Raw genomic sequence first — 71,301 nt, 5'->3', positions numbered from 1 at the left:
GTGCTTTTTACTGAACAATTTCCTGCTCACGTCCATGTGAACATGTGAACACAGAGTTAAATGAGTGAGTCAGTTGCTTGTTTCTCTTAGAGATTTTATTTTGAAATCTAAAAATGGTCATTAGGACAAGCAATGCAAAATTCCTGCAGAGGTCTCAAGACTCGATCAAGTGGGAGGGTCTGCGTTCTTCAGGAGGAGAACTGGTTCACAGAGAGAAAGGGGCGTTTTCTCCGTCAGAGTGCCTTTTGTTGTCTCAAAGGAGACCCAGCCTGGCATGGGGCCTGTCTTGGAATGAGTTTGGTGATGGTGGGCTAAGTGAGCTGCCTATTAGTTAGGATAAGTAACACTTGTTACTATGCTCCATAAACCTGAGTCTCAGAGGCTCAGCACAACAGGCCTTCTCTACTCACTCACACTGTACCGCAGCGAGACTGTCCCTCACCAAGTGGCTTTCTGTGTGGTCATGGGGGGACTCAGGCTTCTTCATCTCCTTCATCTCGTGGCCTCGCCCTCTGTAGATCTTCAGACTCCCCTTCACTCAACTGGAAGAAGGGCGGGGAAATTGAGATTAGAGGGGAGATTAGAGGGGGAGAAGACCTCTGGGCCAGATATGTAAGTGGGGGACATCTCTTCTGCCCACATTAAGTGTTTGGAATCCAGTCACATGGTGATACCTCCCTCGGGGGCTGGGAGGCTCTGCCCAGGACGAAGGAAATGGGATTCGGGGGGCGCAGAGCAGCCTCTGCCACAGGCGGACAGCCCTTTGGCTTTGGCGGCTTCTCCCCGGTGGCCCGTGTGGTGGCCTTTCCCTCAGTCCCTCTGGGAAGGACAGGGCAGCAGTGAGCATGTCCTTTCTGCCATTTAAATCCCACCGCTCTCCTCCTGAAAGGAATGGCGTCTGGGTGTTGAGTATGTGTTATGTACCAGGCACTGTGCCAGGGCATGTGGACGTGGCAGACAGTGTCCCTGAAGAGGAGGGCTTAGGAACAAGCTGGTGAAAATGCAAAAACACCTCTTCCTAAAGCATTACCAGGATGTTTTCTAAGAGCCGCAGGGAGAAAGATTATTTCAGAACACACTCTCCTTCTTAAGACCCATCAATCTTCACTGTCTACTTCCCCGCATTGCCACCCACCGATACAGCATGATGAACTTAGCTTTCTGAACTAATATAGAAGGTCCATCATGAGCTGGCCCCTGCTTACCCCGCCTCTCACCACGCGCTCCCGCACACGCCAAGCAGGCTGATGCCGGCAGTGCCCTCTGCACCAAGCTTTCTTCTCATGGAGGGCATCATTGTGCAGTTCCTTCCTCTTGGAATTCTCTTTCCTCTCTGCGTGGTGAGTCCTTTTCTGATTTACATCTCAGCCTGGGTAGCATTTCTCTGGGAAGGCTGCCTGGACCTCACTCCAGCCTCAAGGCTGATACAGGTGCTCCTTCCCTGTGCTCCACGGCACTCTCTGCGCCCATGTTGTGCTTCTCAGCACTCTCCTTTTTACTGTCTGTGTCTCCAAGCACCGGGCCACCTTCTCATCCTTCTGTGTTCAGCACCCGGAACAGTGCCTGGACCACAGCCGGCACTCATGAAGGAGCAAGCGCGGTGAATAGCAGCCATTACCTATTGTTCCCCTCGCCCATTAGAGATTTATACCCACCGGGGAAATCAATGCATTCCCATCACTAGCCCTGATTTTGTTTTGTCGTTATTTCACTTAAGGTGGTAAACATCTCCCTACTCCGTTAGCCCAGTTACTGGGTTTGATGAATTGGTCCTGGATCCCTCACTCGGGGCTCTGCAAGCTAGCACAGGCCGCGTCAGTTGACCATGGGGACCCATGGCAAGCTAGCCACTCCCCATTGGTCAGAGCTTCTCTCCCCAGCTGCTCCTGATCCTCACACACACCTGAATGGACAGCCCAGGCTGAAGCACAGTGGCCCCGGAGCCTGATCCGGATTTGGGCTCTGCCGCCCTCGCGTAGAGTGAGTAGGAAGGCGATCCCCTGTAGGACCAGCACCCCGAAACCAGTTCGGCTGGCTGGGGTCTGGCCACGCCAGGAAACACAGAACAGTTTTCTTTCCTGGCTCGGGGGAGCCCTGTGGCTGAGGAGCCCTGGGTCACTTCCCTGGTTCCCCATGCAGTCATTTGTTCACTCTACAGCACTTACTGGGCCGAACTGCCACGGACACTGAGGCGACAGAGGAGGACAAGACAGGAAGAACACTCGCCGTCTTCTAGTGAGGAAGAAGCAGCTAAACGATACTCAGAACAAAGCAGGAAACCTAAGTACAGCCCTTTCCCATGGGAGAGGTGCTTTCTCCGGCTGTGCGGAGAAGCCAGCCTCCTGCTGCAGGCGCAGGACTCAGCCCTGCGAGTCTGGGCCACCGTCTCCTGGCGGTTGGTTGGCGCCTCACCCCTCGGGCATCTAGACGCCCTGACACAGTCGCACACGTCCCTCTCCTGCTCCAGGCGAGCCCGCTCCACGCTTCCTGAACTCTGAGCCAGAAGCCAGGCGGTGGAAGCAGCTGGAGCGGACCGGCAGCACTCCGTCCGTCCGCCTGTCTCCGCCTGTCGGGCCTCACTCCCAGCCCTCTCCCCCAAAACTGAGTCCCCTGGGCCAGACCTGCAGCTCCGCTGTGCCCGGAAGAATTCAGGCGGCTGCTGGCCAACAGTGTGGATTTGCCCCTGTCACCTCGGCTGCTTGCTTCCTGTCCCTGGCCCTGTGACTCATTCTGACCAGTGGCTGGTCTGACACACCTCTGTCCCTAAGTCGCTGTGGTTATTCTCCTGGTACCAGCCTCCTTGTACAGAGGCTGAGGACGTGCCTTGCTTAAGTGTCCTGCCCTGACCTCCAGTCCTTTGGGGGACTATATCTTGCTCTTTGACCTTGTTACCTGCAAAAGGACATTCTGGGCTGGCTTTCTGCCTCTTGGTACTTTTTAGTGCTGCCTCTATTTGACCTACATTTTACGTGTATCTCTGTGCCCGTCCACCAGCAAGTGAAGTGACCCCCAATGTTTTCCACTGGAGCCCCAACGCTGACTTCTTACCACCCGCTCCCGTGGCCTCTCGCTGTATTTATCAGATTCCGTGTTCCTCCTGCTGGCCTGGTGCTGCTTCTCTCCCTCCGAGCTTGCCCTACCTGCACAGATGGGTCTAATTCTACATCTCAGAGCCCCTGCTGTCTGCTCTGTCCTAAAGTGGTTAATCAGCCCGTGTCCAGCTGAGCTCTGAGACCTGCCCCTGCCTGCCCTTTGGGATGTTCCCTCCTTCTTCCGTCTCTTAAGTTCCCCCAGATATCTCAGCTGGGTAATCAAGAGGTACTCTGGGCATCAGATATCACAGTGCAGAGAGAGGGGCTGATCCAGTCCCTTCAGTGATTGTTGGGGAAAAAATTCAACAGAAGGCCAGGGCAGCTGTAAGCGAGACATGGCAGCCTTGCTAAGTAGGGATCTCAAATCCCTGTGGTCTGAGGACAGATGTCCCATAAACCCATGTGCAGCCTAATTTATACCGGATGGTTAGTTCTGCCAGGGGAAGGTTAGCTCCTTTGTGCTGGAAGCAAGGGTGTCCAGGGGGAGCCCTCCTCCCTCCAGCTTGCGTCACATCTGGGAAGGGGCGCCGACCCTTCCCTCCAAAGGATGCTATTGAAATCAGCATTTGCCAGCCTGGTCCCAAGAGTCCAAACCCAACAGCCCCTGCTCCTTCTTTACTTGCCCTGTGCCTGACCCCATGCTTTGCCCACTGGCTTCCTCTCTGCTCCAGCCAAGCGTCTGGCTTTGGTGCCCCCAGTGGCCTGCTTCTCCTGCTCCCAGCTAGCTGCTGCTGTAGCTCCCCACTAACTTACAGCATTCATTCATTTATTCATTTGCAATCCCTACTCCAAAGAAGCTTAGAGTCTAGAGCAGTGAGTTTCAACCTTTTTCATCTCATGCCACACATAAACTAATTACTAAAATTCTGTGGCACACCCAACACTATATTGTCTTTTGCTGATCTGACCAAAAAAATAGGTATAATTTTGATTCTTTCACACTGGACAGCTATTATTGTGTTGACTGTTGTCATTTTAAAATGTGACAATCTGAGGGAAAAGAGGTCAGTGCCCCTGACTAAATAAATGATCAGGTATTGCATGTTTTCACAATTTCTGTGGCACACCAGTTAAAAATCGGTGGTCTAGAGAGAAGATGATTACACAAATGTTACTGCTTACAACTGGGATGGACGTTTCCCTGGGAAGCTTGAAGGTGTTTTGGGGGATGACCGGCTTCATCTGGTGCATGTGGAGCGCTTTCCCGAGGAAGGGACTTAGGGAGCCAAGAGCCCGACTCCGGACGGAGGCTGCTTTAGGGAGACGGGGTGCGAAGGTGTGAAAGGCATTTCGGGCTCTGAGGAACAGCACAGGCAAAGGCCCTGAGGCTGGCAGGAGCTCGTCGGAGTCCTTCCTCCTGCGAGGACATTGCCCCACCGTCTACCCAGGAACAGATGCCTGCCTGGCCTCCTTGCCCAGAGAACCTTCTCTTCTGCGAAAGCCCTGAATGTACATTCTGGGATCCCAAGGATCCGTGCCTGTCCTGATCCTGGCTCTGGGGGGCAGAGTGAGAGTTGCAGGTAGCACGTCTGGGGGATTTGCTCCCTGATTCCGCACACTGGGCAGAGGGGGATGGGCATGAGTGTTTGTGGCCTCAGCAGGTTCATCCAAGGCCCTGGCTTTCTCTGTTCCCTCAGCCCTGGCTCCGTGGCTCAGCTTCTGCCTCCCAGGCCTCCGAGGTGAGGACTGTGTCTGGCGGAGAGACCGCTCACAGTCAACGCTCCACGAATGCGAGCTGATTTGATTAGGTTTGATCTGGGTCAATGTGACTCGGTGCAGGAGGAGATACAGAGAGGGAAATCAAAGATGATGACTACAGGGGGAGCAGTGATGTAATTTCAACCTGAAAATTATCTGTGCATAGACTGCACAGTTTATTCAAACCTCAGTCTTTTGTAATCTAATTATATGCAAATGCCCCTGTGGCCTTCCTAACCACCGTGTATGTCTGACAGAGGAGCATTTGGGGGAATCCCGGGGAGCTCCTTGAGGGAAGAAAAATATAAAGACAAGGGACTTGGGGTTTTCCAGGTGAAAGGCAACAGCAGGCACTTTACACGGAGGGGCCGCCCGGGGAGACACCCTCGCCCACATCCCTCGTCCTCCCCGAGGTCCGCGCTTCCCTCCAGCCTGAGCTCCGCTGGGTGGCAATGCTGAATATCGGGGCCAAGTCATAATTTCTCCTGTTGGTCTGAGTCCTAGTTTTCAAAACCCCTTGGAGTAAATCTGCTTCCTTTTCCATATGATTTCCGTTCGAATGTTTGTGTTTCCCACTGTGTCGTGGAGCCCTGTCCTGCCAGCCCAGCTCCACTCAGACACGGGGCTGTAGGAGCGAGCCCAGAGGACCCCTGAATCACAGCCCCATCGCCAGGTCACATCGGCTCAAGACGACCCAGCGAGCCCTGTGGTCCAGCCCTGTGACCGGGGCCCTATTTCTTCTCTGATGCCTACATTTCTGCTCTGGTTCCTTGCTTAGGACCCTGTACCTCGAATGGGGGCCTGTCTTCTCTCACAGGCCTTCGTAGGAGTGAAGCCCAGCCCCCACCCCCAGGGATGAGCCTGGGGTTTGACGAGCCTGCCCTCCCCTTGGTGTGCCTGCTGCCAGCTCCGCTGGTCCCTTGTGGCCCTGCCTTTGACACTAACTCCCTGCAGGACCTCCGGTTCCATTTTCTAGCCTATAAATTGAGTGAGTTTGAGTGTATCAGTGATTATAAAAACGGGCCACATCTTAGAATTTTTCCTGGAGAAACTTTACAGAATGCCAATGCCTGGGACAGGGGCTGGGGTAGAGCAGGCCACGCTCCTGTGTGCCAAACAGAAGGAGGCACCACTCTCAGAAGATGCCCAGCACTTGTAGGACCCCGAGAGCAATATCCTCTTGGCATTTTGTGCTCTAGGAGTCCGGCTTGCCTCACCCTCATCCCAGCCCTGCCACTCCCAAGGCCATTCCCAGAGATTCTGGTCTACTAAGTCAGGAAGAGGCCCAGATATTGGTATTTTTTTAAAAAAAAAACTACGCAGGGCATTCCCATGTGTAGCCAGGGTTGAGGTTGAGGATGACTGGACCATGTCATCTCTGGGGTCTCTTGCCTGGACATGTACCTGAGGCCCTTAACTTCCCTGTGCACGCTCTGCCCTGGGAGTCTGCGGGCCGCTGTGACGCCTTCCTCCCCCCGGGAGATCTGGTTCGTTTCCAGACCCCGGGCAGGCTCCCTCAGTCCCTCCCTCCTGGCGGGCTTCGTTCTGACCAACCCTTCCCTCTTCCCGCAAAGGCTCCATTCGATGACTAAGGCACCAAGTGGACTCACTGTTCGTTCTCCTTCGGACACGTCAGGTGCCTGTGCACCTCTCCATGCTGTGGTTTGAAGAGCTCGTGGTACTGGAGTATTCTCCCCATTCATTCACCAGGCATGTCCGAGCCCCTGCTGTGTGCCCTGCCCTGTGTGTGCTGAGCAGACACGGATGCAGGGGTGGGCAAAAGTGGGTTTACAGCTGTTTGTAGTGAAAATAATACAATAATTAATAACTAATAACCTAATGATAAAGCCTGTGTTTCATGTACTCACACTGTCAACCTACTTTGTCCACCGGTGCATGTATGATATCAGCTATGCCTAACGCAGCGTTCCCTGAAGAGTGCTCTGATTGTTGGCAGGTGTCACACAAAAGCAGAACCAAAATCATTTCCTGATAAATCCAGGATCTCTTCACAAAATGTCTCACAGAGTTTAATGCGCTCATGTGCACTGTACGTCTGGAAAGGCACCCAGGCCCTGGCCGGTGTGGCTCAGTTGGTTGGGCATCGGCCTGAGCACTGGGAGTTGCCAGTTGGATTCCCAAGGCACGTGCCTGGGTTGTGGTCTCGGTCCCAGTGGAGGGTATTCGGGAGTCAGTGGATCGAGATTTCAATTTCACATTGATGTTTATCTCTCTCTTTCTCTCACTTTCCCTTCTCCCTCTAAAAACCAATTAAAAAATCTTAAAAAATACAATAAAAGGGGCACCCAACAGCTCCAAAAGGGATTCCTAACTATCAAACTCCCATTTCCCCCTGGAATATTCCAGAAGACACTTTGAGAAATGCTGTCCTGCATCCTAGAATGCCAAACGCAGGACGCACCTTGAGTGTGGATACGTGAGCTCTTGGCTGTGGCCCAAGGCTCCAGCAGCCGCTGCACTCACTCTACTGATGCCGCCAGAGTGTGAGGCCAGCCTCATGGCAAAGGGCTTTTCCACAAACCATCGGTCGGTAGTTCTTCTCCTTTCAGAATCTGGCCTGTTGACATTTTTTGATTCCGAGTGCAGGGCCTATCAAGTTTATCTGCTGGTGTTGGCCATGGTTAAAGGCCGTTGAGATCTTTTTTATCTGAATCCTCCAACGCATCAGCCATGTTTCTCAGCCAGCTGCCGTCTATAAGGTAAGTAGGCCTAGGAAGTCATACCCAGGCCTCCAAGGAACGTGCCGAATGCGACCAATCCCTGTATCACCACTGCAGCTCCCTGGGAAGTGGCATTGAGCCTTTAATCACCACCATTGGGTTTAGTCTTTCAACAAGTCCACCCAAGTCAGCCATCACTGAGCCCACAGCTCTTCCTCTGGGTCAAAGGATAATGGAGGGAAGCACTTCACAGAAACCCATGTTTTCCCGTTACCAGGTGGGGAATGCTTTCAAAGGAAAAATAAGGCTAATTTGTCATGAGTAAGTTTTTCAAAGAGGATAGTATTTTATTTTTGTGATTACAAAAGTAACTCATTATAGAGAATATGGAAAATAGAGAGAAAAAAAACTGATATAAAGAAGAAAAGTAAAAACACCTGACATCTAATCACCCAGAGATAATCCCCATTAACTTCTGTTACGTCTTCTTCTAGTCCTTTATTATGCACCCATGTTGATTCATTCAACAATATTATTGAGTGTCTTCTAGGGGCCAGGCATTGTTTTAGGTGCATCACTGAGCAAAAGAACAGTTCCCCTCCCCACACAGATCTCTGCCTGTGTGAAGCTGACACACTAGCAGAAGTTTATAAACAGATGAATGAATGAATAAGCGACTAATATGTTAAATACAGTCTTTATTAAAAGATACTTTAAAAATATCCTGCTCACCTCTCACAACCTGACAGTATATCAGCCCAGCTATTCCTGGGCTGACGGTGGGGGCCCGGCCAGCTTCTGCTGACCCTGCTTTCCTGACTATGCTTTCCCACCTCCAATAGGACCATCTCGATGTCACCACCTGCGGACAGAAGCAGATGATTTCGAAGGGCTGCCCGCGAATGGTTTCCACACACAGCTTTTACCTCTCTTTGAAAATTGGGACAAAGGTGCTTCTCTCCTGTCACTGGGCACTGCTCTTTTTCACCATCCCCCACGATTCCAGATGGGCGTTTCCCAGCCCCACCTGTCCTCCAGGTGACTTTTCTAGGCTGGAGGGCTTGACCGCTTCTGCAGGTGCTCTTCTCTCTCCCCCTCATCACGCTTCAGTCTGTTCCTACTTGAGTGTAATGTCTCTTCCCAGACTGGAGATCTGTCTGCACGGCAGAGAAGGCAGAAGTATAAGGGGTTGAGATGTTGTGCTCCTTCTCTCCTGTCAGTACAATGCCATCTGCCGCGAGTAGTCCCACCTCTTCCCTTCTTGCACTGAACTTGCAGGGGAAGGTCATGGAGGAGTCTGGAGAAAAACCCTTTTAGTTTACATTGTCTCAATAACTCTCTTTTTAAAATGCTGGTAGAATTACTATGGGGCTAAGTCATTGTGTTACTATATATTGTATTTGCACTCGCTTTCATTTTACAAATAAGGAAACAGAGGATGATGTTCAGAAAACGGCATGGCATGACTCTGATCTCAGACTAGAATTACAGCACTCATTTGAATCAACCTTGCCGTATTTGAGTAAAACGTCTTGCAAGAAACAGATCGCTAGGGGAGAAAAAGGACTTCGGGGGAAATTTAATGAGAACCCATTACATGGGGAGAGGACAATGGGCTTCACTGGATGAGCCCCAGATTGTAGCAAGTTTTCCCTGGTTGCAGACACCTCACTGGGACCATTCTGGTCTGTTCTGCTTGGGGGAATGGCAAACCCCATCCTCTTCGCCCTCAGTTCTGGGTTCCCACATAGGAAGCCAGACAGCTGGTTCTTCTCCATATGTAGCCTCCCAGCCTCACTCTGCTTTAACGGAACCCCTCCTCAGGGGAGCCGCTGACAGCTCTCTTTGATTGGCTGTTGACAGTCAGGCTGGGGCTTCTAAGCAGCTCCTTGTTAACCCTGAAAGATGACTATTTTAGTTTTTTTATTTTTAGAGTCTTTGTCACCACCTGCAGACAGAAGCAGATGATTTAAGAGGTGAGCAAGTAGGAATTCTGTGACCTTCACATGGAGATATGCCTGGCATCGGTGGACACAGTCGAGTTGCTCCCTGACTTGTCTGCCTTTGTGTCCTGGCTCTACCCTCAGCGTTAGATGAGCAGCTTCCTGTTAGCCTCTGAAGGGCAGGATGGCTGGGCAGGCTCAGAGGCATCTACCGCATCTGGAAACGTCCTTTGCAAATGCTGCGCTAGTAACAGAATTGGGTAGACACCATTTGGCATAGAAAGTGCCATCTTTTAGGGCAAAGGGCGGGGGAGGCAGGTACATAAAAATACACGTCAGGGTAATTTAGTCTATTTGAATGTATCAATAAAGAGAGCTACTTCACTAGTGCATTTTCTAAACCAAGACCAGGAAACACACACTTCTCTGTGACATATAATAAGATATAAACTTAAGTTTCATTTTCTAGCCAGAAGAGTGAGAAGAAGGCCAAGGAAAGGAGAGAATGTGGCAGTAGGAGAATAAGAAAGAGGACAGGAGACCTGCACCGGAGAGAAGAAAAGGGACCATGCCCAAGGGGTGCTGCCTCCCCGATCTCCTCGCTCTGATCATGTCCAGCTGCCGTCAATAATGACGGGGTTCTGGAAACAGCGATAAGGAGGACCAGGCCCGGGCTCGCTTTGTGGAACGAGTGACATGGTTTACTTATAGTCAACTGCTGGAGGCCCCTAGACACTGTGTGCTGATGCTCTCCGAGCCCTCTTCCCTTAGCCTGCTGGACAGGCCACAGTCCCCATCAGCATCTCCTGCTGGTGGACCTTGGGCCCACCCCTTCCATGCTGCAGAGCTGATAGGCCAACTGCAGAATTGAAGTTGGCCCCCAACTATTCACTCCAGACTCTACAGATTTCCGTATTTCTTCCACTTTAGCTATTTCTGCTCCTATTTGCTACCATACATATTCATGCAAATGCAGAAATTTCAGAAGGTGCAATTCTCTTCCAATGTAAACCTGTTCCATGAATACCTTCTGCAACAAACTGCCTCTAGAAAATGCCTGTGGATGTCTTCCCCAGCTGTTGAAGAAGGGGTTTTATTGTCCTCCATGGGTTTAGACAGGAAAAGAGTAACTTTGGGCTGACAAGCTCCCTAGAAGACCTCCCCTTCCATTAACTGCTATTTCCTCTATGCTTTCATCCCATGTCCAACCATCAAATCGCCCTCAGCCATGGCAGCAGTGGCTGAAGGTTGTTTTATTTGAATTAACTATTTTCTTCATATTATATGTAGCCTATGCTTTTATACTTTTCCCAATTTTTTATCATGTTTGCCAGCCTCCATTGTTGGTTCTATCCAGCGTATCAGCCCTTCTGTCGAATGGCATCCACCTTTCAGGCTAACCCAGGCCTCAGGACCTGGCTTCTTTTTCACTGAGAGTCTTGGCCAAAGGCCTATGGCCTCAAGTCCCCATCCAGGCGCCAGTATTACTCTCAGGCCAAGATCATCCAACACTTCCATGTTCCTGGACTTGAACCAACACCCACTTGGACCACTCCCTTCCTAGCATGTCTGACCGACTCGTAGCAGGCCCAATAGCCCCATTAACTAAGAGTGCTTGGGACTGGACAAAACCACCCTCTTCAAGACCATCTGTGGAGCCTTCACCAACATTCCTCTCAGCTATGTGTCCTTTGGGTTGCTGAGGGCGAAGCCTTCTCTCTACTGTAGAAATATATGTACACGCAGTCAGGTTCATCTTAATCTCCACGGATTCATATGCATGAGGTTGTCAGGAGCAGGGTGCAGGCCAGAGGAGAGATGTAGTTACCGAAACTTAGAGGGGGTCCAGAGAGAATGAAAGCATGAGGACTCAGTTTGGCTATGTAATCTGGTTCCCTTGGCCAGTGTAGAAACAGCCCTAGACGAATGCTTCTCAACTACAACGGACAGGTGAGTCGCCCGGAGATCTTGCTAACTTGCAGTTCTCACTGAGCAGGTCTGTGGGAACAAGCCTCCATTGATGCCAGTGCCACCGGTCCCACCAGTCTGTGGACCACACCGAGTTCTAGGGGCTAAGGTCCTCTCCCACTGGGTCTCAAATTATTCCCATTGCAGGTTCCTCTGACCTACCTGAGATCCACCATTTGCACAATGAGAGTATAGAACCGCCTCATCTCTTAGCCCCTTACAATGCAAATATGTAATACCCTACGTAATGTGCTATATCCTGGTCAGCAAATGTCAGCTCTACTCTAAAATCTCCCCCAATTTTCCAGTGGAAGTTCACACTCTGATATCTTTTCATGCTTCAATTCAATTCAGCTTAGAACAGAACAGTTCATTTCAATAAAATTCAGAAGCTTTCACTGAAAATTTTTGATATGTCAGGCAGTGACTTTCTTTGAGACTGAAGAGTGGAAGGTTTAACAAAAGTGCAAGATTTGGGTAGACAAATGAAAGAGTAGACTTGGGGAAAAGAACTTATTTCATTCTACAAGATTTCTCAGTAGTCTATGCAAAGGTGGAGAGGCAGCCTGGTATGGCACCCTCTAGAGCTAGACCACATGTGTTTGGGACTCATCCTCAATGCTCCCTAGTTGTGTGATCTTGGACAAGTTTCTTAACCTCTCTGTACCTTGGTTTCCGCATCTTTAAGATAGGGATAATAGCACCCACCCTAGAGGGCTGTTATGAGAATTAAATAAATCAATGTTTATAAAGCACCTAGAATAGCACTGATACATGGCATTTTAAAGAAATGTTTGTTTGACAAATATAAGTTATAAAGATACCACTCAAGAAAAGTCAGGGTTGGAGATAGGATTTGGAAGCTGTCAGTGTGTAGGTGTTGTCAGGGCCTAGGAGCAGAAGATATTTTCCATGGAGAATGTAAGTTGCAGAATGAGTGGCAAAGAAATTAATTCTTTGGGGAGTACCAATATGTAGGGGGTGAGCAAAGGAAGAGGATACGATAAAGAAGACTGAGAAGTAAAGATGACTCATGAGAAAGTGAAGTCAGAAGCCAAATAAGTAGAGAATTTCAAGAAGGTGATAGTGGCCAACAATGATAGATGCCAGAGCAACATCAAATGAGACAAGGAACAAAACAAAGCCATTTGTTCACTTGGCTAATAAAGCATGTTTCAGGCTACATAGAATTCCTACTTATGTTGGTCTTCACCCACTAAGCCATGAGTCCTAATGTAAGGGACTGAGTTTATTATTCAGCCTTGCATTCCCAGGGGCCAGCACAGGCTGCAGCCCAGCAGGGCTTGCTCAGTGGTGTTGAAATGTTGTATTTGTTGCTAGACTCTCTGATGACTCCTGCTGCCTACTGGTGTACATCACGCTGCTTGTCTATCAAATAATGGGGCAAAACAAAGTTGAGGAAATCTCAATTCCTGTCCTTTATTTTCAGGGGGCCCACGGAGAAACCAAGGCCAATACTTGTAGGTACTGGGCATCGTTTTCATGTGATCTGGGGTCATTGTGGAAGTGGAGATGAGGTTATATGCAGTCTGGGGTCGGGGGAGAGCTGACTGCTGAAAATCTCAGGCAAGGCCATCTTCTTGGTGTTCACAGTGTCTTGTGACTGTGCGGCAGCCCTTCCCTTTAGCTCGACGCGCACTAGCAAGGTCCCACAGCTTCTGGCTGGTCTGTCCACCTCCAAAGGCTCTCTGGTGACAGTCATCTCCACTCTCAGGAGACCACCTGACCACATGTCCGTGGTGCTGAGGGAGAAACAGGTTGGGTCAGCTTCAAGTTGCTATCAGCCTGGTAACCACTGAAGGTGATCAGGAGAGCAGAGCCCAGCGCTTGTCCAGGTGGTCAGCTGATGGTAGACTGGGAAGTCCTGGGTGTACAGGTTTATGCTGGTGTCTAGGCTTCTGCAGGGTTGTAGGGTTAATTGAGACTGGCAGGTATGGGGGATGGTGAGTCAGAGGAAGGAGGGGGAAGCCTGTGGGTTGTGCGTCTACAGAGCCACCTGCTGAGAAACAGTAATCCCCCCACCTACGTCCCCAGGTAAGAGGGAGGGAGAAGCGGCTGGGGCAGTGGGCTGGGACGGTGTGGGGAGCTCTGATTCATTCTGGTGTTGACAAACAGGCTGGATTCCTTTAGCTCCGCTGGACTCTGCCCTTTCAGGATGTACAGGCAGCGTCAGCACAACTGCTAATGGGGCTTTGAGAGTCTCCCTTTGATGAGCTTGTCCCAGAAAGCAGGTATTAGCCATTTCTGCTGGGGAGGCAATGAAGGCATTTGCAGCTGAAATCGGCTTTCCTGGATGCTCTAATCAAGCGGAGACTTTCAGAGCCCCATTAGCAGTGTGCTGACGGCAGCTGTACGTCCGGACTGGCCCCGTTCAGGAGGGCAGCGCTGGGTACTCCTGCCCAAACCTCCAGGAGCTCCCTTCAGACCAAAGCCAGCTTCTCTTCCACCAACAATCTGTGAACCGCTTAGGAGAGAGACCTTGCCTCCTATTCTGGGGCCTGGTATGGAAGCCGGCACAAAGCAGGCTCTCAGTGCCTGCTTATGGAACTGGTGAGCATCTTTGTGGGGGTGGAGGGAGCCTGTGGCTAAAGGGAGGAGGAGGTCACATATGGACGGCTCCCGGCCCGCTGCTGGCCCCCGGGAGCACTTGGTGTGAGTTTATAGACAGGAAGGGCGGGCAGGGCAGGGACAGCACAAGGTTGGTTGTCCCATCAGCTTGTTCCTCCTTCATGATCCAAAGTAAATTCTGGGAGTGGGGGGTGGAGGGTGGATGGACCAACACAGCAGCCCGGTTAGGGGTCAGTTTCTGCCTGACCAGGTACGGTTCTCCAGGTGGATATGCCTCCAACTTCTCCTGTCATCTCCCTGAACCAAGGAGGTTTCTGAGAAGACCTGCCCAGGAGCTCAGGAAATGAATGGCAACAATAAGTAAACAAGTGGAAAGAAATAGATAAAGGCACAGACACCTCGCTCACCGGAGCCCTGCCCTGGCTTTTATCCCAGCCATTTGACCCCAAATGGGCCCGGACTCAGAAAGGTCTTGGGGAGCTGCTGGGGTGTGATGGGCCTCCTCGCCCCGGCCTCTGTCATTTGAATATTTCCACTCAGGACTTAGTCACTGCACATCTCTGAGAGCCCTCTAATCAGAGAAATTAACTCTCAGAGATGCAGGAATTAATCTCCGTTAGTGTTGTTGTCAGTCTAACTGCCTTCTTGGTGCCAGACGTGGGGGCGGGGGGCGGCCTGGGAGGGAGCTGCCGCAGGCTCGGCGGGGACAGGTGGGCTTCACCTTGGCGGTGGAGCCTGAGCGGGAGGCATGTGGAGCCCGGGGAGCCCTGCTCCTGCGTTCAGCCCCCCGCAGTGCCACGCACGGGGCTTTGCAAACGCTGAGTGATGAGAATGTGTGACTACGTGACGGAGGACAGGACACGGGTGCACTGGGAAGGACTCCAAAGCCCAAGGACCACCAGCGAGGGACGGTAGGTGCAGGCAGTCGTCACTGCTCCCCAGTTTGTTGAAAACACACACCTGTCTTTTGAGCCATCCTTCAATGGGTGCCTGTGTGGCGGGGCGGGGGGTGGGCAGTGGGGACAGGGACGGACCCTCAGTTGTATCTGTGAAAAGTTTGGAGCCCACTTGGAGGTTCACAGATTCCCGCCATCTTTAGGCACAGAGAAAGGACGATGGAAAGACTCCTAGGTTGCTGACCAGTAAACACCATCCTCCTACAGGCATTTCACTCCTCTCGTTGCTCTCGGAGGGTGTACTGTGGAGATCTGCCAGCTGACGTCACACTTGTCCACACTGCGCTTGCTCTCTTGGTGCCAAGCTCCCTGCGCGCCCGTCGGGAACCACTGGTCCTGGAGCAGGTTTCCAGGTGAACTGCGGCGCTCTCTGGCACAGGTTTCTTTTCCAGGATCAGGAAATCGGAGGGTCTTAGCTTCTGAGTGAGGTGCTTAGGAAAGCACGGGCCTGGGGACCCAGAGAGAAGCTTTGCCACGCTGTCCTCCGTGACCTTGGAAAAGTCCTGTCCTCTGGTCCTCAGTGTCCCCATCTCTAAAATGTGGTGAGTAGACAAAATCTTTCCTGAGTTTCTGAGCAGCTACGGAGGGAGTAGAGCAGGGTGATGGCCTTAGATGCCTACGGTGGCGAAGAGAGGGACAAAGTGGCCAGAACGCATGCCGCTTTCCCAGCCGCGCGCCACGCCGTAGGGGCAGCCCTCCTGGGCAGGGCTTCCTGTCCCACACCCTCCATTTCTTGGATGATTGCTTTCTCTGTTATATATATAAAACCCTCCGAGACAAGTCACTTTTCCATTGGCCTGTGACATGCGACATGAACCATCTATATTACAGATGCAGCCATGGAGGCCGCCAGCATTGGCTCGTACCTTGGTGACCTCATGGATCACTGGCCGCCGTGCCACCCGGCAGGCTGCTGGAACTCCCCGGGGCCTGTCAGAGCCCAGTTGCCCCTCCCACGGGCAGGCGACCATGGGCCCTGTCCCACCCTTGGGTTTCAAGCCTGTTGTTAGTCTAAGCAACAATCACGTCCTCAAATCAAAAGTGAGGAATTCAAGAGGAGCAGCGCTGCTCACAGGAGTACAGGGAGATAACAAAGCCTCTCAGACCTCTTTTCATCCCCAAGCCCTAGGCGGCTGGTCAACAAGCGCCGTGCCTCCCAGGCCCTGCTGGCTGCTGGCTGGAGCGCATGGCGAGGCTTCTTGGGCGGCCCGTTGAGGGAGAGGGCGCCGGCCACTCAGGCAGAGCGCAGATTAGCCTGTGGCTGCGGACACCTTTACTTCGTGGTGGTCTTTGTCTCATTGGGCCTCACGAGGGGGCTGAGCGTCTCTCTCCGGTTTTGGACACTTGCTTTTTAATCTTTGTTGCTGCCTTTGATTTTTACTTTTGGCTCCAGAGAAGGCGGTTGTCATGGATAGAGCCTTGTGCCTGGCTTATAGCGCAGTGTGCTGGAGGAGTGTAGTAACTCGGAATGCTCCCCCGTGGGTTCAGGGCCAAGGTCACCAGATCGCCTTTCTTGGCCTTCATGCCTAACACAGCTACAAAACACGCCCCTCCCCAAAAACCATATCCACCTCCGCCACCCCCACAATCCTAACCCTCCCCCACAATCCTAAACCTCGGCCTGCAGACCCAGTGGCAGGAGATTGAAGAAGGGAAAAGGAAGAGAGTGGGTAGTACAGGTCAGTATTGTTTACTGAGCGGGGGCGCATGGGAGTACAAGGCGATAACAACGCCTCTCAGACTCCTTTTCATCCCCAAGCCCTAGGCTACTTAGAGACTATTTGGCATTAGGAAAAGTATTTCCAAAATTTGCAAAGTGACCCTCAATTTATGGCCTGCGTCTTAAAAGAAATAATGTTATACACTTAAAATATAATAACAATGAAACAAAGCTAAATTCAAACGAAGCCTTCCCTTTTTGTTCTTTTCCCATGGTTCCGAGCGTCAGCAAGCAGTGCTATAGAGAAAGAAGCCGTGATTTTGGAATCAAATGGAAATTCGTACGTGTCCCCACTAGCTCTACATCCCCATTTACACATCTATAATACCTTCTTTGTTCTTGTTGTGAAGTTTAGGGCATTTATAACAAGCTTGGCACATAGTAGGTGTTCAGTAAACAGAAGTGCTATTCATATGGGAGCATAAAATCTTCAGAAAGATACTGCTCTCGGTTACCTTTGTTGCCCTTTGTGTTTAGATTCGCCAAGAATCAACGATCCAAGTTTAGTAACAGATTTGGTCTTGAGTGGCAGAATGGGCCACTTTTCCTGCCTGGGATTTTCTTCCCTGAAGATTGTCCTGGGGAAGGGTGACTGCCTTGCAGTCACCACTTTTTGTATTTTTCTAGGTGGGGAGGACCAGTGGTGGCTTGGGCCTGGCACTGTGAGACTGGCCTGGCTCAAAAAAGAAGACTGGCCACAATCCTTTATCAAAACCCCTTGGGCCAGATGTGTTTCAGAATTCAGGATTTTTTAGGTTTTAGAGAAGTAGGGTGGTACGGCTACGGTGTGTGATGTAAGATCCCTAGCAGTCCAGAGCAGCAGCTCATACAGGAAAACCGGTCAGGTTTCGGCAGCAAATATTCATCCCAGGTGGGACCAAGGAGGACCACAGGCAATGCAGGCCAGCTCCGGGCAGGTCTTGCTGCCAAGTGAGTTAGGAAAAGTCTTTCAGTATTCAGAGCCTTTTTGATTTCAAAATCACAGATTGTTGATTTATAATAATACTGAAGGTGATGATAAATAATAACAACAGTTGCATTTAGTAAGTGTTTTCCTTGTGCCAGGGACAGTGAGCGCCTGACATGTATTTATTTGTTCTCTCACAACAGTCCTGTGCGGTTGGTATTCCTTTCTGTGACGGGGAGACTAAGGCTCAGAGAGAGGAAGCAACTTGCCCCAGGTTACACAGCCTAGAATGATCTGATGGCAAAGTACATGCTGATAAAATAGATCAATGTTTTTCCTTGCAAAGTAGGGGTTGCCATACTCTGGGAGTCCAGAGAATTTGTCCTGGGCGATGGAATACTGCAAGGCTATTCCAGCTGTGTGATTTGAGCTGGGCTAAACGTATCTTAAACTGGTGGTAGCCGAGCGGCATGAGGCCAGTGGGGTGTAGATGATACAAACCTGGCCATTTCCATGTGGGCAAGCAGGCTGTGTGGACACAAGTCTCGCCCAGGCAGCCTTTGACCTTGGCCTGTTCTCCTACCCTTAAAAGAAAGCCTCCTGCAAGGTCAGGTGGCCTTATTTGGAACTCAGCTTTCCAGAAAGAGTAAGTGAGCTGCCTCCGGCCCAGACCAGGCCTCTGTGTGTGTGACCTCTATTGTGTGGGTAGAGTACTACAGAGAAAAAAAGTCCTAATGAGCCTTAATGTGGGAGGAAATGGCCATCCTAAAAATAATGCCAGCCCTGTGGAGTAATGACATCATTAGCCAACTCCGGCCTCGAGGGATTCTAAGCACTTTTGACTAGACTTTTTTTTTTTTTTTTTTTTTAAGCACAAGATGCATCAAGTAGCTCTATTATGCTTGTCTGCCCAAGCAAGGGTTGCAAGGCAAGAATTAAGTGAAAAGCACGTGTAAAGGGCCGTGACATTTCTTTTAATCACATTTTACATAAGTGGAGCAGTTGCTATTTCCAAATCCTTGGCTGGGCGTTCTTCATGACCACAACCAAACATCTGGGGAGAGAGGAAATGCTACCATCTGGAGAGGACCTGACGCTGCCCCTTGATTCTGAGTCCTGGGGTGAGAAGAGGGCCTGGGGCCTGGGTCAACCAAAAGCTGTGAGACAGACAGACAGACAGACAGACAGATGCTGCGGTCTGGAGAAGTCCTCCTCACCAGCGTGTCTCTCTCTTCGCTGATGACTGAGCAGGTTTCCTTCCCGTGGTCCTTAACGTCACAGTGTCCTTAAGACGGTGTAAATTACAGGCATGTCACTCGTCCCTTGGCCTCCTCTGGACCAGGGCTCCTCTGGCGGCACCCCCTGAGCTTCGCCCACGCTTACCCTGCAAGCGCCTGGCAATAGTGGGGCCCTTGAGAGCAGAGCCCTCAATCAACATGTGCTCCCCAAGATCAGATGACTGCGGATTCCCTTTATCATTGCTGAGGGATTCTTTTGCACGCCTCTGTTTGTTCACTTGTAAGACATTATTATGAAGAGACTCCAACCCCAAGAATGGAAGGGAAGGCCAGTCCTTCTCCAAGTAGAGCAGTGAAGCGTGCATGGGGCTAGGTGCCGGAAGCCAATTCCAGCACGGCAGCAGGGCTGAGTCATCTGGGAATGGCTGAGGGAGGGCGTTTCCCCAAACCTGAAAAGGATGCATAAAATGATTGCTTGCTGCCAGACAGCTAAGGGCATCTTAATCTACATGTTATTGCCTCTTACCGGCCAAACACCTGAGCAGCCGCAGGCAATTCCCCAATCTGACAATGGACTGTGGATAGGAAACACTGCCCTTTGATGTGTGTATCTACCCGCCTTAGGACAAATTGTGTTAATAAAAAGCAAGGGGTCCTGAGACAAGGAGAACTTATTTCCTTTAGCTAAGTCTTCTCTGACTCCCCATAATGCCTTTCAAAATTATGTTTTGTCTCTGGACTCTTATTTAATTCACACACAGTGCCTTCTCCATGTTCCTGAACCCTTCTTGATGCCGGATCAAGACCACCGGCGTTAGCTAGGAGCAAGGCGGCCTGTACCCTGTACCTTCAGTCGATTTTTTTTTTTTTTAACTCAGGCTCCCTTCATGTAAGTGATGACAAAAGCCCTTTGCAGCTCCTAGCTTCACAGAGGGGCCAGCAGGATAAATGACATTGAACTTTATTATGGTTCCAAGACAAGCCAGCCTACTCTTGAAGTTCAGACCGAAAGGGATTTCCCCTTTCCCACGGCACAGGCCCCACAGCGAGCCAGGAAGCCCGCAGGGTCACCTCCCTGCGGATGCAGGCTCTCTGTGTCCGCCATGCACGCGTTTCTCCCCAGAGCAGAATTCTGCTTCAGGTGCCACCCGCCCTCCCTCCGGTGCCCTCCTTTCCCGCTGCAGTCCTCAGGCAGCCTTCCCGCTCTGCTCCGGCCCCCTGGGGTCCGTCATAATTAGAAAAGGAGAGAGGGGGGAGCCGCCCTAGCCCACCAGGGCTTTAGAGGGAGCGGGGACTGTGTGCTGGGGGCCTAAGGATGCAAAGGTTTTAGTGTTTTTCTTCTTTTCCAACCATAGCACCTCCCCACAGGCAGGGCCCAGGGCCAGGAAGACATGGCTTTGTGTGTAGATATGTGTATAGCAAACTATGACTGTGTGTGTGTGTGTGTGTGTGTGTGTGTGTGTGTGTGAGAGAGAGAGAGAGAGAGAGAGAGAGAGAGAGGGAGAGAGGATGTGTGAAGATGTGGATGACTGTAGTTATGAATTTACGATGTGTTGAGCTTCAGATAGGGAGCAATGCAGAGAAGGTGATCTTATCTGGAAACTTTAATCCATGCGCAGTTTGGAGCACAGAGTCTAGGGCAGTGGTTCTCAACCTTCTGGCCCTTTAAATACAGTTCCTCATGTTGTGACCCAACCATAAAATTATTTTCATTGCTACTTCATAACTGTAATGTTGCTACTGTTATGAATCATAATGTAAATACCTGATATGCAGGATAATCTTAGGCGGCCCTTGTGAAAGGGTCGTTCGACCGCCAAAGGGGTTGCGACCCACAGGTTGAGAACTGCTGCCCTCTGTACTATCCCCTCTCCACCCTCAAGTGGCTGTACCAGGTCCTCCACTTTACCTTGATGCTAAAAGGAGAGCAGGAGTTGGAGTAGATGGTCGGAGCCGCTCCGCATCTTTCCTCCCTGCCCTGGGTGCGAGGTGCTGGCCTGGGCTGAGCGGGCTCATGTTCCCTCCACACAGCCACACCAGGGGACGGAGGTAGGTTTCCCAGCGTCCACCGTGCCAGTCTCACTCCTGCGCTGGCATTTCCTGGGCAATGTTGAGGAATCGTTCATCTGTCTCCTTGCTATTTTTTGGCCCAGCTCAGGGGATGACTCTGGCCTGCAAATCGACTCAGTCTGGAGTGGGAAAATTCAGAGAGGGATGCAGTAAGGAGGAGAGCAGCCACTCAGGATGGATGCAGACCTGAGGTGTGAGGCCCCGAGAGTCAGGGAGGAAGGAAGGGAAGATGATCTGTTGAGGATATAGCATGAAGAGAAAAGATTGTGCCACCTGGCAGGACCAGATCTGGAACAAAGGAGGTCTGGAACCTGGTCTTCAGGGTGTTATCTAAGCTTCTTGCTTCAGCTAATCTCTCGGGCTAGGGCAAACTACGGCCCGCGGGCCGGATCCGGCCCTTTTGAAATGAATAAAACTATTGAAAAAAAAGACCGTACTCTTTTATGTAATGATGTTTACTTTGAATTTATATTAGTTCACACAAACACTCCATCCATGCTTTTGTTCCGGCCTCCGGTCCAGTTTAAGAACCCATTGTGGCCCTCGAGTCAAAAAGTTTGCCCACCCCTGCCCTAGGCCATCTCTTAAGGTGGGATCTCTCCATGACCCTACTGCATCCTGCATTCCCAAGAGCACAAGCAGAGAAACAAAAGCAATTCACACCTGCAGACTATGCAGACCCAACACAGTTGCTCGTGCAGCTTAGTGAAAGGCCCCTAAGCAGCGTGGAAAGTGCTGGCCGGGGGCTGCATGGCCAGGAGGGAGGACATGGGCTGCTACTGATTCTCCGAGCCTCTGGATGCCAGTCCACTGACCCCGGGCTAACACCTCCGTTTCCTCGTCCTTTCCGTTCAGTTGGGGAGAATGAGCATTCTCTCCTCTGTCTTTCTCTGCCTTTAACTAGGGAAGAGAAGCAGGTGGAGGGGTTAACTGTATGAGCTCTAGGCACACCTATCATGGGTTTGAATTTCAGCTCTTCAACATGTAGCTAAGTGATCTCAGATGAGTTACCTCACGTTGACGTTCCTTATCTGTAACATGGATGTACTCATGGTGTCTCCTAGGGTTTACATATTACAGTACATGTAGAGCATTTCACACAATACCCGCTATGTAATAAGTGCTCATCCATCCCAGGTATCATCATTCCTTCTCCTACTGTATTTGCCACATAGGATTATGATATTAGGATGTTTCATTTACATGATCATTTCCCCCAACCTGGGAACTCTCAGTGCAGGCTTGTGGCCTCTAGCATCTACCCAGCAGCCTGTGGCAGTCTCATAATTGGAAAGGAAAGTATCACTTATCTCTCTGCCCCGTTTCTCATTTTTCCCATCCTTGGCCTGTCCAGACTCCTCTCCAAGTTCCCAGAGGCAGACCTGGGGCTGGGGTGCAGCCTCGTCCCCACACAAAAGATGTTCCCAATCAACACAGAAGACCCACGCGGCCTCTATACTTAGTAGGCATTCGGCCCTTGCATGCATGACATCACCCAGGCTATTTTTTCCTGCAGTCGTCTTCAATGGGCTCAATTGAAACACTAGGAAACCCCTTCTGGCTCTTCAATGCGTCCCAGGCCAAAGCTTCTGGTAGGACAACACGCTACTGTTGCTGCCTATAGAAAGTGCCCTCAGCCACCCGGTCTGCTCATTCCCCAGATATGCAACCCCAAACCACACTGCACCCCGGGAGAGAAAGGGCCAGCTCACCAGGCAGAACTGACCTCCAGACGCCGCTCTGCAAAACGCATACAGATGAACCATTGTGCAGACCTCGCTGTCCGTCTCCCTGTGTTGTTATCCTGCCTTAGTTTTCCCCATCTTTCCATCTCCCAAAGGGATCTACAGGGGAGCCTGCGCCCCCTAGTCCCCAGTAGTCTTCAGTGGGGCACCGGCTTCTGTCTAACCAGCTGGTGAGACTGGAACCATTGCGTTATCTTGGACCCAGGCTTTGGTGTGTTCAGATGAGCCCTTGCGGCCCAGAAGCCTGCTGGGAGAGCATTTCCTGTGCTTCAACCACTGTTCAGCCCCTACACCAGGACCTGTGCCTGAGGCCCTACTCTGGAGTTTTCTCCCACTCTAGAATCTTCTGGGCTCCGAGTCTAGGATGACCAAGCCCCTTGCAGCTGAGACCACTGCCTTGGAACTTATCAGTGATGGGATCTCTAAGAATGCTAGTTCATCTTCCTTTCTGGGGCTGGTCCAGCTCTCTACACACCTCTGCCCATTGCAAGCGCCTTGCTGTGTATAGACAGACCGTCAGTGCCATAGCCTTCTCTGTGGCCTTACATGACCTCTAATCCTTAGACTCCCTTAGACCTGTGTTTGCCTTTGTCCAAACATGTATGCACTAGACTTTTGGGGTCCATCTCCAGGTTCCAGCCAACAATGGCTACCCAGTTTTTCTCAGAGCACTTAGGACTACATGAAGCAGTGTAAAGCGGGGTGGCTGCTACCTCCCTGTCTCTACTGTTCCCTTAGAAGAGTGGGGTGTGGAGTCATTGCCCAGCAGGAGTTTGGGCTGAGTGTGGATGTGTGTGTGCTTGTAAAACACTCTGAGAGGTTTCCAGTAGGTGAGTGAATATATGAGAGTAGAACGCAAGGGACAGGTCTGGACTACAGCCACAGATCTGGAAATCATCAAGACCTGTGAGATGGCTGAAGCCATGCGTCTGCCTAGGAGTATCATGCAGAATAAGAAGAGTGGGAGCTGAGTCTTGAACATTTCCAACACATGGATGGGCAGAGGGAAGGAGCTGAAGAACTAGAAGTAGAATTTGAGAGTGACCCCCCAAAGCCAAGGGGGAAAGGAATGTCAAGGTAAGGAATTGTCAATGGTAAGGAAGATGAGGGCTGAAAGTGACAACTGCGTTCAGTCTAGAACTTCGCTGGTGACTTTGGGAAGGTGATTCAGTGGCCCTGGGGCCGGAGCCAGGAAGTCGGCTGTGGAGTCAATGGGAAGACCTGAGGCTGCTTGGGAAAAGCTGGCTCTGAAGGTAGGAGGTGGAGGGTGGTGGAGTGAAGGCTTCAGGGAGGCCCGACTTGGCTGCTTTGATTTTAGTGGAAGAGACTGTGTATTTTTCATCCCCGAGGGGAATGGACGGAGAGAGCCTAATATCATGGCTAGAGAGGAGAGAGCTGACGGAGAAAAACTCCAGGTGAAGGGGCAGGGCCCGGAATCCAAGCACAGGGGCCTCCGAGATAAACCCTGGACAGGAGATGACCTGGCAGCCGGCTGTCCGAGGAGGAGGATGGCCGGGAGGCTGTCGGGCGGCAGGCGGTGGCCTGCAGCCTCGCGTTTGGCAGAGGCGATCCACACGAGTCAGAGTTGCCTGAACTTGAAATATCTACCCGGTAAAACGATGCAGCTCTCAGAGCGGCAATTCCGGGGTGCTGACCCGCAGTCTCAGTCATCGCTGAGGGCATAGGCGGGATTGCTGGTGGCCCTGAAATGCCGCCACCTGGCCCCTGCCTGGTGCTAAGGGGAGATGTGAACCTTGCCAGAGAAGAGGGCACGCGGCAGGGGCTGCCCCGTGGGGACTGACTGCGAGGCTCCGAGATAGGCCTGCCTTTGGCCGCGGCCATTTTTCTTCATTATTTCTGCTGCGTCACCTGTCACTTTGTCAGTTTCCTCTCAGGATGGGATAAATGGTGCCTCTCACGTGGTGTCCTTAGGGGACACCTGCTATTTGTTTCGATGATGGGCAAGAGGCCATGGCTAATTAAGAAAAATTGTGTGCTGCCCACAGCCAACCCATAGTTTCTTGTCAGCCCAGCCCCACAGCCCTTCACCCCACATTGGAGCCATGTCCTCTACTGAGAGCTTGGGGGACAGGGGTCAAGAGATAATGAGCATCGCTCCCTCCCTCTGTCCCTAAAGAAAGTTCCACCGTCTTCCTGCTGGAATACATGGATGTCATAGCCTACGCTGGTCACCTCTCCCAAGTGTCAGGCCTCTGGGTGGAGGGGTGTCAATCAAGTCTGTCCCTTTGTCCACCCCAACACCGGGAGGCACAGCCCGCGGAGTGGTTTCCCCCGGCGATGCGGTCGGGCAGAGAGCCCAGCTCTGTGACAGCGCCGCTCGGACACAGGGACCCAGAGGACCGGGGTGGCACCTCTCTTGCGCCTGAGTCAGCCTAGTCTGAGTTTCTCAAAGCAATGACGTTGCGGCGCACCCATCTCAGCTCCCCAAGTCTGGCCTCTGAGCACTGAGGAAGGGTTGGCGTGGGGCAGCGAAGGCCTGACCGGGGAGGCTGCTCCCTCCGCGGGGGCCAGGGGGAGGAAGGGCACTCACGCTGAAGACGGGAGGAGGCTGTGGGGGTGCAGACTCGAGAACGGGGTGCAGAGAGATGTGACCCGTCTTCCTGGGAGACTTTCTAACCAAGGGGTCAGTGTACCCACAGGAGGGCTGGAGTGCAAGCTTCGGGCCAGAGGCATTTTTGAATTCTTGGCAGAAATTTTATTTTAACGTCAGGTGCCCATGTCACCTCTGTGCCTTATGGACCCTCTGCTGTCTTGACAGGAGAGAGAAAGGGTCGCTGGGATTGAAGAGCAGGGGATGGGGAGGGGGGCATGACTGGGCTTGGGAGAGGGTTGGCTGGAGGTCGGGGTTGGCCGGCAGAGACCCAGCACAGCCCAGAACCAGACATCAGGCTCACGAGCCTCCTCCCTCCGTCAAGTTTGCAGGCTCCCAGGCTCCCAGGCTCCCAGGCTCCCAGGCTCCCTGCCTCAGACTATCAGCACTAAGGAGAAGAAATTACATTGTATTGGGAGCCTGGCTAACAGAGCGCTGTTTTCTTCACACTGGGCCACAGCAGCGAGCCTCCCCTTCTATCTCTTCTTTGGTTTCACATTGTACTTGCTTTAGGGCAGCCCCGGGACAAAGCCCTCTGTGTGCGACTCCCTCCTCGCTCACCCCCTGGCCACTCCCTGCGCCCATCTACGGGTGACACACGCGGCAGCCCATAGCGATGCTATCTGGGCTGGCATTCCAAGGGCCCGGCTGCTGCAGGAATTGCAAATGCCTCCGAGTAAACCCAGCAGGGCTAATCTGAGCACAAGTTGCTACATGACTGAAGGAAATAACCATTTGCTGGGTTTCTCTCATCCCCCGGGTCCAGGAAAGAACACATTCACAGGGAAAAGGAAAACAAGACGAGGAAGACACACCCAGATGCAGGGGTTGGGACCCCATTCTGCTGGGACCAGGCCAGCTGCCACTGCACGCTGCTTTCTGCACCAGGTCTGCACCAGCCTCACCTCCACTCAGCGTCCTGGTCAGATGGAGCTCTTAGAAGTCACTGGGAGCCCCTGGGAAATCTTGGCCTTCTAGATCCCAGAGATTGGGGTGACCCCTTTCCAGGCCCCGATCAACCTCGGCTCAAGAGTCGCTGGGGCAGGAGGGAGGGCTCACGTGGTGGGGGGATGAGAGGAGCCGCTTATCATCCCTGTAGGTCCAGAGCTTTCGAAACCTTCAGCCACTCTGTTTTGCTGTCTTTAGGGAACTCTGCCTCTGAGCACCGGCCGGTTCTTGTGAGGCCCAGTGTCAGGCTGACCTGGGCTGGGAGAGAGCGCAGGAAAGGGAATGTTGGGAAGGACACGGGCACAGAAACCCATCCGTCCTCGGAAGCTCTAGGAAACTGAGCTCGTCTGGTGAACTTGAGTTTGTTGCCATCAGGATGAGTGGATTGTGGGACTAACGTGGACTGGGGGGCAAGCTCCCCCAGGTCAGCCCTGAGGTGTAACTGCGCTTTGCCTGTGCGGCCCTTGTCTGAGGTCTGGGGACACCAGCTGTTCACAGCCCTGCTCAGCTCCTAGGAAGTTCTGACCACGATTCCCCAAGGCCTGGCCACCTTTAGGTGCTATTTCACGGGGGCCTGGGGGTGTAGAACCGCATACATCCATGTGGAGGCCAGCTTGGCAGAGCTTTCTGTTGCCTCATGATTCTGGCAAAATTTCCCCAGGACTGGGGGCTCCGTCCCGGTCTCTCATTACTTCTCTCTGAAAGAAACCTGTGTTTGTCTTTTCTCAGTTCAGTTCATACAGAGAGAACTGGGCCTTAATGCACGTCTAAGAGTTCATAGGACAGATGGTATTCTTCTCGCGTTCATTCCACATACGTGATTCTGAATGGCCAAGTACTGTGCAGGTGTTGGGTTTTCAAAGACGAAGTCACTGATCTCAAGGGAAAATGTACTTCAAGAGATGCACCCAAAAGCAGTTAACCACCACAGAAGGCTGACTGGAGCAAGGGCTCAATCGCAGTGTTTGGAACGATTTCTGCCTGGAACCACTCTGCTGCTGTCCGAGTTTAGGCTGAGCTTCTGGCTGCCTGAGAGGCCGGCTATTGTCCTCCAGCTCTTCTAGGGCAACTCTCACCCTTCGGTCCCTTCCTCTGCACGGCTGCCCTCTTCCTCCTGCCCAGAGGGCCTTGCTGTGGTCCTCTTTCAACCACGTGATAATAATAATCATTTCTCAATGCTCAGTGCTTCATACCTTTGGGCCTTGGAGAAGCCCCTGTGTTAATGAGTGGGGGAACCCGGATTTACACCCCAGCAGTATTCTCACTCCTGCATCACTGTCCTTCACTCTAAGTTTTAGGGTTGAATTTAACTACTCAAAGTCATTTTGGAGCGAGATGATCTATAAGAAACTTGAAAAAAATCTTCTTTCGTCCTTATAATGATTTTATGGGTTAGATCTTGATATATACTTAAAAGTATAGAGTCTTACCTTGTTTAAAATGGAGTGAGGGCAATGCCAGACAGTTCGTAACGCTTTACATTTTATAAAGCGCTCGCATCTGCATTATGCCATTCCATCAGATGAACCATCACACGTACAGTCAGATGACACCACCATTAGCTACCCCCGATGTATCGTCTATTCAAGTCACATGGCATAATGGCTACCTCTTCTCGGGGCTTTACATACATGAATTTGTGAGGACCTAAAGGAGTGTAATTGTAGTTACCATTTCAAGATGAAGAAACTAAAGCAGCGTTGCTTTCCCCGGACCACAGAGCCAGTAACGTCAGAGCGGCGATGTGAACCCAGGCAGTTTATCTTTTATGTCCTATGCTGTACCGAGAACTCCTTCAGCGATTTTTTGAGTCAGGCTTCCAGCTATAAGGGGTCAGCTTTTTATCCCAGCTCCTGGCTAGCCAACGATCCAAAGCTTATATGTTTGACTTATTTCTTAGGGATTTCCAGGGGCGAGATGTGCTATAAGTCTTGAGTGGTAACCAGGTGGCTCCAGGCAAAAAAGATTAAACAGAAAGTTGCATAAGAGCGCGACATTTTGAGGGAACAGTATTCAGTAAGGCTGGCTGCAGGTGCCAAGACTAGAATAATGTAGATGAATGTGAACAGTAACTTGGAACCACATTGGGCGTCATCTAGGTTACACTGAAAGTGTTGGGGAACCACAGCAGGGTTTTAAGGAAGGGACTGGCACTTGCAGCTTTGTGCTTTGCTATTCTGTACCCGAATAAGAAAATCATTCCTGTGTCAGTATGGAAATTGCAATAGAGGAGGAGGCATCTGGCTATCACTGGGAGGCTTTTGCAATGGTTCCAACAGGAGAGGATTACAATGTAGAATTAAAATGTAGAATTATATTTATTCATTTGAAAGCAAGACATGGAGTATGACTACCACCAAGCTAAGACAGTGACTTGGAGAACAGAGAAGATAGGATAGATTTGAGGGCTGTTTGAGAGTAAATGGACACAACTTTGCAACTGGATTAGAAGAGGGGGTGGTGATGTGCTCATTTTCGAAGTTTATGTCGTAGCTAATTTGGGAGACGGTGGCACTCTTAACTGAGAGAGGGGAGACAGGGGTAAGTGTTGTTTATGCAGAAGATAATCATCTGGCTTTGGAAGTTTTGATCTTGAAGTCCTTAAAGGAAATCTAGTTGTAGCCATCTCACAGGGCCTTAGTAATAGTACTTAGCAGTATTTGCAAACCATTAATTAAAAGAACATTTCCTACAGACTAAAATTAACAAAAAAAACACCCAAAAATGCAATTTTCAAAGAAAGACATACAAATGAACAATAAGCCAACAGAAAAAAATAAACACTATTGAAATGATAGGAAAATAGGCAAAATAAAAGGCAATGCTATGTATTCTTGACAAGGGGATATGGCGCTCTCACTCCCTGCTGGTGGAATACAGAGCAGTGCAGTCTTGTCTGAGGATAATTTGACAATATCCATGGATAGCCTTAAGAGTGGTTGTGTGCTTGCTCCAGAAATTTGGCCACAAGGGTGCTCGTTGCCACGTTATTGATTGTAGTGGAAAACGTTGAAAAAAAGAATTTTAATACAGTTTACCATGGAATGCTTTACAGCCATCAAAATGTAGAATTACATTTACTCATTTGAATGTAAAAGATACAAAGAATACAAAGTCGTATGTGAAGGACAATAGAAACTTTTGAAAACAAGAAATTTTACATCAAAAATTCAATATTCAACACTGAAAAGCCCATAAAGTATGAAACTGGCAGAAGGGTCCTAAAGGTATACATCAGAATAGCAACAGTGATTATCTGTGGAAACTTGAATTTTAGGTTTTTGCATTTCGTGTTCATTTTGGAGGCAAGGTCTGGGGTTCAAATCCTGGCACCACCTCTTAAGAATGAAGGGCAGGGCTGGCTTCCTGGGTGTGTGACAAGCGCCCTGGACAAAGTCCTGCAGCGGAGGTCCTGTGCTTGGTTATAAGCTCTGCTGATACTATCTTTTTTTTTTTTTAAATCCTCACCCGAGGATATTTTTCCATTGATTTTTAGAGAGTGTGGAAGAGAGAGGGAAAAGACCGAGAGAAACATTGATGTGAGAGAGACACATAGATTGGTGGCCTCCTGCACGAGCCCTAACCTGGGCCCAGGCCCAGGAGGAGCCTGCAACCGAGGTACATGCCTTTGATGGGAATCGAACCCGGGACCCTTTTGGTCCGCAGGCCGATGCTCTATCCACTGAGCCAAACTGGCTAGGGCTGCTGACACTGTCTTGAAGTTCTTAATAATTTTACCTTCGCACGTGTGTTTTGTTCCCTCTGATGGGACGATGGAGCATGCATGCGAGCAGAGGACACGTGCGCATGTGCGGGACCCTCACTCCTGGTTCCTCGCCTGTGTGGAGCATCCGGGAAGCTATGCGGCCCCATAAAGTGCTTAGTTTGTCCTCCGAGTCCTGCTGATCTCAGGCACTGTGGGCCCACCAGATGCCGTGCTCCTGTTTCATATCAACATACCTGTAACCTAGTAAGTGGCACCTACAGCCCTCAACAGGGGCTTTCCTTTCAGCCAGAACTTGCTTGGAGCACAGCAAAAGGCAGCGGCATTCTAAGCAACACGAACAACCAGGGAACCCATCACATCCTTTCTTACTGGCATTGCTTTCCTGTATTAGCCAACCGCTGATGCTGAAAGTCACGCGTCCAAGGAAAGGAAACACATGGCACGTGTAGCTCCCTGTCCGTCCAGTCTCCCCCCGCTCACCGTCTGTGGAAGATAAGGCGTGTTGGTGTGCATATCACCAAGTGGAAGGCTGGTTTTGTGCAGTGTCCCCACTGCGCTGGTTAAGAATGGCATCCAAACGCATGTGCAAGCTCATGTTCTTATATTTGCATTTAAGGCTGGCACTGCACAATATAAACAGTAAAGCATACGCTAATAGTTAACATTTTTAACTTTACTTAGAATGATGATTTCTCCTGTTACGTTTTATAAGTAATACATTTTTTTAAAGGACAAGCTTTCTCTATTAGTACTTTAAGGGCATTCCCCCCTGATTTTTGAACGAGACCTGCATTTTCATTTTGCCCTGGGCTCTGCCTGTCACGTAGCTGGCTCTGCCTGGAAAGCACTGGGCAAGTTACTCCTCTTCATCTTCTTCTTGTGTGAACTGATGACAAAGAAGAAGAAAGTTAACGGACAGAAAGGCCTCTTACCAGGGCCTCGCACAAATAATGCCAGGTGTTTGCCACTCTTATTAGACAAATGATCACATGGCTGGATCTGGAGGTAAAGGAAGGCAAGGCAGACAGACTGTCCAAGAGAAGCAGGGACGGGGAAGGTTTGAGACCGGAGGTCTGGGTTGGGGGCGGGGGGCGAAGAGCAGCTCTACAGGAGCTGGGGACGGGAGGTTGCGTCTGGGGAGCAGGCTGTCCGAACTTCAGAGCTTGGCGATGGGCCTGCTGGAGGTGACGACAAGGTCTAGGGTGTTGCCATGGAAGTGGGTCACTTAATTGGAATGGAGTTTAAATTTGTTGAAGTAAAAGAAGTCAAGAACCTTTGGGGTTAAGTTATTAGATGAGTCATCCACTTGAAGACCGAAGCCACCGGGGATGATGACAGAGCTTCAGGCGGGGAGAAGGCGTAGGTGCCAGGGGTCGAGCTCTGTAGGCATCTGCGGAAGGGGCAGGCGCTGTGAATGGTGCAGTGGGACTGGGACTGGGGAGAGGGTAGCCCAGCTGGACGTATTCGAAGGCCTCAAGAGAGGAGGAGAGGGGAGCACACAAACAGTGCCAGCCCGAGGGGAGGCCCCAAACGGCTGAGCACGCGAGTAGCTGAGATGAATACAGGAAGGACCAAAAGCATATGCTCAATCCCAAAGGCAAGAAGGCCGAAGCCAGGGGCAGAGCGAAAGCGCCCAGATCTCACTGGAGGCCATTGGCTCATAGACACACGTGAGAGCCAAGGGCCAGAGAACAGCAACGCAGGGAAAGCAACATACAGTCAGGAAATAAGCAGGGAACGGCCCAGTAATTGGATGCGGCCGTCAGACTCATAAGGATCCGTTAAATGCCAGATGGCCCTGCGGCAGGTGTCCTGAAGCAGCTCCCGGGAGCCCGGATGAGCCCCTGAAAGCCCACCCTGACCCCCAGAGGTCACTGCTGCACCCAGTTCTCTGAGTCCAACAGCCTGCCACCCACCAGTGGGCTGGGGGACACCTGACAAAAACCTGCCCAAACAGACCCCAAGGTTGCCCACGTCGGCATGTTTTCAGGGCCTCCTTCACATTTAGTCAAAGAATGGCTGGGCTTGTTAGCGCTCAAAAGGTGGAGGGAGGCGTCAGCCTGCTCCTCGGTCTGTGGGGTCACTTGGTCGCGCTCCCGGCTCAGGCCCCCAAGGCCAGCTGATGCTGTCTGCGCTGCTCACTCGCCGGAGGCCTTCCTGGCGTGCCCCAGGCCGTGGCCAGGGTGCCCACTTCTCACAGGCACCCACCCAGCTCTCCCCACCCGAGTCCTCCCACCTCAGAGGTGCTATGTTTCCTGCGGCTCAGTCTCCATTTCTCTGGGCCTCCTCCTTCTCCCCCTCCTGCTTCCTGGGATCCAGGCATTCTTCCCAGGTCCAGAGGCAGGCCCTCCTCCTGGGCCAGGCCTTCTCTCTCCAGACCCTGCCCTGCAAGCCACCAAGTTCCTCCCCTACATGCCAAACCTATTTAATCGCTTGATTGTCCCTGAGTTGTCACAGAAAAAATGGCAGCCGGCAATGTCTCCGCTGTGCTGTGAAACAGAGGTAAACGTTGTGAAACAAGTGAAGAAACAGACCTCAAGGACACAGAAGCCAGGGGAGGGGTGGCCAGAGGGTGGGGAGGAGGAAAGGAAATACTTTCTTGCCTTTGTGTTGTCCCCGCTGCAGAGCCAAACAAGACACAGGGAATTTCTGCGTCAGTTACTCTGCTCCGTTAAAGTTTCAATCAACTGCCCGGCTACATGCAGGCACTGTGCAATGTGAGCTGGTCTCAGGGGGATTCGGAGATCGCCCTGGTGGGGAAGCAGGACGAAGGAGTGGAACTAAGTAGGTTCTCAAAGGCCTGTCGCTGGGGCTGGGAGACGGCTGCTCAGCCCGAGGCCGAAACTGACCAGGCCTTGGGCATGGAGGTCCCGCCAAGGAGCCAAGTTCTTGCTGTGCCCAGTGACCTTCTGCTTCCTACAGTTACCCAGCAAATGACATTAAACCCACTTGCTGGATGTGCTCAGGCATACAAATGGAGATCAGAAAGCATTTGCCTGAGGTTGGGAGTGATAAAGAGAATGTATTTCTGAGCCAAACACAATAAGCAAAGTGCACAGACCTTCTCGGGGATTACTTATTAGCCAAGGGAAAAGGGAGTTGGGGGAGGGTGATGAGGCGGGGAGTCTCTCAGCCACAGAATCCAGCCCATTCCAGCCTTTCATGCTCATTTCTGGTAACGAGATAGAAAAGTTAGAACCCTCTCTCTCTCCTTTTTTTGTTTCTTTTTGTAAATTTAAAGACAGCCCCCTGTTAACACCAACTGCCCTGAGTGCTTGCCTCGGCACAGGGTCAGGGAGGGACGGAGCTGACAGTCTTGTTCTCCATGTGATTTCCCTTTCCTCCCTCATTCAGTTCCAGAAGTGGGAGCAGGTCCACGCCTTTTGTTTTCTATGTGTGTGTGTGTGTGTGGTGTGCCTTACAATCTGGCAAGGGGCATTAGTAAAGAAAATCAATATTTGTTTCAAATGTGAAGTTTACAGGAAGGGGAGGAGAGAGAAGTTGAGGGCCAGTGCATGAAGGCTCAGGAAGCGGCCTTCTTGGAAAAGGGCCAGCCAGCTCCTGAGAGAGATGCCAGAGGGAGGGTCTCTCCCCTGGTGCTCGGGCCGACAGGGAGTGACTCCATGGAGCTGAGACAGTGTAGGTGCCAGCCCACAGGCCGGCGGGGGCCCTGAGGAGGAGGCCCGCAGGTGGGCTGGCTGGGCCTACAGGGTTTCCTTATGAGAAATGGGGGGACAGGAACCCTGGGCTTCCCTCCCGGGGGCTGAAGTCGGAGTGGCCCAGGCCGCCCTTTCATCCGGAGCAGGGCTTTGCAGAGAGCAGAGGTTCCTGAAATCGATCAGGAGCCAGAGCCTTGCTTTGGAAGGTTTCTATCCTTTGCCCTAGACCAGCGGTTCTCAACCTGTGGGTCGCGACCCCTTTGGCGGTCGAAGGACCCTTTCACAGGGGTCGCCTAAGACCATCCTGCGTATCAGACATTTACATGACGATTCATAGCAGTAGCAACATGACAGTGATGAAGTAGCAACGAAAATAATTGTATGGTTGGGTCACAACATGAGGAACCGTATTGAAAGGGCCAGAAGGTTGGGGACCACTGGTGCTCCTGTGTGCCCCCTGTGGCACTCGGCTTCTCAGTGCCGAGGGGGCCTGAGCCTGTACAGCGAAGGCCTAGACAAAGGGAACTGACACCGGGCGGGTGGGACGGACAGCACCCAGGGAAGACGAGGACTGGGAAATCGGCATCCAGTGGCTCTCGGAGTGAGGGGGTGAAGGGGCCAGCCTGCCCTGCGGGGGAAAGGGTGTGGAGTCAAGTGCATGACCAAGGCGTGGTGCCACTTTCCTCCTCAGGGAAATCAGAGTTCATGGACGCGAATCTCATGTGCAACTTAGGAGCAGGAGAAACACATTTTTAAGAAGCCAGTGAGAATCCAGTTCTGAATTCCCCCTTTTTTATTTTTTAAAAGCAAGCATTAAAAAGAAAAACCTGAAACGCTCTCTTGTATCCATTTTAAGAGTAGGATTGGCGCTTTCTGCTATTACCTGAGTCCTGATCTATCACCCCAGGGAGAGCTTGCCAATCCTGCACTTTCCCGGGGTGGAAAGGCTGCAGTGGGGTTAAGGATAAGGCTCCTTGGGCCTACCTTCTCCCATGCCTCTACATTTACCTTTCTGGCACCTTTCCTTCCTCAGAAAAGCATGGACATATTTCTTGTATAAAATGTTCTGTCTGACTGGGAGTAACCTTAATTCCTCTGCTAACAAGCATATATGTTAAAAGATCAATACGGAGTCTTTTTTCTTTAGACTCAGTATGGCACATCTTCTTAATCTAAAGATCAATACAGAGTCTTCTTTCTTTGGACTCAGTATGGCACATCTTCTCAATCTAAGTTCTGTACTATCCACCTTCTTACCCTATTTATCCTCTATAGGGGGGTCTGTAGCACCCTGGTGGAGTCCTATCCGTCCCGAGTGTGGGGGTTTTCAAGGGGGGGGGGGGCTTACCTAAGGGAATCCTGTTCCAGGGATTCCCAAAGGTGTGGACGGAGTAGGCGAAGACTATCCACCCTCTTCCTACGGTGGAGTCCTATCCGTCCCGAGTGCGGGGCGCTTACCTAGGAGTCCCTGTTCGGGCGCCAGATGCCGGGGTCCAACCCCAGCAGGTCCAGGGGTCCCCAAAGGTGTGGACGGAGTCGGCGAAGAAGGAAGGGCACGGAGACAGCGTTCAGTTGATCAGCAGCCTAGCCAGGATCTCTAGCCCGGATCTCCAGAGAGGTTCTGCTTCGGATCTCCAGCGAGGTTCTGTAGCCATGTTCCCTCGCTAGGTTCTCCAGCCAGGTTCTGTCCAGGCTCTCCAGTCAGGTTCAGTGTCCAGGTTCCAGTCAGGTTCTCCTGCCAATCTCTGTAGTCAGGTTCAGTCCAGGATCCCTTGCCATGCTCTCCCGCTAGGCTCCGTCTCCAGGCTCTGAGGCCAGTCCCTCTCCAGGATCCTCCGGCATGCTCTCTCCAGCGAAGTTCTTCTGTCTCTAGGCTCCGTGTAGGTTCTGTCTTCTTGATTCTGTTCTAAGTTCTGAGTGTTTCTGTCTTGTTACAACTGTATTTATACCAGTTGATTCAATCCTATCAATCTCTATTACAAAGGTTAGGGCGTTTCTTATCTCCATTCCAGGGAGAAAAGATTATGTAGTTTAAGCATGATTGTTCGTAGTTAAAGGGATTAATTACCCGCCTGGCACTTAGTTGAGGGGTTTTATTCCCTCCCTAACTTCAGGGGAAAATCCCTACCTGGGGATTCAACCTTTCTCGGAGAGGTGACCTTGGTTAAAACACAGCGCCAAGAAGGTGAGCAAACATATTAAGAACCGTATGCCATATATGCCAGGTCCCTTGAAACAGCAAGGATGGACCGGCTCCCGGCACCGATTCTTCTGAGCAAGTTGAACATGTAGTCTTAGTCATTAATGGGACACCCACCCTAAGGCTGTGCACAGGCCCGGGAGTCCAAGGCATCTAGGAGGCTCTTCTATTCATTCAACTGATACTTTTTGACTCCTACTTGAACCAAAAACTGTTCCAGGCACAGAATATATTCAGAATTCTTGTTTTCAGAGAGTTACCTTCTGTAGGGGATGGTAGCAAGAGAGAGGCGCGCGCGCGCCCGCGCGCGCGCGCGTGTGTGTGTGTGTGTGTGTGTGTGTGTGTGTGTGTGGCGGGGGCAGGGGGAGGGACAGACAATAGCCATGTAAACAAATGACTCAATCAAGAAGCATGATGTTTCAGGAAGAGGTAAATGCTGTGGTTTGGCCCATTGATGACGTAGCTATTCCAGGCCTGAGTTCTGAGCCAGAGAGACAGACCTGTGAGCCAGACTGAGACCCAAACCCTGGCTTTCTGGCTCAGCCACGCTGGGCCGGAGGACCTGGCTCTGGAGCGCAGCCACATGGCCTGCAGGGTGCTGTCCCCCAACCAGACAGCCTTGCGCATCCAGTCCCATGGTCAATCCCCACCCCCCATTCCTGGAGGGGCAGCACCTGGAGCACTGAGCCTGCTCTTCAGTCCAGGGAAAACCCTCGCTCAAGCTCTGCAGGAAGCAGATCCAACAAGGAGAGGGAGAGGCTGAGCCAGTGGCCTCGGCAACTTCTTTCAATCTGAAAGTCAGACAAGACACAGCCACCCTGCTGGGCAGTGAGTCCGGACCGGGGAGAGACCAGTAGCCTCTCCTGCCCAATGACAAGATCCCCACGTGGAAGGAAACAGCAGCAGGGCTCCCCAGGGTCCCCTCCTACATCTATGAAGAAATAATATACAACCAGGGTCTAGAAAGCAAGGGGTGTGGCGCCGGGAACTCGGGATTACTTTAGCCAGAGCGGTTAGGAAAGGCGCTCTGGGAGAGTGACATTGGATTGGAGGCCAGATGATGGGGAAGAGCTGTCCAGTCAGGGGACAGCAAGGGCGAAGGTTCTGAGAGGGAGGACACTTGGTGCGTTCAGGGAACTGAGGGAGCCCCAGGGTCACAAAGCAACAAAGCAGGGAGTGAGAGAAGGTAAAGCAGAGAGCTGGGCAGGGCCTGGGCCCGTGGGCCCTCGTGGGCGCAGGGGGAGAGACCAGCTGCTGGTGGAGCTGCGGACAGTAGGCCCTGGAGTGTTCTCGGTGGGGGAGAGCCTGGAGCGAGGGGATGGCCAGCCTGGAAGAGAGAGCACATCTCTTGGTTCCTCTTCCAATATTCTCTGTTATTCTGTCCCATCTCTTCCCAGAAAGGGGAGATTTGTCATCCCGGCCCTATTTTCCTCCGAAAGTCGTGGTGAAGATGAAGAAAAGCCGGTGCCTGTGACATTGCTATGGGATGTTGCAAGTGCAGTGATTGTCACAAATACCTGCATAAGTTATGAGCCTTTAGTCCTTGCCCAGCTGCCATAGGCCAGAACGTGTGACCATGAACTTGGGGCTGAACAGCCTGGGAAGTTGAAAAAGAAAGAGATGAGAGATTCAAGAATTGGTAGGAGCCCCCAAAATGATAGGCACCACCCTCCACATTTTCAGAGCAGCCTGGTCCAGCAAGGTGAGGCTGCCCCATCAGGTAGGGCAGAAGTGTGGTACCCCTCAGGAGGTTGGGGGAGTTGGGGGGGTAGTCTAGAGTTCTTTCTCTTGCGCTATGTCAGCGGTTCTCAACCTGTGAGTCGTGACCCCTTTGGGGTTCAAATGACCCTTTCACAGGGATCGCCTAAATACATCCTGCATATCAGATATTTACATTACGATTCATAACAGTAGCAAAATTACAGTTATAAATTAGCAACGAAAATGATTTTATGGTTGGGGGTCACCACAACATGAGGAACTGTATTAAAGGGTCGAGGCATTAGGAAGGTTGAGAACCACTGCGCTATGTTAAGGTAATGTTCTCATTGTCCTAACCGAGTTTTCCTTAGACAAACAGCGGGAGAACACCAGCACTCAGGGAGCATCTGCTATGTCCTCACTCACATTTATGCTGTTCTCTCCCTCCTCTCTCTCTTCTGTCTGTCACCCTCTGTCCCTCCTTTCCTCTTTCTCTTTTCAGTGCTTCTCAAGAACCTATACGTGTTGAGCCACTCTGAGATCTGGGATCTCCCTGATACGCGGCTTCCCTTTGGACACGCAGATGAGTCACCATCACCTGGTGAGAATTAAATGCGATGACAGGTACAGAACTCTGTAAACTGTGAGGTTTTCACTGAGCTGCAAGGAGAACTGTTTTCAATCGGAAGCTGACGTAGGTAAGACATCCTCTGCCGCAGTGATGCCTGGTCTGCACTTCGTGGCCCGCCTTCCCCACCGACGCCCAGCTCCCCGCCCTGTAGTTTATCTTCCCTGCTTCTGTTTTCTTTTTCTTCCTCTGCCCCACTCCCAGGGGAAACTCGGCCGGACACAGCAGCTGGTCGCCAGCCAAGTGTCTGTGTTTCTGACCTAATTATCTTGATGGGCTTGCCTGGGGCCAGGGGTCAGGGCTTGGACCGGAGGTCACACCACAAGCCTCCTGGCCCGCGAGGAGCGGGCGTTCCCTTGGCAGCCTCCCAGCACTCTGTCCAGCCCCACCGCACAGGACTTCAAGTCCAGGCGAGCCGGAGGAGCAAGTGAAAATAGGAGCAGGTTCGCCCTAGCGGTTTGGCTCAGTGGATAGAGTGTTGGCCTGCGGACTGAAGGTCCCAGTTTTGATTCCGGTCAAGGGCACATGCCCAGGTTGTAGGCTCAATCCACAGTGGGGGGCGTGCAGGAGGCAGACGATCAATAATTCTCTCTTGTCATTGATGTTTCTATCTCTTTCCCTCTCCCTTCCTCTCTGAAATCAATAAAAATATATTTAAGAGAAAAGAAAAAGGGGCAAGGTTCCTGCAGAGTTTCTCAACTTACTCCACTTTGGGCCGGAACCTTCTTTGTTCTGGAGATGAGACGGGCTTGTAGGACGTTCAGCAAAATACCTGACCACTAGGTGCCAACGGCACTCCCCACAGCTGTGATAACTAACAAGTCCCCAGACATTGCCCAGTGTCCCCTGCGGGCAAGGTTAATGCCCCTTAGATCCACTGCTCTAGAAGATTGCAGATCCAAATGTAAAAACAGGAAGTAAACAGCTCAACCTTCTCATTATTTTCATGTTAACCTGTGTGTCTATTTTCCTGGAAATTTTATTGGTCCCGGGGAAGGGGAGGCAGGCACCCCTGAATTGGGGGAGACCAGGAAGGCCTGGAGCGTGGGCTGGGCCCTGAGGCGAGCCTTGCAGGCAGGCCCAGGGCAGGGGATGGAGTCCAGGCAGCGGAGCCAGGCCTGCTGAGTCAGCAGCACCTCCAGCAGGTTGTATGGTCTGAGAAGGAGATCGGCCCAGGAAGGCCTGGCCCCTGGGTCTGGGCAGCAGGGTCTCCGAAGGCTTCAGGGTCCCCCAGCTCCGTCACGTGGCCCCCCTGGCCCGCCTCATAGTTGGATATTGATTGTGGATATTGATACGCAGTCAGAGTAGAGGAGGGGCGGCCGTGTTTGCCGGCCTTCCATGCCCTTGCTCACCGCATCCACTGGACGGCGCCCGCTGGTGCTCCCATGCGCCCGAGGAGGTGGCCCGGGGTCGCGGGGTGGCATTGGACTGGCTCAGGATCAGGTCTCCGTCCGGAACTTGGGGAGCTGCCCAGACAGACAGGAGCCTCCTTGGTCACCACTCCTCTAGTCCTGGTCAGCCCGCAGCATGTGGTGGGCCTGGCCTGGCCTGGAACCGGGAAGCAGCCTATGGTAGCAGCGGCGTGGTGGGTGGAGTGGGGGGAGGGCGGCGTGGTGGGGGGAGTGGTGGGAGGAGGGCGGCGTGGTGGGAGGAGGGCGGCGTGGTGGGGGGAGGGCGGCGTGGTGGGGGGAGGGCGGCGTGGTGGGGGGAGGGCGGCGTGGTGGGGGGAGGGCGGCGTGGTGGGGGGAGTGGTGGGAGGAGGGCGGCGTGGTGGGGGGAGGGCGGCGTGGTGGGGGGAGTGGTGGGAGGAGGGCGGCGTGGTGGGGGGAGGGCGGCGTGGTGGGGGGAGGGCGGCGTGGTGGGGGGAGGGCGGCGTGGTGGGGGGAGGGCGGCGTGGTGGGGGGAGTGGTGGGAGGAGGGCGGCGTGGTGGGGGGAGGGCGGCGTGGTGGGGGGAGGGCGGCGTGGTGGGGGGAGTGGTGGGAGGAGGGCGGCGTGGTGGGGGGAGGGCGGCGTGGTGGGGGGAGGGCGGCGTGGTGGGGGGAGGGCGGCGTGGTGGGGGGAGGGCGGCGTGGTGGGGTACAGATAAAGGTAGCCACAGAGCTCTGGCGTCTATTTCCCAACTTTGTCCTTAATGTCCTCTGGGCGAGGACTGAGGAGTTTTCTCTAACTAAAGGTGGATTTGTTGCAATATGACTGTATATTAGTGAACAAATTAAGCATGATGCAAAATTTGCATTGCTTATGTGTGATTCCTCCTTCAGAAACGCTGGGAGAGCACAGAGCACCCAGCCCAGGGGACTGAGCTGCATGGGACACAGGAAGTGAGGGCGCTGGCGGAGGAGCAGCACTTTCCTTTGGGCATGACAGAGACACAGAGACGTGGGCCTTTTTACAACCAGCCTCCTGTTCTTTCCTTCCTTTGCCCAGTAGGTGGGGACAGAGAGGACTGGAGCGCATTGGAGGCGGGGAGACTGGGTGGAGTTGAGTTTGAGGATAGAAAGTCTCTGGATTGTTAGGGGCCCAGAGTAAAGTGACCGAGGAGATGGTAGGTAGTAAAAATAGATGATTTGAACCAAAGGGTGGGAATGATATAGAAGACAGTTAAGTCCACCTGGGAAGGATTTTCTAACCATTAGGGCAACAATGGAATGATGGCTTGAGTTCCTCATTCCTGGCTGAATTCAGAGGGGGAATGTAGTAGAAGGGAGAACAGCAAGTAGGAATGTTGACGCAAAGACCCCCAGGGTTTCTCCTGACTTTAGGATTCCACACCTTGTGAAAGGTGCTGCAGGTAATGGGAACTGAACAGAGTGAGTTCCTGGAACTGGCGTCTTAGGAAGAGGAGTTTGGAAGGTCTGAGAGGCCCTTTAGATGAGGAAGGGTGTGGAGGGGCTCGCAGAGGGACGCAATCATCGCATGGGTGGTAGCATAGCAGTCATCATTGTATCTCAAGAAGCATTGGCACAGTGCTAGGCACAGAGCGGGCACCAAATGAGGATTTGTTGACTCTTAGTTGAAAGGTGCTGGTATTAAAATGTAGGTCCTGCTAACCCTCTATAGATACAGGTATTCAGAAATATCTGTATAGCTCGACACAGATATATGGATCTCCATCTCAGCTGATGCATTTGGTGGGATAAGCAAGCTCATGTGACTTTCTGATAGAGACCAGGCTATTTGGGGGTGTGGAAAATGCAAGAGGTATTTTATAGTTTTTCGTGCTATTTACAGCTCATATTATACAAAAGGAGCAGTCAGGGGGTCAGAATGAATGCTACGTTTCAGCGAGGTGTCCAAGTAGAATGTCCAGAGGCGGTTGGAGACACTCAACAGCAGGTAAGGAAAGAAGTCCGGCTGGAGCTTGAGATACAGGAGACAAGGTGGAGTGTGAAGGCTGGAGAGCCCAGGGCCACACCTGAGCTTCAGGCAGGCCCAGGGGAGAGAGGAGTGGGGGAGGGGGGAAAGGGAAGGAAAGGTACACCATTTAGGAAGCCACAGGAGGGAAGTGAGAGTGTCTAGGACAGTCATTCTCAACCTTCCTAATGCTGCGACCCTTTAAAAACAGTTCCAGACAGAGCCTTGAGCTCCCTCACCTGTGAACTGCGCAATGATACCCTTTTGGAGGGCTGGTGTAGGGCTAGGCTAATGTCTGTAAAATCATTTAGCACTAGTGACCAGCACAAGGTGACCACTCAGCTACTTACTGTCTTTAATACAACGATCAAACCACCAGCTACGTATTCCCTTTTGGGAGGGAGAAAACTAAAGGAATTAACCAAGGCTGCCCAGTCAGAATGGAGAGGATGAGATTCCAAACTAGTTCTTCAGGTTCCACAGTCTGTCTTCTTCACTGGTTTTCCCTCCTCCCTCCTTTTAGTGGGGAATGTTAAATGTTCCCTCCCACCTTTGTTAACGAATACTTATGGGTTGGCCAGTAAGCCGTGCATAGTCCTAGCGCTCTCTCTCTCTCTCTCTCTCTCTCTCTCTCTCTCTCTCTCTCCCCCCCCCCTCTCTGCACTTGTTCAGTGGCATCAGTGGGAGTGGGGTGGGGAGAGGGTATGAAGATGAATAAGGGATAGATTCTGTCCCCAAAGTGCCCACGGCCCAGGATAGTGGGGAAGCACTCTGTCGACAGGTAATTAAAGTAAAATGGGATAAGCACCAGAAGAGACTATGAGCAGAATGCGGTGGCAGCCCAGCCGAGGGAGAAACTCCCTCTGGAAAAGCTGGGCACGGCTTCAGGAGAAGAGGTGACGGTCACCTTGGATCCTGAAGAAGAACCCACAGTCGTCAGGTGGACTCAGAGAGCAGGCATGGGGCAGCGACAGGACGACAGGACGCTGAGCCAGGTCCCGCGGCAGCAGCATGACCTCCAGGCCGGAGCAGCCTCGGGGCTCGGGCTCAGCTGCTCGGCAAGGAAAGTGCAAAGTGAGGCTGAAAACCAGGGCAGAACCAGTCGTCATGGGGGCGTTTCTGTGGTGGCCAGGGCTGGGCTTGACTGAGGGGTGATGGAAGCCAGCAGATGTCTTTGTTGGGGATAGGAGCAGATTTACAATACTTTTCCTCTATTTTTTGGTAACAGGTCTATTGAGATATAATTCACATAGCATGCAATTCATCTATTTAAAGAGTACAATGCAATATTTAAAAAACATATATACTTTTCCATTGATTTCAGAGAGCAAGGGAGAGGGAGAGACAGAAACATCAATGATGAGAGCGAACCATGGATTGGCTGCCTCCTCCATGCCCCACACTGGTTACTGAGCCTGCAACCCGGGCCTGGTCCCCGACCTGGAATTAAACCATGACCTCCTGGTTCGTGGGTCGATGCTAAACCACTGAGACATGCCAGCCGCGCCTGCAATGTTTTTTTGTGGACTCCCCAAGTTGCTCAACCAACCATCCCACAATCAGTTTTAGAACATTTTTATCACCCCCAAAAGAAGTCTCATGCCCTTTAGCACTAACATCCACCCGGGCCTCCACATTCTGCCAATGTCCCCCCAGCCCTAGGTTACCACTAATCTGCTTGTTGTGTTTATAGCTTTGCCTATTCTGAACATTTCATATAAATGGACTTATTTACTAGGTAGCCTTTTGTGACTGGCTTCTTTCATTACCATAATGCTTTCAAGATCCCTCCACGTTGCTGAATAATAGTCTATTGCGTGGATATACTACATTTAATTTATTTATTCATACTTTAATAGACATTTGGGTTGTTTCCACCTTTTGGCTATTATGAACAATGCTGCTTTGTGCAGGTCTTAGTGTGAGCATGTTTTCATAGTTCTTGGGTATACACCTAGGAGTAAAATAGTTGGGTCATACGGTAACTATACATTTCACCTTTGAGCCTTTTCCAAAACAGCTGCACTATTTTACGTCCCCTCCAGTGATGTACAAGGGTTCCCGTTCCTCCACATCCTCCCACACTGGCTACTCCCTGCCAGCTGTGTTTTTCGGGAGGCTTACTGGGGAGCAGTTGAGAAGGCAGCGCAGGGATAGAGCGTTAGGAGGACTTGACCACGGCCCCCATGAAAGACGATGGCAGAATTGGCTGCCTATCTCGCTAATATTGTTACCGACTATGAACTTCTTGACTTAGTCTCTTATCAATCTGCAAACGGGGAGGTGACCATCCTGCTTATGAAGTCCCCACTGCCCTTCCATGGTTGGCGACATGTGCCTTCGGGGCCCTGGTAAGCCAACAGGAATGGCTTCAATCTAAGACCAGCGTTGGTGATGACCTTGTTAGTCTCCCGGGCCAGGTGGCTGGGGCGAGAACTTCCCTAGGTCATTAGGTGGCCAGCGGTTACCTTGTCCTGTCCTGGCCGGGAGGGGCTCCATGGGGACAGCGAGCTCTGGGCAGAGAGGGAGGGGAAGGCTCCGAGCGAGGTGCTGTCTGACCTGAATGTGAAGAAGGTCTCTCTCCAGTTCAGTCCGTGCTGCCTCCGAGGCTCTGGGTCAGCGGGTCCGGCCGCAGCAGGGGCCAAGTGGGGGCTTCCTTCCTCCACAAGGGCTGAAGCTCACCCAGAGTCCTTTCTCTGCGCCCAGCCCGGCTCCGGACACGGCGCCACCACTGAATCTCAGCTGAGCATACGCTCATTCGCCCAACGCTGACTGGTCCCAGCCACGCGCTGGGCCTGTGCTAAGCGTCCAGGGTGCACAGAAGGGGCAGAGCTCCCGCCCCAGGGAGCCGCATTGCGTGGAACCTCCGTGAGGGAGGGAGGGTGCGAGCGAGCGTCTGTGAGTGTGTGTGTGTGAGTGTGTGAGTGTGTGGATGCTGCTTTGAGTACAGCGAGGCACTTGCTGTTGAGCCAGGTAGAGCTGTGCTCTTGATAACCTGCGCTCTCATCCACATCAAAGGGTAGAGAGCACTTTCCTCCCTGAAACAAAATGGAAGGGAGTGTGCGATTCCTCCAGACACAAAACCCCCGGGGTCTACAGCCACCTTCCTTCCATCTCCATCCCCCCAGATACCTCCTCTGCTACACGACAAAGGGAACGGAAATTGTGGGTCAGCAAAACCCGAGGTTTAGCCAAATAAAACACACAGCAGTGCAATAAAGCCTTTGTGTAAGACAAAGACTCGCCGCCAAGCAGGAGGCAGAAAGTGCGGATCCCACACGCGGGAAGCGGTGCTCTCGCCCAATTATGGGGCGCTCTCCGGTTTGTGTTGACCTCGCTGATTTCAGTCAGCTTCAGCACATCCCGCCTCACCGCCAGGAATCAACACCCCGAGCTCTCTGTGCTCCCTGCGCAGAGACCCACCCCCCCATAAGGCTGTTGCGGGTGCGAGGTCCAGCGGGTTGGGCTGGGGGCTTCCTTGGGCTGGCATCGATGCAAAGCGGTGAGGAAGCGATGGAGCCACGCACAGGGTCGGCAGAGGGGCCCTGAGGGTGGGGTATGACTTGGGGAGACTTGGACACTCGCCCCTGTTTGTCGCGCGCAGGCTGTGACACAAGGGCAGCTGCTGGGAGGACGGGCAGCAGGTCCGCCTGGAGGAGCTTCTCCTGTGAAGCTCAGCGGGGACTGAGGTTTCCTTGAGGGAGGCCCTGGCCAACGGCTGTCACTCCTGGTCTCTTGGGCAGAACGGAATCTGCATGAGGCAGGGTGGTTTTTCTCTGCTGTGTTCACTGGTCTGTTCTCGTGTCTAGAAATGTGCCTGGTACAGAAGGGACACAATACCTGTTTTTATTTTTTTTTATTTATTTTTAATATATTTTATTGATTTTTTACAGAGAGGAAGGGAGAGAGATAGAGAGTTAGAAACATTGATGAGCGAGACACATCGATCAGCTGCCTCCTGCACATCTCCCACTGGGGATGTGCCCGCAACCCAGGTACATGCCCTTGACCGGAATCGAACCTGGGACCCTCCAGTCCGCAGGCCGACGCTCCATCCACTGAGCCAAACTGGTCTCGGCCAATACCTGTTTTTAGAATGAATAAATGCCAGGCACCCTCTTTTTCAGAGGTTCCGCCCTGTTGGGGGTGCACAGAGTGTTAGGCCATCTCTTCCTGGCGCGGGTGATATGAGGGACTATTCTGGGCTCCCGGCTGCCCTAGTAGCTGGGGGTGAGGGAGAGGTGGGGGGTGTGAGTGGGAAGACAGATGGTGGAGGAACATCAGGTGGGTCAATTAGCTTGTACTGGAAAATGCAGATGCTCGTATACATTTCACCCCGTAACCCTCCACTGTTCCCAGGGGCAGGAATGGAACCCTCCCTTTGTAGTTTCTTCCATGGGTGAGCTCGCAGGCATGAGTTTTAAATGCCTTTCCTTCTTTGAGGAGGCTACCCATAACACTTCTTTATTCCTATCTAGGTGCTGGCGATTTGTAAAATTCTTGGTTTTAATCTCTAATATATCAGTTTCCTCATTTGCAAAATGGGGCTCATACAGTTGCTCTCATAAAGAAGATGGGAAGAATGAATGAGCATATGTGCATAGAGTCACCAGCACATGGGACATGCTCTATGGATGTCACTGTCACCACTCCCACAGCTACAGCTGCAGCTGTGGCGCTGGAACTGATTACTGCTTCTAAGTACAAACATGAGTCTAGCTCCGCCCTTTGCGACTCAGGCCTGAGGCCTGAGGAGGCAGTTGAAAGGGCGGGTAGTCGTTGCCCATGGCTGGGACCAGGATGCGTCCTGTGCTGGGCTGGCACCTCCTGGCAACAGAGAGGTTCCCTTCCAATCCCTCGGCAGGCCCAGATCCAGCCGCGGGTCTGCTTAGGTGGCGGTGCCATAGCCTGGGCTGTTCTCAGTCCTCTCCTGTGAAATCGCTTCTCCTTGGAAACCAGGTTCCACCACCTCAGTGCTTCCTCACCTTGCGTAGGGTCCCCTTGTATCTGAAGCCACACAAAGTGTCTTTGCCACTTCTTGCACACAGAGTGGCCATAAATTTCAAATTGGACTTGGTGTTGGACTTGGTGTTGCTTTCAGGTGGAAAAGTCCGTCAGAGAGCCTTGTAGAGAGGCAGTGGAATGAGGTGGGAAACGCAGGCTGTGCTGGGCAGGGTCTGGCAGGCAGTGGCAGAGTTAGGTTGCCTGGGTTATCATTCCCATCAATCCCTCACTAGCTGCGTGATGTAGGACGTGCTCTGAAATATCCCTCCGTGTTATATTTCTAGTCTACAAAACAGTGTGGTGATTCATTCGATAAATATTTATTGATCAGCTCTGTGCCAGGTACTGTTACTATAGCACCTACATCCTGGGTATTTGCAAGGATTAGATGAGCTAGTGGCTGGGTCAACCTTAGAATTTGCTCATAGAAAGCATGAAACAATATTAGCTATTGTTGTTGTTTTAAATGGTTCAGATGCCAAAATTATGAAACTTCTAGTACCTGTCACTGATTCTCTTTTGTTAAAGAGAACATTTAGAATTGGAATTGTCCAGAACAGTCTAAGCTATCGGGTCAGTGGATCTGTGTACAACATTAGTTTAGCACCCAGCAACTTGAAGGTCCTCAGTAATGACTTGTGGCTTGGGTCTTCCATTGTTCTGTCCCTAATATATTCCTAATGCCTCTCAACTGAGTCATCACCTCTGCATTTTTAGGTAAAACCTCGCTATTTCAGCTGCAGTATTGATGACACCACCTTGTAAGTATGCTGTGCTGAAATCTCACCATTTTTAAAATGCTTTTGAGATACTGTACCACTCTTGCTCCATGGCGGGGGGCCCGGGCCTGCTGGGAGTTGTCTAACGGTGATGCTAAACCCCTGCGACTTTATATAACCATGTTCTGTTTCAAAATTGGGAGGGTGATCATCTAGCCCATGTCTCTGACAGTTGGATCTGGGCTCTTTGCCCAGAAGAGCTGTTAAAAACTCACCCAGCCACCCACCCACTGTAGACTGTGAATGAATTTGGGGATTCCAGGTTTACCACTTGAAAGGGAAAAGGCCAAGTAGATGACTGACTTCAGTTTTCTCTGAGAGAAAAAGTGGCAACAACATATATTCCAAAGAGAAGCATGAGGGTGGCACAAGTGCCTAGTGAAATATGTGAGCGTCTCAATAAATACCAGTACAGGCGCGGGCAAAAGTAGGCTTACAGTTGTTCGTATGGAAAAAGACACGCAGACTACAATGATTACAAGAGCTTTATTAACTCGGAAGAATGTCACCCACAACTGTAAACCTATTTTTGCCCACCCCGGCATTACTTCTCTTCCTTCTCACCTCCACCCTCCCCACCCCACTGCCTTCCCTGGGCGCCCGCTCATGCTCCCTGGGCTGGATCGTTACCCGCCACCGGGCCTGAGCTGTGGAGTGTGTGTGTGTGTGTGCCTGTGTGTGTGTGTGTGTTAGCGGAAGGGAGTGTGTAGGGACGACATGAGCCCAGCTCCTCTCTGACGTGTCCTGCGGGAGGAGCCCGGCCCGCAGCCCACGTGGCTCACACGGCACCAGGAGTGAAACACAAACAAAGCAGAGGCTGTTCTGCTTGTCAGCCTCCGGGACCTCACGGAGCTGGGACGGGACTGCATTGCCGCTGCTGGGCTGCAGTCGGGCTCAACGGAACAGCCACAGGGAGCTATGCTGGGCGGTCCCCAGGCTCCGCACACGGAGCACAAGCAGATCAACAGGAGGGTGGCTGCTCTGCTTGCTTTTAAAAGGAAGGAGCAGCAGAGAGAAATGAGGGAGGGTGGGAAAAATGGAGGCAAAAGAAAAAGGAAAAAGAGAACGGGAGAGAGAGGAGAGAGCCACGGTGCAGGATTGCTTGGGTGGAATGGCCGCCGCGGCCGGGCTTTGGTTCTGAAAGGACTCGGGCCCTCTGGGGATCCATGGCTTCCCCAGGTGGAGGCAAAAGCCAGCGGTAATTGGCTCGTCACGGTGTGTGCCTATGTTTGCGAGGGAGCTAGGCGTCCCAAGGAGGACATGCAAAAGGGCACGCGGGGCTACGTGGAGCAGCTTCACTTCCCTCATCACACCTCTCTTCTCTCCCCCTCATGCCTCCCACCCTCACGATTCCAGTCCAACAGGCCGATGAGACCCACGTCTTCGGACACTGACCAGGACTTTCTCCTCCTCACACGGCTGGGGCAAAGTGCTCAGGGAGTCTGTGTGCGTGTGACAGCACAGGAGTGAAGTAGGTGGGTGCATGTGGTTCAGATAGAACAGCGGTTCTCAACGACCCTTTCACAGGGGTCGCCTAAGACCATCCTGCAGATCAGGTATTTACATGACGATTCATAGCAGTAGCAACATTACAGTGATAAAGTAGCAACGAAAATAATTTTATGGTTGGGTCACAACATGAGGACCTGTATTTAAAGGGCCAGAAGGTTGAGAACCACTGAGATAGAAGCTACAGTGCTTGGGCAGGCTGTAGGCACACTGGAAGTCTTCCAAGACTAAGGGGAGAAAGGTAGAGAAAATAAATAAATCACAGAAGAAAACCACCCACACCCACCAGATGCTGCTTCTGAGCAAAGCCTCACAGGAGGGGGGAAGGGTGCCCGGAGTGGCAAGGAGGCATGTCTGCGAGGCTGTTTGAGGTTAAAGATAACTCCCTGCGCGCATGCCGTGTTCCAGGTGTGAAGAGCAGAGCCAACACTCACACTCGGAGAAGTGTCTCTGTTTGGAAAGTGTGTGCAAGTGTAGAGTTCACACGCAATGCGACCATCAGCAGTAACTACCAGGCAGCGGCGTCCTCCTGCTCAGATTCATAGCGACTCTCTGGAATGTCTACTTACAGAAGCCGCGTGGCAGGGCAGCGGTGGTGGTGGTGGGGTGGGGGTGGGGGGTGGCGTTTGAGGCCTGACCCCTGCTGGGGGGCCTTTGGGAGTCCAGTCTAGGAAGATGGCCAAAGCAAAGTTCTGGGGCAGCAGCACTGCCCCTGGCTGGAGGGGGAAAGCCCAGATGGGCGTGGCAGGCTGGAGGATTACTGATCAGTATAAATATTTGGAAAACGTTTGCTGGGTGATCCAACAGTTGGAACATTTGTAGGGGGGAGAGAAAGAGTAGCTGGTTCATTTAAAACAGCATTTTTTAAAAATCATGTGTGCATAAACTCCAGGAAAAACAACACTGTTATGGTACAGTACCTGGCTCAGCTGGGAACGATACTTACGAAGAGCACTCCAAACTGCCTAAAAGAACTTAGCAGAGGACCTGCTCCAGGAAGGGAGCTACCATGGCAGACAGCCATAGCTTAATCTGAACTAGTGTGACAGTCAGGAAGGAGCCCAGCGAAGGCCATTTGATTAAAGTCCTCCCATGCCCAGTGTTAAAGATGGCCCAGCAAACATTTAGTTCCCAAGCATTGGCACCGATCTCCATACAAATTGCCTTCTGTCCTGGAAGTTCTAAACCACTCCCTCCTCCTCCCTTCTCCTCAGCTCGAGATGGTGTATAAGCCTCAGCTGCCTGATCTGTCCTCTGGCCCCATACTCTTATGGACCCCCATATGTACCTACGTGACACATTTGGTTATTTTTCTCCTGTTAATTGGTCTCCTGTTAATTGGTCTCTTGTCAATTTGATTCTTAGAGCAGCCAGAAGAACTCTGAGGGGAAAAGTGTTCCTCCCTCCCATACTCAGAGTCTTTCACAGACTATTACTTTCACCGCAGATACTTACACTGGGAGGATGGGGAGAGGTAGCAGGGAGAAGGTGGCAGTGTAGCAGAGAGCAAAACCCTCAGCTGCAATAATGGGGATTTAGTAGAAACTGTCTGACACTGAGAGCTTGGGAAACAGCAGCACGACCGTGCTCTTTAAGAGTGGAGGGAAAAGCCAGTGGGAAGTACTAAGTGTTGCGAGAGGTTCCCTCTGTGGGACTGACGAGGTGAGGAGGGTGAATCGGGGGCTGCTGTTGCTGGATGTGAGTCTGTTAGTACAGTTTATTTTTTAAAACTGGTGCACAGATTACTTTGATAAATGATTAGTAAGTGTTAGCTATCATTATAGAACTGGAATGGGTGTGAAAGGTTTATCTTGTCTGTTCTCTTGCGTCTAGCCAGCATAGTTTCTAAACTCCTGCCCAGGGTTGGCCATATCACAGGGCGAACCCGGTGACTCTGCGGTCCCAGGAGCTGTGTGACACTGGCCCAGGCAGTCTCCCCTATTCCACAATGACCACAGCGATGGCGAATGTCAGGGCCAATCCTGGATACAACTGTCAATAGGAAAAGTGGCTGTAATAGTCTTTCTATCCCCGTGAAAGGCTGAATAGTGCCTCCCAAATAGGTCCAGGTGCGAATCCCTGAAACCTGGAAATCCTATATAAAAAAGAGCTAGTATGCTAATTAGACCGAACAGCAGACGACTGTCCAGACGACCTTCCAGACGAAGCCAGGGCTGCGAGGGCCAAGCCCCTTGCACAAATTTCGTGCATCGGGTCTCTAGTGTTATATAACAGAAGGATTTCACGGATGTGATTAAATTCAGGTTCTTGAGATGGAGAGAGTATCTTGAGGGGCCAGATGTAATCACAACAGTCCTTATAAGAGGGAAATGGGATGTGTCAGAGTCAGAGATAGGAGATGTGACAACAGAAGGAGGGGACTGTAATGACAAACTTTGATGATGGAGGAAGGGGCTACAAGCCAAGGAATGCTAGCAGCCACTGGAATGTGAAAACGTTAAGGAAAAGGATTCTCCCCTTGGAACCTATGGAAGAAATCAGTCCTACTAACGTCTTGTCTTTAGCCCAGTGTAACTGGCTTTAGCCTTCTCGCTCCCAGGAGGGTAAGAGAATGCATACCTGTTGTTTTAAGCCACTTGAAGTTTGTGGTAATTCGTTACAGCAGCAATAGGAAACCAGTGGGATCCTAAAGCATAAACATTTCTGTAGTAGTCCGGGCTCCCAGGCCTTCCTCTTCAGCCTCTACCACATAGATCAAGTCTGGTAACCAGGGCCTCCCTGGGAAATGTAAAAATGTATTTGCATTAAGGTGTTATAAACTGTTATATATTTTTCCAAGAAATTTTGCATCTTAAAAAGAGATTCCAGGAAGAAGGTCTCAAGGGCAGAGAGTTATTTCTTCCTCATATTTGTATTTCTAGGACCCAGCACAGGGCCTGGTAGATAAATAAATGCTGAAAGAATAAGTGGTTAAACGCATAAACAAATAAATGACTGAGTGGATAGAGACCCTAGGTACAAAGGAAGACTCCATCGCCCTTTATTCGTCAAATATATTTAATACTCTGTCCTGTTAAGAGAGGCTTCTTGTTGCCTAATAGAAGTCCCCCAAGATGAATCTTTTATCCTTGGTGGATTTAGTGAACATTTGGTCAGCAAACAAAATCTATTAAGTTACTCTTAGTTTTTTTGTTTTGTTTTGTTTTTTTTGTTTTTTCAGGCTTAATAATCCCAATTCAATGAATTTTCATATAAGTGTTCTCTCTGTCATGGTCAGAGCAAGCCAGTTTCCTTGATGGGTTTTGCTTGGGCTCCCACCACATGGGCCTGTGTTGGGGCAGAGCTTCTGCTATATCTAGTTCTCTAATCTGCGGAAATTTGCTTCGGGACTGTGGACAGTGGGACCCCTGGCTTTGCTGTCAGGGGTGTGCTGGGAGAGAGTGAACCTGAGCCTGGCAGGGATGGGCCTGCGGCCTTGGCCTATCTCTGTGACCTGTGGAGACTACATAGTGCACGGTTCAAAGCATGGGTTTTAGCCGCTGATGAACCTGCACGCTAAGCCTGGGTCTCTCACTGACTACGTCTGTCACCAAACCTCTCTAAACTTTACTGTCGTGATTTCTAACTCTAGGCCATAGACCAGTGGTTCTCAACCTTGGCTGCACATGAGAATCACCTGGGAATCTTTAAAATCCTGATTTCTGGGCCTCATCCTCCGGAAATTCTGTTTCTTTGTGACTAATGTTGTGGCCCCACCCCATAACAAAGAAACATCCTCTGAGGATGAGGCCCAGAAATCAGGATTTTAAAAAGATTCCCAGGTGATTCTAATGTGCAGCCAAGGTTGAGAACCATTGCCGTAGACTATTGCTTGGAGGATTCAATCAGGTGATATAAATAGCATCCTTAATTGTGCCTGGTACAGGTTAATGCTTGCCGCACGGCCACTATTATGGTGCAGACGCTGGGAAGGGTGTGGCAAAACTTGTTTTTCTCCTTCCATGACATCCAGAGCCATTTGTGAGGTGGGGGATCACGTCAGGCCGTCTTGGGCAAGGAGTTGCAGCATTCATTCATTCATTCATTCAGCCTAGAGGCACTAACCTCGTTCCTCTAAAGGAGTTCTCAGTGTAGCAGGAAAGCATATAGATAATTCCAGCATTTATCTTTGAGATGGGGAGGTATTTGAATGATGAATAGCCTCTCTCTGGGAAGAGATAATGGCATTCCAAGCAGAAGAAACAGACTGTACAAAGCCACCAAATGTGAACAGCATGATGGGTCCAAGGAAGGGGGATCCATGTGTTACTTCTGTTCTCCGCATTCTAAACATGCGGTTTGATTGCTTTTCTTGAGCTCCGTAGAGTTGGGTGTGACTGTGTGACCATGTGACAATGTGTTGGGAGCAGAAGTCACGAGAGCCACTCCTAAGCCAGAGCATTTCATATTGATGCCAAACACTCCCAAACTGTCTTTTCTTTTATTACAGTGACTGGTAATATTTGAAATGGTGGCTGCTCTGTTAGTCCAAATTCTAAGGTGAGGGAAAACAGAACAAAGCCCCCAGCTCTATTCTATATTCTTTTATTGTTCTCAGAATAATAGTCTTTGTTGTTCTAAGTCACTAGGACCTTAAGGTTGTTTGTTACTGAAGCGTAACCTAGCCTATCCTGATTGATAGAATAAATAGAGTCTGCGGAAATACCTTTTCCTCCTCTTCTCCAAAGACTCTCCAAAGACACAGAGATAGAGTTGAAGAGATAAGAGATAAGGTTAAATAAATTTCAAGGGTGGCTTTGAATGGGAAATAGAAAAAATGAAACCTATTGATGTGTGTAAAGTCACAGTTTCCATGCAACTCTTTGCCTTTGGGGTCGGAAGGCATTGTTCAGGCTTTGGCTTTAAGTATAGGTGCCTGTGTTTCCCTTGGAATCGCTGCCTCTCTGAGTCATTGCCCAGCACCAGTAGTCTGGGTTCCCAGGACTGAGGTTCAAGGTCATTCTTTATAATAAGGAGGTCTCCCCTCTTTGCACGGTTCTCTGCCCAGGGTGACGTGCTTTCACATATCTTATTTCTTTGATACATCACAACAACCCAGTGAGGCTGGTGCTATGATTAGTCTCATTTTACAAATGATGAAATGGGAGGTCAAGGTCAGAAAGGTCACATGACCTGTGCAGGATCACACAATCAGTGCATTTTAGACACAGGTTTCAATGTGGTGTGTGCTCACACCAACTTATGAATTCTTTCTGCTCAACTGCTTGCCTCCACCTCCTCCTTTTCTTACCCAGAGGTTGGTTTAGTCTGCCATTCTAAATACACTCAGAAACACAGAGTTTTCAATTCACAATAGTGATGGCTTCAGGAACAAAGCTTGAAAAATACCAATTCATAGGAAGTTTTCCCCAGCCATCAGCCAGAATGTGTGGAGTATTGTTATAACCATCAAAATGGTTATATATCCATTTTTAATATATCCACATCTACTGCTTCATACCCACACAGACCTGGACTTTAGCTTTGATGAACTTAGTCTTTTCTACTCTAGAGCTTTCACTCATCCTGGAATACCCTGGACTGTAGCATACTTGCACCACATCTCTTTGGTCCAGCTCAAATGCCTCCTTTTCCATGGAGCCTTCCCTGATTACCTGGAATCTTCATGTCCCTGCAGCACATACTTCTGGTTTGGTTCTTATCTGACAGTGCTCTCTATTGTGGTTAGTTGTGAACATGTCTGACTTCCTCACTAAAATGTAAGCTCTTGGATAATAGAGAGTGTGGGCTTACTCATTTTCTTGGTGTAGCAGGTAAAAGGCACTGGGTTCTAGTCTGGGTTACCATGAGCTAAACTCTGTAGCCTTTGACAAATCGTATAACTTCTCTGGGCCTCAACCTTCTCTTCTGGAAAATATGAGAGTTGAGATACAGATTTCAAAGGTCTATGACCTCCCCCTCCCCCAGTATATGCAAACATTTATATCTATAGGAAATACCTTTAGAGAGAGATGGACCGCAATATTCATCAGATTCTTAAAGGGCTCTGTTATCCAAGAAAGATTACAAACTGATACATTAAGGACTTTCTAAGTTTCCTTCAAACTCTAACATTTTAAGAATTTGTTTTTAAAAATCCATCAATTCGTAGAGCAGAACAGAGAGCCCAAAACAGACCTACACCGACAGTCATTGGATTTTTGACAAAATTGCAAAAGCCACCTAACGAAGAAAATAAAGTCTTTCAACAACTTTTTTTTTCCTGAAACAACTGGTTACTTAAATTAAAAAATAATCTACCCTGACCCCTGACTCATACCACACACAAAAATTAATTTGAGATTGACCACAGACCTGCGTGTAAAAGCCAAAACTCAAAAGCGTCCAGAAGAAAACCCAGGACAGCTTCATGCCTTGGGAGCGGGTAAAGGCATCGTAGAGCACTGACAACAATGACCGTAGGGAATAATTATTATAAGTTAGAATTTGTCAAAATCAAAACATTTTGCTCAACAAAAGACATAATTATGAAAACAAGCCACCCACAGACTGAAAGAAAATACTTACAAAACATAATCTGACCAAGAACTGGATCCAGGATCTATAAGAATTGCTACAACTCAATCATGAAAAACAAACAGGATAACCAAAACACGGGAAAACATTTGACAATTTCACTGAGGAAAGTTCACAAATGGCCAATAATCACATTAAAAAAAAAAAAGGCTTGAGATACAAGTCCACGCGTCCATTAGAATGACTAAAATTAAAAAGGCTGAAAACATCAAATGTTGGCAAAGACAGGGAGTAACTGTAATTCTTGTACATTGTTGGTGGCAGAGTGTAACCACTTTGAAGAAAGACCTGTTAGTTTGTGTGTTTTTTTTTTCTTTCAAAAACTAAACATAAATCTATTTTATGATCAGCAATACGACTCTTGGTTATTTATCCAAGAGAAGTAAAAGCATATATCTACAAAGAGTCTTGTAGAGGAATTCATAGCAGCTTTATTGATTACAGACCCCAACCTGGAGACAGACCAAGATGTCCATCAACAGCAGGAGCATGGACACACAGAGAGCTAGCGCTCAGCAACAAAAAGGAACAAACCGCTGAGACGGGCGTCAACATGGATGAATCTCAAAAGCGTTCGCCTTGCACTGTGAAAGAAGCCTTATACAGAAGGTACATCCTGTACCGGTCCATGTAGATGAACTTCTGTAACAGGCAAAACTAATACACAGTGAGAAAAATCACAACCGTGGTTGTTTCTGTACGATGGTGGATTACACAGGTGTAGGAATCTATAGAACTCATTGAATGATACCCTTGAGATTTGTGCATTTCGTGGCATGTAAATCTTACTTCTCCCCCAAAATGAGCCAACCATGAACAAATATTGCACTCTAATGATATGCATGCTAAAGTGTTTGAGGGTGAAGTGCACTGATGTCGGAAATGCATCCGAAAACATCAGATAGATTGATGGAGGGTGTAAGAGAAGGCTATATGGACAGGTACATAATAAACGAATACAGCAAAATATTAATTGTAGAATCTAAGTGGTGGCATCTGGGTATTTGCTGTGCAATTATTTCAACTTTTCTGCTATGTTTGAAAATTTTTTTAATGAAATATTGGGGGAAAAATTGTATCAGTAACAAAGCCACCAACCAACCAACCAACTAACCAATCAATTAGTAAATTAGCTAATACAGTGTTTCCCAAACTTCACTCATTTGGATACTCCCTATACCATTATTTTCAAAAACAATTTACCTAAACTTGACTCACTTTAAAATTTAGTCTACCTTCACCTCATTGTGAGTAATAATATCTGTGAAATGATGTATAATGTATTAGTTATATTTTTTACTATATACATTCAGATAAATATCTAAGCCTTAACTTTAAATGTTCACTAATCCACCCATTGTAAAGGTTTTGCACTCACCCCAAAGTGTGGATTTCACACGTTAGAAGCTCGGATCTCGTCATGTGCTGGGGGGACTTGAAGCAGAACGGTGGTCCCTGGTCTGGAGGAGCCTTGGTGGCAGCCCCATAAATCTGCAGAAGATGGGGGCACGGACTGGGCCACGGGAGCAGCAGCCCCAGTGGGACACAAGAGCTGCGAGATGTCGGCAGCAGGCCTGGCCCCGTGAAAAGCAAGGACAGGAATCACGGGTGACCCCCAGGCCAGTGGCCCCATCTCCTTGCTCTAGACAAGTGGGGAAGAGGCTCTTCGAAGCCTCAGGAGCTCAGTTGGATAGGCCCTCGGATTTGAAGCTTGGCCACAAGCTTTTGAAGAGGAGAAAACACACGCACACACCAGCCACCTATTCACAGGCCCCCCCGTGGCGCCCACCCACCCTCCACCCTCCACCCTCCACCTATTCCACTCCTCTCGATTGTCAATTAAAATAAACAGCCTGGTGTTCTGAGGCCCGGCTTCAATCTCTCTTCTCTGGGAGGAGACGCACAGATCCCTGGCAGCGCCCGAAAGTCCTTGCTCAACCTTTCTAATATCTGCACAAAGCAATCAAACCCGATAAGATCTCGCAAAGGCGAGATCACTCTTCTGTCCCTGGGATGAAGCTTATTAGTCTGTGGCCCCGTCATCAGAGTTATTGTGCCATGTTAAATTTATTGGTACTATCTCACCTCATTAAATACTTAAATAGACCTGACAGGACAGAAAAACGGGCTTTTTAATTTTTTCCCCTGGCCGGAGGGAGCTGTGTTTCCCGCGTCCCAGTTCACCTCTGCTACAGCTGCTGGCCAAGAAACAAGACAGGCCCCCAGCTCCTCCCCCCGGCCGGGCTCAGGCTGCAGGTGAGAGCAGCACCCTGAGGTGTCACAGCTCTGTTCACGCTCTTGCTGTGTCCCCCACCCTGTCTGACCACATTTCCTAGGAGGAGCTTGTGGGCCAATGAGCCGGGACACTGGCTAGAAATAAAGGTCAGGGTGACTCTGGAGAGGGTATGAAGGGTATGTGCCTGTATGTGTGTTGGGGGGCACGTGAGCAGAAAAACAGTCCATCCTCAGGGCTGGGCCTGGGGCCTTCGGTTAGCAGGTAGCCCCGGTGTCCAGGGCTGGACAGCGGGCAAGGCGAGGATTCCCCAGATCAGAGCCGGAGAACTTGGCAGGCGGGCCGCGCCCTGTGGGGACCCTCTAGCCTGAAGGCCTCAAGCAAGTGAACATGACTTGGTCCCATGCCCCCCCCAGCCCCCAGTTCTTGTATGTGTATGGTTTGGGGATAAGGCGGATGTTGGAATGGAAATGAAGGACCTGCAACCTAGAAACTGTTCCTTAAAGAGTTCCATCCAGAGGCTGATGATTTTATCTCATTCATCAAGCCAGTTTCCTCCCAGCCAAGGTGATTTGGGACACAGCCTCACCGCATCCCTCCTCTCCTCATAGCTCCACCTGCAGAGCGGGCCTCTCCTCCAGCTGTTTCCCTCGCCCAGCACAGGTCCTTGTTTGCACCTTGTTAATACGGTGGGCAAGGGGCCAGGCAGCCGCTCTCGGGCGCCTTCCGTTCCTAATGCCCTAAATGGCCATGACAGCGCACTTAATTTCCGTGTTAGTGCAGCTGCTGGGGCGACATCGCAGGCCGAGACCAGGGTCCCGTGCTGGTATCTTCAGCTGTGGCCATCAGCCTCCCTGCAATTAGACACGACCTGGAGCCCGTGGTCCCGCAGCGCCAAAGCTCCTCGGACTTACATAACTGTCCCCCACTCAGAGCTCCAGGCTCTTTACAAGCTCTGTGTCTCCCAGCGTTAAAACAGCGACAATCCCGGGCCCACCTGGGAGGGAAGGCCGGCCCAGACCGGCTGGGTAATCTGTGTTATCAGCCTAGACTGGTGTGGGACACCAAACACCCAGGGCGTGTGCAGAAAACGCAGGTGGCTGACTTTTACCCCCGGGGAGCGCGGTCCGTCGTCTCATTCGGAATGTCCCCTAGTAGACAGGGATGTGAGGTGGTCCTCAGCCTCGGACGGATGGGGCTTCTGCTGCCTGCGGTGCACGCGGGAGCCACGTGGGATGCTGAGTGGGCGGGACTGTGGATGGGCTGTGGTGGAGTTAGAGAATGTCACCCAGGAGGAGGTTTGGAGGGGGCGGGGTGTCTGCTGTGGATGGGATATAAAGGCCCGGTTTGGTCTGAAGCACATGCTGGTGGGGGAGAGGAGGGCAGAGAGGTGATTAATTGCCGCCTGGGTGGCAGCAAGTCTTCTTTTGGAAGCTGCAGCCTCAATATCTTTAGTGGCACCTCCCGTGGCCTTAAATCAAGGGCGAGCACAGAATGGGGGTCAGCAGCTGAGGGACCGGCCCTGGGTGGGCTGGCCGAAGATGGGTGAGGGTTGGAGAGTCATCTGGGCATGCGTGGTGCTGGTTCAGCTCAGCCTTTCTTCAAAGACTGAACGATGAACGGATGATCATTCAAATAGGAATCAATGATAGAGCGCCTTCAGAGGAGCCCTGCCTTTTCAGACCCATTGAGCTGGTTAGTCACTGGCTCATGGGGAGGGTGGAAGCCCAGAGTGGGGACTCTTTCCCATGGTACGGGACAGGGCACTCAGCCCTACACCCCCGTGTGCCTGTGGGAGGTGAGCTTCCCTGATTGGTCTGGCATGCTCTCCTGCAGCGCAGGGCTGCAAGCCCAGTGGCTAGGACTCGCCTGAGGTGTGGGGAAACCGCAGATTCCTACAGAGGTGTGGAGTCAGAGCTTCAGGGCAAGTTACCTGCACTTTTGCCAGGCTCTCCAGGTGCTCCTCAGGTGACCGGCGTTTGGGAACCCTCCCCAGGCTTACTGTCCTTCTAAGTGGGGCCCGCTCAGCCCTTGCCCGCCCTGCCCCCCGCCCCCGCCTTCCAGTTTTCAAACTTCCAGGGTTGGTGACTGCATATTCAAGTTCCAGAACTTGTTGGGAAGGTGGTAGAAAAAAAGCAGAAAATGGTCTGAGGTGTGTTGTGTTTTACTGGGACATCAGTCACTCCTTTGGGGAGGATGGCATGCAGGTAGGAGTCACGGAGTTCTGTGGGAGAGGAGGGGTTTCAGGCAAATGGCGCCTCCCCTCTCTGAGTAGGAGTCTCCTCACCTGCCAGGGAGGGGCTGGGGGAGAGGATGACTCATATCCCTTCCCTCCTTGACACTCAGGGATTCTTTCACCTTCAGGGCAACTGTCTCCACCCCACATGGCCTGACACCAGGGAAGGTATTTCTGCTTCTAGGCAAGGGGTCACGCTCACATGTGTAGCCTGTGGCCTCTCTCTCTCCCAATGAGTCAGGGGTAGAGTCTTGAAGCAGGTCACCTCCCCTCTGCCCACGGAAGCCACAACACAGGTCTGCTCTGGGCTGCTGGGGCCTCTGGCTCGCTTTCATGTGGTCTTTTCTTCTCAGGCTGGAGAACTTCTTTGGCTTCCTGCTCCATGGCTGACCCCCAGGTGGTCCTTCTCAATTTATTGATTATAAGTCTTGCTCTCAGAGGCAAATATTTCTACCCCTTTTATTCCTTATGATCTTATTGCCCTCAGATCAAAGTACAGGACATGCTACCTTTTAAAAATATATATTTTTATTAATTTCAGAGAGGAAGGGAGAGGAAGAGAGAGATAGAAACATCAATGATGAGAGGGATTCATTGATTGGCTGCCTCCTGCATGCCCCCCACTGGGGATCAAGCCGACAACCTGGGCATGTGCCCTTGACCAGAATAGACCCAGGGACCCTTCAGTCCGCAGGCCAACGCTCTATCCACTGAGCCAAACCAGCCAGGGCAGGACACTCTCTTAACAGATCTTATGTACCTGAGTTCTCAGCTACTGTAAGGTATTAGGAAGAGCTGATCGCCAAGTTTCTGTGTCTTACGCTGGTTCCCAGGGCCAGTGGGTTTATGGGTGACATCTCACTGAGAAGTCCAGGATGCCTCAGGGTAATTGCCCTTAAACAACAAATTGCTATTTACAAATGACCATGGATCGACATCTGTCATCGTCTGAGAAACATGGTCTTTGGGAGAAAAGCTGAAACTCTGGACATGACCACACTGAGTCCAATTCAAGAATCATCTGCCGATGGGCACCGTGCTCCCGCCATGCTGCTGGCGCTGGGGATGCTGGGAGACACCCAGAGGACGGAGATCTAGATCTGTCCCCAGAGGAGTTCGCCTTGAAGAAGGGCAGGCCCCATCAATCAGTCAGCCATGGGAGGCTGGAAGGGAGTCGTACCTGAAACCGGCTAAGGAGGGAAGCGCACTTAAAAGAACCTTCAAAACTTGGACTCTAAAATCTAACCCTGCGCGCCCTGGCCTGGTGGCTCGGTGGGTTGGAGCATCCTCCTATACATCAAAGGGCTGGAGGTTCAATTCTGGTCAGAGCACATACCTAGGTTTCCGGTTCAACCCCTGGTTGGAGCAAGTACAGGAGGCATGTACAGGAAGCAATGTTTCTCTCTCACATTGATGTTTCTCTCTCTCTCCCTCTCCCTTCCTCTCTTTCTAAAAATCAATAAAAACATATCCTCGGTGAGGATAAGAAGTTAACCCTGCCCTGTGGCTGAGTGAGGCTACAGGTTTGAGCTCAGTATATTGGAATCTATTTGCTTCCCTTCCTTTAAAAGTGTTGTTTCTATCCCCTAGTACTTATGTACAAAGGGTAGGGGTCTTTTCAGTATTTTTATGAGGACGTAGCTTGATGCAAGCCTTGCATGGCACAGGCCTTTGATGGTGGTAAATTCCATGGCTTTTGTTTGTTTGGGGTGGTTTTTTTTGTTTTGTTTTTTTTTGTTTTTTTTTTAATATCAACTTTGTCAATAACCAAAAATAAAGAGGTTTGTATTTGGGCGCAGGAGGTTAAAAAATCTGAGTGTTTATGCCAAATTTGCTGATCCCCTAAATCATTCCCTGAGTCAAGTATTGGTACTTTGATATAGTGGCTGATAGACTAATGATTCATTCATTTATTTATTCAATAAACACTAAATGGATTTCCTTATCTAAATTCTTAATTCAAAAAAAATCAAGATGGATGTTTTTCTTCCTTCCAGTTCCTCTTTTCTTGGTTTCCTTCCAATGCAATTAAGAGGAGGTAGAGAGGGCCGGGGGAGCGATGTCTGGCGGGCCTCCCCTGGGACGCATGCTCTTCCCAAGGCCGCTCCCCAGGGACGAGGCCTTGAATGTGGGGAGAGAGGGCAGCGGCCTCTTGGAATCCGACTTTCTCTCCGTTTTTGTCCTCTTCTTCTCTGCTCCTTTGGTCTCCCCTGGCTTCTTTGTTCTCTGAGGCGTTCAGCCTGGGGGTGGGTGGCAGGTGGGTTCCCCGACCTGGTATCTGAGCCGCCTCCTCCCCCGTAACCCAGGGAGCTGAGAGCTTCTGCTGCTCCTGTCTCCTGAGATCCCTTTTAATATTATTTCATTTCTTTTAACCTTTATTAAGACAAACATTGAGCAGAGAACAGTCTACACTCCCCCCAGAGACACTCTCCATTTTGATATTAAAAAACAACACAAAAGAAAACCTAAACCCACCAACCTGAGGCCCGGAGGAGAGAGAGAGGAGAGGAAAAAAAGAAAAAGGAAAAGAATATCCTAGAGATATTTTTACCTTCAAAGATCCATCACTCCTTATTGCATATCACAGACATGCCTGCAATCTCATCTTCCTACAATTCTCCGTGAAATAAGTGTAAATGGAAAATAATACCCATTTTGAAAGTTCAACAAAATGTCTTTATCCACCAAATGTAGCCCCAGCTGTCTCATTTTCAGAAACAAAGCGTGGTTTTAAATAGCAGCTCGCTACCCAAATAAACAGCGGCAGCTCCACCCAGCCCTCATCGAGCTGCTGGGGACCCTTGTGATGGCCCTTCTCTCAGGGCAGAGTTCTGTGGAGGCCAGCACCCCAGCCCAGCAGCCCATGGGGAGGGAGAAATGGCGGAAGTCTGCAAACATTTAAAGCACCACCGCGCCGCCTCCCGCCGCCCCCCCCCCCACCCGCCCCCCTCACCTGGGAGAGTCACCTGGGTTACCAGCTCCCTCTGGACCAAGCCGGCAACACTGTCCCCCTCGGCCAGCACCTCATTCCCCTGTGATGTACAGATGGTGTGACAGTGGCCTGGCTCCCCGGCCCCCCATCCCCCCTTCCCCACCCCGAGAATGGAAATGTGCTGAGCAGGGCAAAGATGGGGGAAAGCTCATGTGTGAATGGTTTAACCATTTCACTAATTAGCTCCATGACACTGAGCAAATCCTTGAGACTCTCAGTTTCTGCCAGGCTCATCTCTCCTACATCTCGATGTCCGATAGGAACGCCGCGGAGCATGGCCCCTGCCCCTGCTCGACCTCCTCCTTCCAGTTTCTCTGCCTCAGTTAAAAGCAACTCCATCTGTCCAGCTGCTCACGTGAAAAAGTGTGACTCCTCTCTTTGCTTCCACCCCACAGCTCATCCGACAATAATACCCATTGGTTCCACCTTCAGATACAGCCAGGATGGGGTCTGCTCTCCCCGCAACACCATCACCCCCGTGCTGACGCAGGCCGGGGAAATGACCGAACCGGGAGCCACCTGCCTCCACTCACAACCTGGCTCTATGCTTGCGAGCTGCGTGCACTAGGCGAGTTCCTTATCAGGCCTCTGTGCCTTGGTTTTTCAGCAGGAAAGTGGGAGCAGTAATAGACTGGACTTTGTCGGGCTCTTGTGAAGACTAGTCTAGATGGACAAGGAACTTAAAATGGTGCCTGGCCCATCGTAAGTGCTATGTAAGCACACGTTGTTATTGGTATTATTCTCAATACAGCACCAGAACGATCCTGTTAAAATCCAAGTCACACCACATCACTCCTCTGTTCACGATCTCCTCGCGGCTCCCTCAGGAGAAAATCCCAAGTGCTTTCCTGCAGGAGCTGCTCGTGGGTCTCCGCACCTCTCCCAGCCACGCGGAACCTGCACTTCCCGTGCACACGGGGACATTCCTGCCTCGGGGTCTCCCCCTGTTTCCTCTGCCGGAACCCACTTTCCCCCGGGAGCCTCGCGGCTTGCTCCCTCGCTTCACTCAAATATCATCTTCTCCGTCTTCAAATATCACGTTCTCCATGAGGTCATCCCTAACTACCCTACTTAAAGTTAAGTCCAAATTTTCTCCATTCCTTTCTTTCTGCTTTGTTTTGCTCCCTAGCACTTATCACACCTAATATGCTATATATTGTACTTATTTATTTTGTTTACTATCTGTCTCTTTCCATTAGACTGTAAGCCCCAAGAGTATAGATTTTTTTTTTTTGGTCTGTTTGCTCACTGATATATTCCCCAACACTAGCACATAATGGACGTTCAATAAATATTTGTTCAATGGATGAATATAAATACAGTTAAACCTGACGATCTTGAAAACCTCCCTCCCCTTTTCGGTTAACATTCTCTGATTGTTTAATGTGTCTTCTTACTGGTGGACAGAGATGTCTGCAGTTATAGCATCAAAAAGAGGTTCGGTGCCTCTTTAAGAGCCGCAGGAAGGTTGGTGGAGGGCCAGCCTGGGACCCAGGCCTCTGACAGGGACTTCAGAGCTCCTCCTCCCCTCGTCTTGGCCAGCAGCACTCATGTCTGGCCATGAGTCACCCTGGTGATCAGGAGCTGGGAGGCATCTAGGGAATGTGGGATGGAATTGATGCATCCAGGTGTCACTCTCTCCGAGTTGTTTATCGGAAGTGACACTGGGGGAGATTGACAGGTTGTCATTGGCCAAATAGGCAAATCACAGGTTCACAGACGCATGGCAGCCCCTGCTGCGTGGAGACTGGAGGAGAGCCTCTGAGGAGGCCTCCACAGAGCTTGTCCGACATGTGACCGCCAGGCTGGGAAGCGCTGGGACACGTAGTGACCCCTTCTCGGCCTCATGGGTCACTTAGGTTCGGGGTGTTCCTAATTTTTCTCAGATCTATCTATCATCTATCTATCTATCTATCTATCTATCTATCTATCATCTATCTATCTATCATCTATCTATCTATCTATCTATCTATCTATCTATCTATCTATCATCTATCTATCTATCTATCATCTATCTATCTATCTATCTATCTATCATCTATCTATCTATCTATCTATCTATCTATCTATCTATCATCTATCTATCTATCTATCTATCATCTATCTATCTATCTATCATCTATCTATCTATCTATCTATCTATCTATCTATCTATCTATCATCTATCTATTATCTATATCTATCTATCTATCTATCTATCTATCTATCTATCTATCTATCTATCTATCTATCATCATCTATCTTGCTCTTATGCCTTTTCAGAGAACCAACTGCACCACCCAGGTCAGCCCTTATGAAATCCCCATGAGCAGAGCCCATAAGCTATTCAGAGAGCATGGATTGGCCAGAACCCAGCCTGCCATTGGACCAAGGATGTGGGGACCATTACATCTTCTTAGACCCGCACCAACCTCTCTTCACCTCCTTTCAACATAAGAATGATGCCTAATCGTTCCTGAGCATTTACTTCTGCTGATCCCTTAACACACTTTAGCTTATTGTATCTTCACAGCAGTTGGCGAAATGGGACTCCAAAGGTCAAAGCACCTGTTTGGGCCCTGTGGCCAGAGCTGGTGGCCACACCAGATTGCAATCCAGGCATCTGTGACCCAAGCATCATCCCTGGATGGATGCCACCCAGGGCGGTCAGAACCAGCCCGTCTCCCTACCACGTAGCCAGGTCTTCGAAGGCCGTCACTCAGGCACTTCTCCACTACTTTCCATTCTCCCAGCACAGATGCTCTGCTGAACCCAAAGCCACGTCCCTTCTAATTCTATCCTGATGAGTGTCTCAAAGATCTTGTCTTTATACCTCAGAGCTGAGCACAGTGCCTGGCCCAGTCATGGTTAACAAATGTTCATTGAATAAAGGAACGACTTGTTTAGACTCCATCTCCGTGCCGCATACTTGCTTTCCTCCTGCAAAGCTGTCTCCATGCCTAGTGTTCAATCCACATTTCTCTCTACTTTCAAAGCCGAATCTAACACTTGATAATTTTTCTGTTGGTTATGAGTGTACTTTGGTGCAAAATGTAAGGGGGAATAAATGCCTTAGAAACATGTTAACCCTTAAACTCAGTAATTTTTTTCTAGGAGTTTAGCCTAAAGCCACAATCACATGTACATAAAAAGGCGACTGCCAGGGTGCCACACAGCAATGTTTGAGGTGGCACAGAGCCGGCACTCTCTGGATGTCCAATATTAGAGGACCAGAAACAAAATGACACATTCTCTTTTATATTCATACTAGGGGCCCGGTGCACGAAATTCATGCACTGGGTGTTGGGGGGGGGGAGTGTCCCTCAGCCTAGCCTGCCCCCTCTCACATACTGGGAAGCCCTCAGGTCTTGACCCCCATCACCCTCCAATCGCAGGATCGGCCCCTTGCCCAGGCCTGACGCCTCTGGCCTAGGCGTCCGGCCCGGGCAGCGGGGACCCACAGCTGCAGCGGCCCCTCGATCTTGGGCTTCGCTTTAGGCCCAGGCAAGGGACCCCTAGCTCCTGGGACTGCCAGCTTCGACTGTGCCCAGCTCCCATCGCTGGCTCCACCCCTACTTCCTGCTATCACTGGCCAGGGCGGAAAAGGCACCTGATTCTCCGATCATGGCTGGGGGGCAGGGCAAAGGCTGCCCCAGGGCCGCCTTTGCCCTGCCCCCCAGCTCTTAGCTCCCCACTGGGTTTCCGATCACTGTCAGTGGCAGGGGGCTTCTTCCTGCTTTCCCTTTCGCCTCCCTGCATTGTGCCTACATATGCAAATTAACCGCCATCTTGTTGGCAGTTAACTGCCAATCTTAGCTGGCAGTTAACTGCCAATCTTAGTTGGCAGTTAATATGCATATAGCCCTGATTAGCCAATGAAACGGGTATCGTCGTACACCAATTACCATTTTTCTCTTTTATTAGTATAGATAGTAGAATAGTTACTAGTCATTAAAAATAATGAAGATATATATATATATATATATATATATATATATTAAATTAAGTTTAAAAAATAGGTTATAAAATAATACACCAAGAATAATTTGATTTTTATTAGAATTGCATGAATATAAATACATGCATCAAAAACGTCTGCAAGGACATATATCAACCTGTAGACAGTGGTTATCTTCAGATAGAAATTATAGGTAATTTTTGCTTCTTCATTTCACTTATCAATTTTCTTATTTTCTGCAAAACACCGGTTTTAAAAAAAATTGACACTCTCTAAGAAATATGCACTGATTCCGTTAATCGTCCCCCGATTTGAGGCCCGTCTGCGTGGCTCTGTTTTAGCACGAGCTGGACAGGAGTGTAGGGTCTAGCATTGTTCCCATGGGTGAGCGTTTCCATTCTTAACAGCTCCTTCAAGGCGGGAGACCTCTCTTCAATCTATCGTAGCTTTTAACGGCAGAATTTAGTACACAGCACAGTAGAGCAGCGCTGCAATTTGTCCTCCCTCCCCATCATCTATTCCTGTGAGGTAGAAAAGGAAGAGCCCCGGGGAGAAGAGGTGAAGCCATTTGCCCAGGGCTGGGCAAAGGCCCAAATGAGCCCATGGCGCCAGAGGCAGTAAATAACTCAGGGAGCTCTGAGGTCGGGCAGGCCTCCGCCCCTGACACCCTGACCTGCATGATGGGCCACACGCCGTTATGGTTCATGCAGCCGCTGATGGGGCTCCCGCCAGCCCATCCTGAAGCGGCTCCACAGTTGGGACTGGATAGGCCTGAAAGTATGGCCCCTGAGGGGCAGCCCAGGCCACCCCAGGGGAGCTGGGTGGGCCAGAGCCCTGTGGGTTCTGAGAATCAAGAATGAAGACACGTGGCTGCCTCAGCCTCCTCTGTGCAACTGCAGCCCCAGGGAGAAATCTACAGCATCGCCCAGCCAGGCAGAGTGAAAGGGGATGAGTCAAAAACACCAGAAGGAGGACTTAGATAATAACATGGTGAGTGGCTTGGACAGCAACTGTTGCAGTGATGTTACCTCCCATTTGCACAGGGCTTTCCTGTGTAAAAATGCTTTCATGGCTCTGGCTGGTGTGGCTCAGTGGATAGAGCGTTGGCGGTGGACTGAAGGGCCCCAGCTTCAATTCCCATCAAGGGTACATGCTTAGGTTGTGGGCTCGATCCCCAGTGGGGGCATGCAGGAGGCAGCCAATCAATGATTCTCTCTCATCATGGATGTTTCTGTCTCTCCCTCTTCCTTCCTTTCTGAAATCAATAAAAATATATTTAAAAAAAAATACTTTCATGTATATTATAGTATTTGACCCGACAGCAGCCTTGTGAAATAGACAGGGAGAAAGCTGGGCCTCAGAGAGAGCCATCAATTGGCCAGAACCACACTGCCAGTAAGAGGCCGGTCTTCTGACGCCACTGTGCTAAGAGGATCCGCCCGAGTGAGCGGGGCCACACGGCTCCGTGTTAAAGGAAGTTCACAGGTGTGTTTCAGGAATAGAGGGCTCCGCACCAGGTTTGGCTGAAGTTTAGACAGAATCCGGCTTGGGTTGGGGGTGGGGGATGAAAGGACCACGAGGGCCCCACACCGTGCCAGGGCAGCGGGGAAGGCAGAAAGGCCATCGCCATGAGCCCAGGAGTGTGCCCTCCGGCCTCAGACGCACACCCGGTGGCACAGGGATAACGGAGACCCTGCTTCCACTTTCAGCCACCAGTGGATGGAGGGGATGAGGCCAGCAACATAACTCTCTGCTCAGGCTTCAGGCAGGAACCACCCCCCCCCCACCCATGGAGCAGTGGGTGAGCTCAGCGGGTATAAAGCAGGGATACAAGGAGCCAGTGTGGGGGAGTCAGACTGGCACTTGAGAGATCTTTGGAAATTAGAAAGAAAACGTCTCTGAGTGTGTACCTGTGAGTGCCACAGTGTGTGTGTGTGTGTGTGTGTGTGGGGGGGGGGGGGGGTGACAGCTGGGAAAAGCCAGCAAGGAAAACAGCTGCTTTGTCCGTTCTATAAACAAAGATACATTCCAGTGGCCATTTCCTTGTCCCCAAGGGCTCCAAGAGCAAAGGACTGACTGGATTTATCCCTGCCACATCTTAAAGGTGCAGGCCATGCCCTCCTGAGTGCCGTGTGAGGCTCTGCAGTCCTCTCAGCCACCACCCTCACAGTTCCTCCCTGGCATGGCTCCATGGGACTCTCCTGGGTTCTGTGGGCCTTAGGAATGCAGCCCAGCCACTCCCCAGCGCCATCTTCGCTTCCGGATGAAGGAGAATGGAGCCCGCTGCTCAGGACAACTTTGTTTCAAGGAACATATACCCTTTGGGGTCCAGGCATTGCTTCTGAGATGATTTCACACCAGGGATTGGTTCAGCAGAAGCCAGCAGCTATTACCTAGATCTGGATGAACAAAGACAGGACCCTGAAGAGCTGGGATCCAGTCCTGAATGGGGCAGCGCTGCTGACACCTGGAGATGGAAGGCAGGGCCCCAAGCTCAGTGCTCTGAGCTGACTGTGCCCCGCCCACTCATGTCTCAGGAGGTGAGAGTCACTCAGGGCTCCGCAGAGCTGGGACTCCGCCTTCCCAGGGGACCCTGCCTGGCTGGTGCTGGGACCTCGGGGCTGCAGTGAGGTTGGTACTGTGAGAGCCAAAGGAAGTTGGTGCCCGGAAGCCACTGCTGCCGCTGGGCAAGGGCACCTGTGCTGGGGCAGCAGAGGCAGAAACAGCAGGTGGATAGGAAGGAACAAATCCCTTCTCCCCTCCCCCAGCTTTCAGGTCTCGCTCTAGCTCCTCCCATTGGCAAAACCAAACAGGAGCCCAGTGGCCAAGGAGAAATGCAATTTGCAGAGTCCCAGCCCAGCACCCCAAAGCAAACCATAGAAAGGTGGGTTTGGAGCTTAGTGTCTGGCATGGAGCCTTATTCCCAGAGGGTGCCCTCATGAGGGAGTGTTTCACAGACACACATAGGGAATCACAGAAGGTGGGTTGGGCTTGCTTACAGCACATGGCCTTGGCCAGCTCCTCGAGTCCCCACGTCTGAGCTCCCATGGCTTAGCTTCCTCGGACAGGTCTGAGGGCTTTCACGCATTGCATGGAAAAAGTCTGGGGTGGTGGGCACGGCTCCCGCTTACCCCTTGTGGATCATCCTGACCCTTTGCCCCTTGCCCCAGACTGAACAAAGCCTGCTTCCAAGTCATAAGAAAAAGGGAGATTCAGGTGTCAAACAGTAATAGCAAGATATTATCAATACAGGCCTGTGATTGTGTCGTATAAAAATAAAATACACACCAGTTAATCAAAGCACTACAGACACTTTTAAGTAATCCCACTTTGGCTTCGCATAACTCCACATACCGCCGGCAGCGCTCTTGTCTTCCACCAGAGACCATAATGTACATCAAAAATTCTCCTTTAAATTTATTTTCAGTAAAGATTGGTCTTTTGAACTGCGGCTGTCGAGGCTTAAGGGTACAAAATCTCTCTTGCCTTTTTCTCTTTCTTTTTCTGTCTCCCCGGTCTTTCTCTTTGGTGGGGCGGCGGCTCCGGGGCGGGGGAGGAGAGCAGCAGTGGCTGCCACACGTCTTGTCAAACCTTCTGTCCTTTGCATGGATCAGTTCCTCTCATCTGCCACTTGATTAAGACATTAAAGCGGGAAGGTGAAGGAAGGTTGCGCTGCAGCAAGAGGGAGTGAGAAGCAATTCCTCCCCGTGCGCAGCCTCGGCGTCCTCAGCGCCCAGGTGTGTGGGCAGGACGCCAGGTGCCGAGGGGGCCCGCGGACACCCCGGTGCCGAGCCTGCTCCCTGCCCTCACTGAGGGCATGTCACACAGGACAGCCTTCCCCTCCCACAGAGCAACGGCGGCAGTTTGTCAGGAGAAACAGCCCATTTTAGTGGCAAAAGCCTAGTCCTAGGTTCGGATAGGAATTTATTACTTAGTAGCCGTGTGTCCTGATGTCAGTTTTCGTTCTCGTTTTTACTGCGGTAAGATAGACATGACATAAAATTTACCACTTTAAGTGGACAGTTTAGTGGCATCAAGTACATTCACATTGTCTTGCTACCGTCACCACTTCCTTATGTTCCCAAACTGAACTTCTGTCCCCATTAAGCACTAATTCCATTTCCCCCCCCTTCCAGGCCCTGGAACCATCATTCCACTGTCTCCCTAGACTTGACTGCTCAGGTGTTTTGTGTAGGTGGAATCCTATAGTATTTCTCTTTTGTTGACCAGCTTAATCCACTCAGCATAATGCCCCTCCATGTGGTGGCCCTGGGTCAGCTTTTTTTTTTTTTTTTAAAAAAAAATATTTTATTGATTTTTTACAGAGAGGAAGGGAGAGGGATAGAGAGTTAGAAACATTGATGAGAGAGAAACATCCATCAGCTGCCTCCTGCACACCTCCTACTGGGGATGTGTCTGCAACCAAGGTACATGCCCTTGACCGGAATCGAACCTGGGACCTTTCAGTCCACAGGTCGACGCTCTGTCCACTGAGCCGAGCCGGTCAGGGCCCTGGGTCAGCTTTATTCTAAGTGTCCGGAGAGCTGCCGGCTCACACACGCTGCGTCCTTGCCTTGCTCGAAGGAAGAGTGGGTTGAGTGAAGTTCATGGCGGAAAGATGAAACTATAACATAGACT

The 71,301-nt window shown here is 50.9% G+C and overlaps 1 long non-coding RNA gene across 1 annotated transcript; it reads left to right on the top strand.

Annotated features, from left to right (window-relative positions):
• The first annotated feature begins 13,725 nt into the window (after nucleotides 1-13,725).
• On the top strand, nucleotides 13,726-55,760 carry LOC132240528 (uncharacterized). The gene is made up of 3 exons (XR_009454348.1): nucleotides 13,726-13,953; nucleotides 37,956-38,151; nucleotides 55,710-55,760. It is a non-coding gene; the product is annotated as an uncharacterized LOC132240528 (long non-coding RNA).
• Nucleotides 55,761-71,301: the final 15,541 nt, after the last annotated feature.

This window comes from Myotis daubentonii, chromosome 9, assembly GCF_963259705.1.
Source record: "Myotis daubentonii chromosome 9, mMyoDau2.1, whole genome shotgun sequence".
NCBI classification, from domain to species: Eukaryota; Metazoa; Chordata; class Mammalia; order Chiroptera; family Vespertilionidae; genus Myotis; species Myotis daubentonii.
Note: the sequence above shows the minus strand (reverse complement) of the source record. Positions and strands in the feature narration are given on the sequence as shown.